The following is a 72,089-nucleotide window of genomic DNA, read 5'->3' on the forward strand; positions in this document are numbered from 1 at the left end:
AGGACCCTGAACACATTTAATACTTAACATCAAACTTAACCGCTGTAGCATAGCTGAGTGACACGTTTATATGAGAAACTGGCATCTACCTCAACCGCTGCTGCACCTCCACCAGCCTCAAGAGCGCTGACAGTGAGAAACCCCAAACCCGCAGATTTTATATATATATATATATATATATACATATATCTATGTATTTTTTTTTACAACAATCAACTCCTTGTCATTGAGAGGCTCTTCCTGATGAGTAACTGCTGCTTCTCCACGATTTCCTTTCATCAACAAGAGGTAAATGGTTACCCGACCCTGTCCTCTGCAGTGCTTGGTAGACTCTCTACCCAAAGATGTCTGCAAACAGTGGAGAAATTTTCTGTTGAAAAATAATTTCTTTGTTAATTTAACTCCAAAATGGCTACTGTAAAAGATCATACTATATCCAATGGATTTTTTTTCCATAGAAAAAGGGCAATATGTTTAAGAATAGAACCATAAAACTCAGAACAAACATCTTTGCACAAGTTTTTGAAAATAAAAAAAAAAAAAAGAGAGATTTCTCCAATTAGAAAAGTCTCTCTCATTTTCTCCTAAGTCAGGCCAGATCTTTGATGCCATAGTTGCAATTATTCTCATGCAATAAATTCCTATGATGTACAAGGCAATGCTAATTCAAGTTGGTCAAGTGAATACTTTTTCAAGACTATTTCATTAACACACCTCCAGGAACTACATTCCCTCCCACTGAGGATGTTTAAGAGAAGGAGTAAGAATCAGCACAATAGTAATTAAATACTTTTATTTATTTTTTTTTATTACACAGTATTTCCTTCCCCACAGATTAATAAAAAAAATCGTAAGACATTAAATGTAGAGCTATCAAAATACAGTGCTATTGAATCTGTTGCTCCTTTTGGAAGACAATCTGCTTTATTATTATTCAGAAACATCACTGCTGCCTACAGAGTCATGAACCATTTTTCCCCAACCTAAATATCCATAAGGGATCCAAGGCACACAACATTTTTAACCCAGTACTCAGTACATAAGTATGCCACATCAAAAGGTACAGGAATTATTAGTTGAAGAGAAAGTTTATTAACAATAAAGGCAGATTAAGCTGTTGCCAGAAGGTGTATTATTCTACTGGTGAAGATCAGAGTTTTGATTTCTTCTGAAAGAAGTTGACAATAGCATTTATGCATTCATCAGACAACCACCTCTCCTTCAGGACTTCACACTCTTTACTGCTGACTGCATGGAGCTTCTCCTTTTCTATACTTCGGATGAGCTGCTTTGACAGTGTCAAAGACTGGAGGAGAAAAGCAAGGAACATTAGGAAGTCATGCTTTCTGGATTTTCACATGTCAGAAAGTATCACAATAAACACATGGGAATTCAAACAGTTGTATTAAGATTGTACTTTTTAGCTTTTAGTCAATCTTTTAGCTGGATGTAATTATTGCTAATAAATTGGAGGAGGTTCATGGGAAGCAAAACAGCAGCCCACACCAAGTGCTCATAATCAGAGTAGATGGGCATAAGAAGCAAAACCTGTTCAACTGCCTGGAGTGCCAAATAGAACTTACATTATCAGCAGCTGACACAGGTGTCTCCTCTTGCCCAACGTAACATAATCCCATTGTGACTCAAGTAGTTTTGCAAAACCTAAACTATTGAGCAGGATGACCCAATTCAGCAAAGAGTGAAGCCGTGCAGCGTCATCTTGAGCATCCAGAGTGCACACAGTATAATTAATATTGCAGATCCAGTCATAAGGCTCTTAAACCTGAACTATTGCCAAAATAAAAACCTAAGGGAAAGCATCCAAAGCATGCACACAGAGACTCCAAGTGGATTAATTAGTTTTTAAGGCTTTTCAGACACAGAATCTCAGTGCACAGTGCACTGTCTTAGATTCAGCCAGGGTAGAAGAGAGGTAACTGTCTCACAGTAGCAGAGGGACAAGGACAGATCTGTACTTGAAGGAAAGTATATGGAACCATGTTATTTCGATTAAGGAATAAGTGAAACCAAGAAACAGGATAGGTTGGACAGGAGGATTGGGAATGCTACAGGCTTACAAGGAGGAGAAAAATTTTGAATACTGACATTTTTCGGGAGTCTTGCGTAAGCTTCTAATCTCGCCCAAACTTCCTTCTGAAAAGTCCTGTCGGGGAAGACTTCGGTGACAAGGCCCTGGACACAGGCGTCTGCTGCAGTCAGCTTTTTATTGAAAAGCAAAACCTCATTTGCCTATATAAAGAAAAGTAGAAGGTGTGATTCAACAAGATGCAAGACTTGAGTAACCTGATAGGAAAAGTACAAGCTTCCAACTCACATTTATTTTACTCTTTTGCTCATTAATGTCTGCCCTCAGAAAGAAGCACAGAATCCCAGAACAGATGAGGCTGTAAGGGACCTCCAGACAATGCCTAGTTCAAAACCCCTGCTCAACAGGGTCAGCTGGACCAGGCTGCCCAGGACTGTGTCCTGTTGGGTTTTGAGTCTCTCCAGGGCGAAGACGCTTGTCCAAGGATGAAGACTTCACGGCATCACTGCACAACTTTTTCCTGTGCTTCACCACCTTCACTATAATTTTTTATTTTTACATTCCAAAGGAATTTCTGGTGTTTCAATTTGTACTCCTTTCCTCTTGTCCTGTCACTCAGCACCACTGACAAGAATCTGTCTCCATCTTCTTTACACCCTCCAGTCATGTTTTATAAACATTGGTAATACTCCCCAAGCCTTCTCTGCTCCAGTAAAAGCAGCCCCATGCTGTCTCAGCCTCTTCTTGTATGTAATATGCTCAAGTGCCTTAATCATCTTTGTGGCTCCTTGCTGGGCCTTCTCTAGCATGTCCATGTGTCTCTTGTAGCTGGAGCACAGACTCAAACACAGAACCCACTGGTCTCACCAGTGTCAAGCAGGGGGGAAAGAATCACCTCCCTCAACCTGCAAGCCATGCTTCATCTAATACCACCCAAGGACGCTGTGGGTAGTCTTTCCTGTAAGGGTGCATTGCTGGCTCACAGGCAGTTTGCTGTGCACCAGGACACCCAGGTCTTTCTCTGCAAAGCTGCTTTCCAGCCAGTAAGCCCCCAGCATATACTGGTCTGTGGGATTACTTTTTCTCAAGTGCAGGACTTTGCCTTTTCCTTTGCTGAAGTCTACAAGATTCTCCAATTCTCCAGCCTGCCCAGGTCCCTTTGAATGGCAACCCATCTGGTATATCAACCATTCCTCTCAGTTTTGTATCATTTGCTGAGGGTACTCAGTCCCATCATCCGGGCCATGATGAAGAGGTTAAACAAGTATTAGACCGAGCATCAATCCCCTGGCTACAACACTAGTGACTGACCTCCAGCCCCTCTTGTTCTCCATGAGTCTACATGTCCTTTTGAGCAGAGCTCCAAGGTTGCCACCTGGAATTACCTCATCATAAATGTGTTTGTTAACTTCCTCTGTTGACTTCCAGATTTCTAGAATGTGCACTGGTAGGCTATATCTCACTGAACAGACTACCCCCTCATACTTCGATGTTTATGAGGCATTTGCTCTACTCCTTACAGTTTTAAAACCTGCTCACAAAAATACAATACAATAATGCAGACAATATTATAACAAGCATATGAAACTCTCTAGATTTTTTTCTGTGGGATAATCAAAAGAAGCAGAAGGGAAGTTATGCCATCCTGAGAAAAGAAAATTTAGGTTCTGCTGTGTCTTTTTCTTTTTTTAATTACTATTATTTAGGCTCCTTACTTCTGGAGTAGACAGAGAAAAGAAGAGTATGGGCAGAAGACCAATATATATTAGAACAAAACAGATAATACAAGAAGTCTGGCTGTAAATACATAAATGAATTGCCTCATGTTCACAACTGGAGGAATGGTTGACTACAGGTTTCCCACAGGGTTGGCAGAAGTCCTGCAACACTTGCTCCCTTGCCTGATAAAGGCAGCCTACCAACCCATCTCTTACAAGTGCTCTTTTGCTTTTTTTTAAAAACTCTTCTTTACATCATTCCCTCTCATCTCTGGAAGAAAGATACAACCTTTCACCACATAGAAATTGTCTTAAGAATGTGGAGGAAGCCATGAGAAAGAAAAACCTTCACCAGCATCACAGTATGGCTTTAGAAGTGGCCACTACTCTCTTAAAGTGCCTGTGCTAACACTGCCATTACATTTCTTGATCTTTGGTTCTAAAGACGCAAACAGGAGCTTGCTTTGAGGACTCTTGATGGGACTCCACTTGCTCTTACCAACACACACAGGTCAAATGATCTCACATACAGTACAGACATTCTTACCTTGGATAAGCCCATGATTTTTGGAAACAGATAAGAGGAACATCCTTCTGGGGTCTGTCCAAGTTGAGTAAATGGACAGTGAAATGTAGCCTAGGGAAAAAAAAAAAGAACACGAACAAAACAAATCAAACTTCACAACAGCGCACAGGATTAAAGTACTAGGATTTAGTTTTCATTTTAAAGCTTCTACTGTGACAGAGTTCACCAGAAATACAACTGAACTGTTAACATAATAGGCTTTAAACATCATTCAGTGACACCACTTCATTCTCTCAATGCACCCAAGAGCCAGCTTTGTCTGTATAATTCAATTCCCTTATCATAACAACCCCATTGATGAAGTTCCCTTATTTTAATACAGCGCTCAGAGAAACTATTTTGTATGTGCATTCAGAGAGGACGTTCATACATATCTGCCCTAATAGTTATGAAACACATAGCCCAGATAACATAAGAGGCAAAGAGCATTTTGCTTTCTGAAGGCACACTAAGTTTATTCTGCTCCTGAAAAATTCAAGCAGCTGAATCTCCTTCCCACAAATTTTATGCAAATTTAAAAAGAACTTGTGGCAGAAATGCACCATGAGATCACACAAAACAATACCCTAATTGTAAGGATAGAATTGAACTACAGAATTTTATGTTTTAATATCTCACATCAACTTTAAGCAAGGAAGACAAAATGCTTGCCTTTATTTCCGTTTAAAAATATGAACTGATACACAAAATTGCTAATGCAGCTTTCCCTTTAATAGAAGGTGATCCTCTCTCACTGTACTACAGATGGCCATAGAGTAAGAAACACCAATGAACTTCCTAGCAGGAAAGTGACATTTATATCATTTAAGAAAAGATTAGACAACATCTGCCAGGGTACAGGTTAATATTGGCAATGATTAAGTAAGGGGAGATTAACTATACCGAGGTACAAACTAGTGCCCCATGAACTGGCGCAAAACCCAATGCAGAAGGCAATGTCAAGTGACTGCCCAAAATGCTGACCTGTTGTCAGACTGGCCTGTGCAGCGTCCTGCCAACATGGCTGATAATGATCTACTCTGGGAATACCTGGCTGAGAATAAAACCAGATCCCGGACACAGCAAAGCTGGCCACTCCTGCAGTAGGTACTCAAGGCTTAAGGCACTCCAACCAAACTACTGGAAAATGTGAAATTAAGTAGTCATTTGGATGAGAATGAGCTTATTGCATGGGAATTCACAAAGGGATTAACAGAGAACAATCACTTCTGACAAGGCTTCAATAAATGTGAAGTTAACAGGAAAGTTCTCATGAAGACTAATCCAAGTGAAAAGACAAGTTAGACCCTACAGAAATCCTCAAAGAACTGCTACCAAGGGCACAAGTTAAAGCTGTCCTAGTACAGGTAGGAAGGTCCTAACAGATTGTCTCAGCTAAATAATGAGCTTGTCACTGACTTTAAATACAAGTACACAGTGAAAACTACATCAGACAACTAAGTATAAAACTAATGTAAGCACACAGAGATTAGAAAAAATAGAAATACAAGGCAAAAATAAGATGCATTTACCAATGATTATGTTTACAACTGGTAAAGGAAGTTGAAGTATGAATCTCAAACCATTCCAGAAAGCAGGATAATATTAACAGACCAAAACGTAATGTTTGTTTGGATTAAACTTCAACTAAATCTATATTAACTTATGGCTGTAACGAGATACTATGCTGAGGCAGAAGAGATTAGAATTCAAAATAATCTTAATAAAAAAGAGAGGTATGAGTAAGAAGACTACTTAATATGGACAAGTTAAAGTTTGGCAGAAATAACCTTGTATACAGTATACAACACATGACAGAAACAACTGTTTAACTGCCAACTCCACAGTAAGGGATCCAGGTGCTATAGCAGATCACAATATGTAAATCAAAAAACACCGTGTGAAGTCAAAATCGAAATACAGCCTGCTTAATGTGGAGAAGTTCTGCTCTACTTTGCTTCAGTAAGACATGAGCTGGAGTCATGTGTCTAGTTTGTACCACCATGCTCAAAGAGACACCGAACAACTGGAAGGAGTCCAAAGGAACACGACTGCAGTCCACACCAGGCAAAACCGAATGAATTCCAGCTCTTTAGCTCAAAAAACCAAAGGATTGAAAGAGTGGATGTAAACCTAAGATATATTTAACAGTTTAAGTACACTGATGGCTGCTGTAAGGGAGGATGAAAACAGTTGGTTCTTTCAATTCAGGTACAAGAAACAAGAGGTTCACCCTACAGCAGAAATGATCAGATGGCAGGGGAGGAAGAGGGAGAATCCAACATTTTTTCTGATAAAAGATCTTGGAACTGGAATAGGCTGAATAAATCATGCACGTTATACAAGCGTATGTCAGGAGTAACATGGTCCTAGCTAATCCTGTAACGAGGCAAGCAGAAGGATTTGGTCCCTTGCAGCTAAATTTTCCTAAGTCTCCCTGTTGGATTGGATTTGTCACTGTGACTTTGAGGAAAGTCTGACACGGTGCTGCAGCAGGAATCAAAGTACCACCCATCGCAGACACTTCTGCAAGCAAAAGTTTGCCTAATATTAAGACCTTGAGTTAAATTCTGTATCTGTTTAACAACCTTTTACAAATGAACAGCACAAAACACAAAAAATAAGCCATATAATGGAATTCGGCGCTATGCCTTAATATTGCTTCTGGTCATGTGTTTGGCAAGTTGCCTTAAAAGGAATCTTAAGTTGAATAAACCAAAGCCTTCCCAAAGTTATCTTGGAATACAGATTAGATAAAAATGCTAGTCACTACACTTCCACTCCATAATAAAGTTTTGCTCCCCCTTTTACACCTGAAAGGGGCCTTAGAACCATCATTTCACATCAGCTAGTCTTTACCCACTGATACAGTAAAGAGTTTCTCAACTGGAGTCAGTAACTTGATAACCATAATTACAGCAGGAAATTCCATGCACATTAACCACTGGCTGATGCACCCCCGTGCTGGTAATTGAGATAAGTGTTCCTTGACGTGATATAAAAAGGTTTTCCACTTGTGCGTTCTTTCCTGTCAGATTACCCCAAGCCAAATAATATTTGCCACAGAAAGGCTTGAAGACCACCTTGGGATCAGCTATGTAACATACTTACCCTGTCAGAAGCATAGACAATGTCACACAATCCAAGGAGCGTTACGCAGATTCCAACAGCTGGGCCATTCACCACTGCAATCAGTGGTTTAGGAAAGTCAATAAAATGACTCACAAACTCTCTAGAGAAAAGGAAACCAGAATATAAGCGACACATCCTAGTCATCTTCAGCAAATACAAACAACTTTCAAAACACATGATTAGATATTGCATAAGAAAACCCATAAGCTAGATTCTATGTAGCATATATTTTAGTCCCTTTCCCAAACAAATTCTGTTAAAGAAAATAAGAATTATCTGGAATACCTGTATTTCCTTAGCAATGACAGCACAGCTTCCCTGGTTCCTCCAACCAGGTTAGGAAAGTGCTGTCCTCTTCAGCTACAGTTACTGTATATGGCTCATTAGCAAGAACAGTCACTCTGTCTGCCTGTGTACCCATCCCAACTCCAGCCATGGGATGATATCCATTCCCTTCACAGATTCTGTTCTGCGGCAAAGCCCCAGCAGGGACCAACATCATTATGCGACCACAACACAAAATTCCCTTGTGCCATTCTGCCTGGATTTGAGAAACAGTGTTTTGTTTCACGTGCCAGATACCTCTCCATCCAAGAAGTGCAAAATACATTCTCACAATATAATATTTTCCAGATGTGAACAGTGTTGTAAAAACTCCACTTTGTGGCACGTCTGTGCATCAGTTGCAATGAAGCACTGTCCCTATGTAACAGCAACAGCACAGCAAATAGTCTCCTCACATGAGTAAGATGAAACAAGTTCCTTACATCTCGTCTCTATTCAAAGAAGTCTGCTAGTGAAGGTATTCTGGCATGTCCTGCAAGTGCAGACACTGTTGGATATCAAAAAACCCACACATTTTTCACTGCAGCTTACCAGCTATACAGTCAGAAACTTTTTTTTCCCCATTATATCTGCATGTACTTTGAGGACTAACAAATAAACCCAAGTCTTTAGCATCACTGTACATAAAAAGATTTATACTATTCACCTCACTTCCTCATTTATTTCACACAATCAATACTACTTCTCCCACATGATCTTTGAGTTTATGCACATGGTGAACCCTTGGACACAGTCACCTCCATGGACATATTGTAGCATAACTGGGTCTGTGCTGTCATGTTTTCTAACAATGCCTGCAAATTTTATTTTACCCATTACAGGAACTTATGCATATATGAAAGTAAGATGCTCTACTTGAATAATACTGCTCCATCTTCTGCCATCTTCTCCATTTCAGTAGGTTTGACACCAGCAAAATTACCCAGATCATTTCCACTACTATAGTAGTCTCCGTTTCCTGCAGAGAACACATATGAATAAATGCACCAATGGTTCCTGAGTAGGGAAGAGGAGCTTCCATTTATTACATTTACAAAATAATTTCATTTTAAGTGTCCAACAGCATTAAGTAATTAGAGGGACTGTCTCAAAGTATACACATTACCTTAAAGGACACATATGGTTTAAAAATAAGTTTTGACTGACAATTCACTGAAAAACAACGGGTAAAAGGCCAAAGATTATTCAACTTGAAAGATCTGAGGGAAAAAAAGATTATTCTTTCTGTAATAGTGCCAGATAGGAAAATATTTATTATATTTCTTTCCCTGCATACTTGCTCAGGTTTTTTTTTTTTTCTGTCAATTCACAATCATCCACAAAGCAAGATGTAAGAATTTATTTTTTTTTAGCAGGAACATGCAAATTTACATTTATGCATCTCCCTTCATCCCTCTTCAAGCTGATGAAGGCATCAAAAGTACACAGAATATCCCATTTAACATGTGGTAGAAGTTTTGTGGTTTTTATGACCAATTAAGGAAAAGGCTTTGCATTCTAAGGATAAGGCCGACAGCACTGCATTGGAATCACTGTACTGAAAGGTGTATCCTTTAACAAGAAGCAGATAACCTGTTAGTAAATGTGTAAGTCAGTTTGAGGCACCATCAAAAAAGCGAAGAGAAGCCAGAGTGCATCATCTCACAGAATCACAGAATGTCAGGGATTGGAAGGGACCTCAAAAGATCATCTAGACCAATCTCCTTGCCGGAGCAGGAACACCCAGATGAGGTTACACAGGAAGGTGTCCAAGCAGGTTTTGAATGTCTCCACGGAAGGAGACTCCACAACTTCCCTGGGCAGCCTGTTCCAGTGCTCTGTCACCCTCCCTGGGAAGAAGTTCCTTTTCAAATTTAAGTGGAACCCCTTGTGTTCCAGCTTGCACCCACTGTCCCTTGTTCTATCATTGGTTCTCACTGAGAAGAGCCTGGCTCCATCCTTGTGACACTCACTCTTTATATATTTGTAAACATTAATGAGGTCACCCCTCAGTCTCCTCCAAGCTAAAGAGACCCAGCTTCCTAAGCCTTTCCTCAGTTTAACTGTCTAAGTCATCCTGTGTTCCATGAGGACACTGACAGAATGCCACCTTTCACTGGTGAGCACATCTGTTACTTTACCCTGCCGTGCTCCTCCTAACTACATAAAATGGAACAGAATGGTTTGTGCAGGGGTATTCGCTATTTGCTTTTAGCTTTACATGTGTTAGACATTTCAGTTGTGTGAACTACCCTTCTCATTTTGTAAGGGTTGTTGTGGCCAGTCATTGCTACTGAGAGGAAATTCAGCACCCTGGGAATACAAGGTGTTGGTAAAGGAGACAGTAGAGAAGAATATATGTGCAATTACCTCAGAAGTAATAAGTAAATGGGCTTAAGCCCAAATTCACTTTGTGTCCACACAACTTAGCTGCCAGCCAAAGCTTACGCTTTATCTAATTTCCTAAAAGCACGTCCATCTGCAACAAGGCCCGGCCAGGCAGGCAGCACCTGCTGTCAGAAGCTCTGTTCCTCCCGCCCGCCCTTGTCGCTCTATCCTTCAGTCAGCAGAGATGGACCAAGGAGTCCTCTCGAGAATCCCAATTACATGTCCCCAGAGCTGCCAGGCTTCACAGGCAGTATGAGTTTGGGCTGCTCTTTCACATTGTTGCTACAGGCATCCAGCTGTGCACATCTGGTGAGTGGGATGTACATAGCTGGGCCAGGTTGCAGCTTGTTTGGCCAATCCTTTCCTACAGTGGCCACAGGAAAAAAAAAAAAGTTAATAGAAAGCATTGGGTTTTTTTCTGCTGACCATAAATAAATATGCAGTGTAAACTTCCTATAGGCCATACCAATGTAAGATTTGAGGGGCTTGTTTTTAGCATGTTCCAATGTATCACAGATGTAGAGAAAATTGACTGAACCCACACCAACTCCACCAACAGTAGTGCAGATGCTGTGGAGCAGATATCAGCTACTCAAAAGTAACAAAGCCCTTAGGAGTATTCCATGTCTATCTTCTCATCTCAGAAAGATGTTCTGATTTAACAGCAAGCTTGGTAGAGAATTTGAAGCACCATCTTGAAAGAATTTTGCCAAAACACTTCAGAAAATTTTTAGTCTGTATTGTCTGTACTAGAGGAAATAATTTCCTCACTTACACAATTCTATCTTAGTCTAGATACAGGTAGATACTTCATGTCAGTACTGTACTTTGGCATAATACAAAACAAATCTAAGAGAAGCAATATTAAGTGTGTTACCAGTAATAACTGCAATGGTAGAATCATCTTTTCCAGCTTCTTCAAGGGCTTTAATAATTTCTCTGTACATCTGTGTAATAGGAAAAACAACACAGTACAAATGAGATGCTGCAAAATATCAGAAAAAGAGGCTTCACACTGACAACAAGGAACGTGAAAGACAGATTAACTATGGTCCTTTTAGGTGTGAAAAAAAATTGCATCCACAGAAAGTTAAGTATTACATGTGACATATTTCTGATCATAAAGACACATGCTTGCACTACTCAAGACTTCCAATGGAAACCTAAGGGACAAAATAATGTCCTTTGGAAAACATACATTAACTGGAAAACTCTAGTTTTAAAACCTGAGAAGCAGTTTAAGTGGACAATATAATATATTAAAGAATCAGCAGCAGTGGGGTGAAGTCCCTGTTCTGGTATCTTTGCAGTTGTGACACAGCGTGATCACATTTCCAACTGGATGGACTTCCTTATGAAGACAGCTGTGGGATCTGGGAGCCTATCTAGACATCTACGCAACAGTGCTGAGTCAAAGTAGGCAGCACACGTGCTTTGTTATACATAAGGCTACAGTCAAATCTTGTATCCACAAAGCGGGCTGCTCTTCCTGTAGCTTGTCACTTTAGTGCAGACCATAGTCCTAGAAGAAGTTTGGAAAAAAAAATACATGGAAAAGACGAAACTGTAAAACTTTATCTGAATGGTTTCACTTTGTACTGGATATTTATTCCTTAGGTTGTCATTGGAATCAAGATACTAACCCCTCATAAAATTCAGACCACTACACTTCAGTCAGTTCTGCTAAACCTGTAATAATGATTCTTTAAAAACTTCAGTAGCTTACCCAGGAAGGAAAAAAATCATTAAACCTCTCAAGTTTATTTCTTTACCTTATGGTTGATGGCATTTTTCTTCTCAGGTCGGTTAAACATGATTTTTGTGATATTGTTTTTCGTGGTGACTATTATTGTTTCATAGCCATCAAGTCTGTTCTCATCTGGAGAAGCATCCTTGTGCTGGCCAGCAGATTCTGCAGAGACCAGACTTGAGACAAGTTCAGTATATTTCTCTCTGGCATCATCCTGTAATGAAAGAATAAAAAAAAGTACACAAGATTATGAAAGGCTGAAATGGAAATCAGTTAGTTATGCTACTCATAAAACTGGTACCTGAGGGGGGAAGAAAAAGGGCAGACTGTGCTTCAAGACAAAAGTCTTAATTAGAAAGCATTCTAACTATGAAGAGAAGAGGAACATGCTGTATTTAAACACTGCACATCATGCTTAAAGTCATCTGGAAAGCAGCAGCAATGGATCTGCACAGTGCATAGATGCTGAGATGACATTTGCTTTGTTGGAGAAGTGTCCCCATCCACATCTAAGATTACCAGAAAGACCTTTGTCATATACCCAGCATTTACACATTTCTACAGATTGTTTGTTTCTGCTTTCCAGCTGGACATTTCTCCAAAGAAATAAAACCTTTTATTTTAGAACACGTGTTGCTGAAAATAAGGGTGCTGAAATGGGTCTATGGCATTTTAAAATTGCTTGAAGGCACAAACGTGACACACGAAAGCCTAAAGAATCCTGTTGCCCTATTTCTACAGTGAGTAGTGATTTAAAAAAATTTTAAATCCTGGGTTGCTACAACCTATTTTCTTGAAAGAATAATATAATTCCAACAATTTTATAATTCATAATCTGTGGCACATGAAATTGCCTATTCCCTCTACATTATAACTTCAGGAGCAGATTCTTTTCTTTAAGTGTTTCTTGGCTATTCCTAAAAGCTGCAAAGCCATCTCAAAAACAAAAACACAACACCAACAAAACCAAAACAACCCACCAAAACCCTACAAAAAACCTCAAGCAAAATAACCCAACACAAACACCAAAACATGCTCCAAAACTCCAAAGCAGCACATGAATAGGTTATGTTCATTACCTTATGCAAGCATGTTTTCTTTTAAAAGAGAAAAAAAATGCAAAAACCTCTGTATTACATAATATCTTTGACTGACCTCAGAAACTACTCCTGAACAGCAGGCCTAATCCAGCAGTGACACAGACAGTTTGTAAAGCTTATGTTTTCTTTATTTAATAGTAGCTGAAGAAACTGTGTCAGCCTTATGCCATGTCAGACTTACTACAGTCTGTGTGAAAAAAGAATGCTTATGTATCTTTGCATCTATAGTCTTCCTGCTCATTTCACTTAAGTAAAGACTTCTCTAAAGGTTATGAAAGGTATTAAAGATGTCAAGACATACTAAGAAAAGAATGAAGAGAGGCTCTCAATACACCACGTTTTTCTAGTCCTTTAGTCAGTGGCATGAGACCAACTTCTTAAACTGAGAAAGTTATCAATGTGCTGGATTCACAAATTTGCTCTCTGTTGTAAGAACTGAGAAGCTCAACTCATCTTTCTTAAAGGGAAGAACAGAATAGAACATTGTGTGAAAAACACTGTTTTTATTGAAAGTCAACACATATGTTAGATATACTGGTACAAGGCTGGTAGTAACAATGTAGAAATAGGCTTACACAGTAAAAAAGAACAACCCTCCAAACACTGAAGCAATGAAATGAGTGTAGAATACAGTGCAAAACATTTTGGTGTCTGAAGCAGAGTTGCTCAACTAGCATATATTAGGTTTAGACATCATTCACTTACAGATCAGGCATTTCAAGGTACAGTAATCTACAAAGTATTTAAGTGTAATTATAGGTATTGTCACCTGAGACAAATTGCCAAGAGAATTCCATGCATCCCACTTGGCTTTCTTGACAAAGTCCAGCATACCCGGTTTTGGAGAATTGCAGGGACCTTCAGTAGCCTAAAAAGAGAGTGAAATAAACTTACTTAAACCTTTGTTTAAAGTTCAGATGCCTTGCTAGAAACAAGGATGACTGTTAGGAATATTTATCTGATCAGGATACAGAATTCAAGTCTTGAGAAAGAAGGACTAGCTAGTGGTTGGGCAATATTCAGACAGTTCACATACAACGCCTTCTTTTCCAAACATCTGGTGCTGGGCTTTCAGAAGCACCTAACCAATGGGAGACACTAGTTTCCAAAACATCTGTGCATGTTAAGTTCCGCTATCTCAAAAATTGTGGAAGTTTTATACTTCAAAACGACCTGCAAGCTGTCTGAGCAAATAAACATAGTGCAGGATCTATTAAGCTGGATTTTACTTCCAAGCTGGTCCTGCTATGAGCAAGGGCGTTGGACCAGTTGAACCGCAAGAGTCTGAGCTATCCTGAAGATTTCTATGATCAGTTTTCCTGAAGTACACTACTGGAGAGAAATAGTTCAAGTGGGAGAATAAATAATAAATTTAGGAGCTCATTATTATCAATTAGTAAAACCACCTGGAACAGGTAGCTGTGTAAGTTTTTATTTAAAGGAGCAATTGATTGCCTTCTTCAATATAACAAGCCACAGCCTGTACTGACTCAGCAGCCAATCCTTATCCACAAATACTTCCCCAAATACCAGTACAAACCCCCACGACAGACTTGCAGCTTTTTCTACAAAGGTGTCCTTCCATGCTGTAGTAGAGAATAATCACTCAAAGTGTGGAGGGGGAGTTCCTTGAATTAAAAAGACTACAGTGACCATGCAAAAAAAAACAAACAACAAACTAAATCAAAACCAAACCAAATCAACAAACAAAAAACCACACAAAACACACACAACAAACAACACTATCCCCCCGCAAAACCCCAAAATACACACACACACACAGAAAAGAAACAAAAAAAACAACAGAAAAAATCATACAGAAATCAACCTTCAAATGTCAACACCACTATATAATTGGCTCGGCTGACTGGCTACAGGTACAGATACAACAAATTTAAGAGGAAGCATGTGGCATACTCGTTTTCTCCTAGGCATAAGCCATTTTCCAGACTTTCATCAATATATGCTATACTATATGTAAATTGGCTCTGTTTCTTAGAATAAAGTTTTCTATTCAAAATATGATTTAAGATGAAACAGGTTTGGCTTCCTTCAGAATTCAGGTAGGGTTTGAAGGGATGGCAATTCAAGAATGGAATTTGAGCATTTGAAATCAAGAGCTTGTTAAGGCATGATGCATTTTAAGTAAATATTTTACAGGTCAATCCCCTCAGATCATAAATGCCCCTTATGAAACAAAATAAGTCAAGCCTACCTGTTTAAACAAAGCGTAGAGCTTCAACTTAGTTTCATTCCCAGGATCCTTTTTCAAAAGCTTCAGTTGCTCTTGAGCCTTTTCAAAGTCTTTCTGGCTGACTTGCATGGTGGCTGCAGTCATGTGCAGGTGAATTGCTGGAATGCAAGCAGCTTGTGCTCGCCTGTTAAGAAGTGGAGAAAGAAAGTCCCATTGCTTGGTTTTTGTGTAAGACTAGAGGAGAAACAAATATGCTGCTTTCTAAAGACATTGAATATTTGTACCTGCGCTGATCAAAGTAACAATAACAAACAACAGGATGCCAAAAATTACAAGAAAGTTGCTTTAGAAGTTTACTTTGGCTGCAATGTAATTAACCTTTGGAGAATAAGACATAAAGTCCTAGACTTAATGCTGCCAGAGGACAAAGAAACTATGCAGTAATATACCAGATCATCATATATAGACCACTAAATGGCAGCAATGGTAAAATAATGTTTTGCTCTTTCTGGAATAAATCAGAGCTCTACAGGTCCTGTCCATGACAAACAAATGAGAAACACACAATATTTTTATTAATGGTTTAAATCTCTGTATGTGACTTTAGCAGCTTTGTATGTCTACGAATTAAAATGAGTATGCAGCCTGTTTTTTGTGATCTTTCTGTGGGACTATGGTGGGTCCTTGGATTCCCTGATGGAGGGCATGGGAACAGAAATTAGCCTTGAAGATATCGAGGTTCACCCATGAGAAAGATGGGAGCAAAGGAGTATCCCGAGATGTTAAGGATGTATCCGTGAGAGAGAAGGGAGTAAAGGAGTAACATTGATGAAAGCAAAAATAGCCAATAAGATGTTACTGCTGTAACTTGTAACCAATGAAAAGACACATGAAGAGACACATGAATTGGTAAAACTCTATAAAAATGCACTTGTGGCACTAAATGGCATCTGCTACTTTCATCCTGGAAGAACTTGGTCGTTTGTCCGTCTCAACCACGATATCTTTCCAAGTTTACTGTGCTTCTATCTAGAAACACTTCAATCTGAAAGCCGTGTTCTCCAATCAGGGCAACATAAGTGAAGGCCAATTTCAAAATGTACTTTGGAAATGGACTGGCTGTAAAACAGCCTGCAGATACTTGAAAAAAAGAGGTGACCAAAATATTCTGGAAGGAGAAGTCCCCAGAAAAATAGGTAATTCCATTAAAAAAACAAACAAACCAACCAACCACAAACTCCACTCCAAAGAACCAAACCCAACCCTATCATGCTTTGTAAAAGCAGATTTACTTCAACAGAGTTTGGAAGCAAAAGCCAAGAAGCGTAATAATTCTGAGTTGTTTCAATAGGGCAAAAGCATGTTGTCTCAGCTTTCTTTGGTTAAATTGCAATATACATTAAATATTTACTACTTTTAAAATGTTAGCAGTTTATGTATCAGTGTTTCTTCTCTATTTTAGTAAAAGAACAACAAAAGCCCCCAACTTTCCCCATTCTAACTTAGACACAGCTGTCATGTTAGAACATCATATATGATAGATTTCATAATCAGTCACACTTGAAAAATTAATGTTTGTCTTAAATGCTGTCTGATAGAATGTCTAACCGTTAATTTAACTTGTTAACATTTCAGTTACAGAACCATCATTTAAAAAGCATGCCTAACATGAAAATTCTGCCTTTCTATAAACACCTAATGAGAATTTTAGGGAAACTCTACTGCCTACTTTGGAAACATCCTCATTGCTCTTATTTCTTAAATAAGATCTATTTTCTGTTGCAAGCCTAAAAGTTGCAGGCAAGAAGTGTGAAGAATGTCAACTGTATCAAATTAATTTTATTACTCTTTCATTTCATGCAGATAAAAGGTGTTAGCTGTTTTGTAAAAATGTTTGTAAGTTCTGCTGGGTTTATGTCCTATTACAGCCCTTCTATATTAATAAAATCTAAGCTCCTGGTATTTTGGGGCTACTGAGTTTGAATGACAGAAAGCAAAATAACATTTTCTGTTACATAAGAATTTTTTTCCAAAAGAAAGAATTCCAGAATCTGCTTCAAAATCTTACACTAGTAGATAGAAATCTATCCAAACAATACAAAATAGAATAGGCTACCAAAAAAGGCTGCGGGAATAGAAAATTTTCTTTCTAAAACTGATCAGCTGTCAGCCTTTGCTACCATAGCAGTACATCCAGACACACGTGGGTTAATCACCTGCCAGTTTAACTAACATACTGTGTCAGAGTTTAACAAGTTTATCCCTTAAACCAACTGGGAGGCTATTCACCCAATTTATAAACTTCACCTCCAGCAACAGTAAAAGTCCTTTGACAGGAAAAAGTGTACCTAAATATATATGGATACAACTTCTTTAGTACTACATTTTTTTAATTAGTCTGTCCTTGAGGCACAGAACATGATGCACCCTTTCATATCCTACCCCCAAACAGGTTTTTAAAGTCACATTTACAGGAAGAAGAAAATGAGAGTTCAGGAAGACTAGTGGTTTCTTTTGGTTTGGAGGTTTTTTTCCCTCCAATTTTGCTAACCAGCTTTGGGGCTACTTGAATGCTGCTGTTCCCAAGATGATCTGTGTATCTGGTACATTTTCTTTTTTTTTTTTGCCAGTCTAAGCAGTGACTATACTGAAGTGGACTCAATGTTTAAAAATGGAAATTTGGGGTTACAACATGTTTGACAATCTGTACTTCACTCCAGCTTGCTATGGTCAATATTTTGAAAGAGATTCTTAAAGCCTCTTTATATATAATTTGATATGGATCATAAATTAACAGGAAGTGAAGATGGGCAGTGGAGGAGAGAGGAATGGCATAGCAGCCAGTCTGACGGGATGTCTGCACCTATATTCAGGGTTAAGGGGTTTTGGCATTTAGCAGGTCATAAGTTGTCTTCCTCATTAAGGATGCAAAGTTGACAAGTTAGAAGAGGATGAGAAAACAATTATGTGAATTTAAAAAAAAACAAAACAAGACACAAAAAAAACAAACCACACAACTCTCTGGGGAAAAGCAGAATGATCTTTCAGTATGACCAGAGTCAGAGCTACTTTCCTTGCTGTTTGATTGTATCCAGTTTTACTTCTTAGATCCAAAAAATGTTTGGGTAAAATACATTATTGATCCACTTCAAATACTCCATCTTTCATTCTTTTCCTCCCTCCCTACTGCTTTGTAATAGGAGATTGTACAACTTCGTCGTTTATTGACATCTAGGGTTTATAAGAAAAGGCCTCATTTCTTTAGTTCTTCCTTACTGCTTGTAGCTCAGCTCTCTGCGGGATATCTATGATTCACTCCTTTCTCTCTGCCTTCTGATCTCAGAGGACATTTACTATACATTACTGATGATTACTAGTTCCGAACTAGCTGACTGCTACTATTTCTCTATTAAAATAACAAAGGATGAAAACTCAAAGGAAAAATGAAGGTATTTCACAATTTATTCACCTTCAGCAGGACCTCATTCTTCAGAGATACAAGACTAGAAGGAGCAGAGCTCCTTGACCCCAAGTAGATCACATAAAGAGTGAGGAGATGTCTCACCACCTGTCAGCACAGCAATAGCACTGCCACCCCTGGGACCACAAAGTGACACGACCCCAAAGACCGAGGAGCAGGAGAGGCTGCTGCAGCCCACTATGGGGAGGACTTACTCCCTCCATCTGCTGCTCCCTTGTTGTGACACTGAATCCTTCTTAACTCCTTCACTGAGAAAATCCATGCCTCATCTTAGCGGCCTCACTGAAACCACACAGGGCAGGCTGAGAGCCTGGAACCTGACCTACAAACTACTGGTGTTAACCCTGCACTTTTTTCAGTCCAAGCAGAAAAATAAGCCTAAGAAAAGCAATCAAACCCCCTCTGCGTTCCCCCTTCTCATCTACTCACTGTAACAAAGCTAAATTATTTCCTTCACAAAGCTTATTCCCTTTATTGCCCTGCACCTTGCAGGCAATTAGCTGCCACTCTCCCACTGCTACAAATTACCTTTGTTGTACTGGCACCCCTGGAAGACTCTCATGGGCCCAGCAACCTCTCCCAGCTGGGTAAAAAATACAGTTCCCATCAGAGAGAGAAGCAAGAGGAGTCATAGCTTGACAGACCAGCCACAAAGTCCACAACAAATGCCTGTGCACTCCTGCAAAATCATTCACTGGGTACTTCACAAGCTGTATGCACTCTGAAAAAAAAGAAATAAAACCTGGTCATCACCACCTGAAACATCCAGGCTGATGATTCCCTTGCCTTGGACATCTCTCTGTTCCTATTCAGTCATTCTAGGTATAATATCTTGCAAGCCCATCCTATGCATTCTACCTGTTCACATAAATGCCTCTTTCCCTGATAAACACTCAAACATAAGGCCTTTATTAATAATTATTAATAATTACAATTACAACAAAACAAGTTTCTCACTGTTTAGCAAAGATTGCAAAGCCTGTTAAAGATGGGGCCCCTTATTACAGCATCATTGTCACTTGCATCAGGACTTTTATAGAGTTAAAAATGCCAACTTTTTGTAAAAGGCTGGCTGCTCACTTTCTAACTTTTAAAGCAACTTAGCAGTTTCCTCAGTAAGACAAACAGAAGCCCTCTTTGCACATGAAACATCAGACATGCTCAGCAAAAGAAAGGGATGGATATACCTGAACCCCATCTTCCATTTACTTAACAAAGGTTTTCTTTTAAACACTAGTAGGTCCTGGGGAAATAAAGCACAGACAAAAGCAGTCAAAAATCCTATTAGGATTAAAAGCAGCGGGTGGTGCTAGAAACACATGCGTTTAAAACTCCTGATAGAACTGAAAATGTTCATTTCATATTATTGTAACTAGCCTTAGAGAGACAAGGAAGAAAAAAATAATATGAAATTTTATCAGACAGAAATCAGCAGTACATTAAACTGCCACCTAGATGAATCCTGGAATGTACACTTAATAGAAGATGTGGATATCTTTTGTGCATTATGTGTAATACTTCATATAACGCATATGACATCTCTTCTTTGCCATGATTGCTATCTCAAGGTGCTGTGATCTTTTATGCTGCTCTTTCCACACATTCCTCATGCAGAACAGTGAGCAGCACAGTAACCAGCCCTTGCCACTTCACATAGACCTGGGTATTACAGCATCATAAAGTGGCAATATTTCTGCTCATGTTTTTTCCACCTGAAGAGAAAATGAAATAAACCCCTGTTTTGCTGCTGCTACTGTAGAAAGGGTTGTATAGTTGTGTTGTTTTTTTTTAGTTAGGACACAAAGCAATCAGTTCCCACAAACTTCTAGCCACCAAGTGTTTGGTTATAATCTGAAACAAGCTTCTGATTATGTGCATCTCCAGAGTCCTTGCAAAGAGGAGACAGCACACGATGCCCAGCCCATCACAGTGTCTGAGGCACCAGCCAGTCTCAACTGTTCTACAAGGTTCAGGAGGCCAAAACTTATCCCAAGTGCTTCGCCTGGTCTGCTCCAGCACAGGCAACTACTGCTTTGGGAGGCTGCTCCAAAATCAAGTAGGGAAGCCACCAAATGAGACCTCCTCACTACCCTGTCCTCCTACTGTTGGGACTCACACAGCAAGAGTGGAGGAACCACGAGCCCTCCCCGGTGGGGTGCCTGGGGTAGTCCTTGCTGCTGGCACCCAGCCATGGAGTATTCCTGCTCTGAGCACAGTCTCAGGCTTCAGTCCCCTCTTTCAGTAGCGCTTCTCCTATTTTGATCCTCCCTCAAAATTAGCCTGATTTTCCTCCATGCAGGAGAAAGAAAGGGATCTAGAGGAGCAATAGCAACCTTTGGTCATTAGTTGAGCTACATCAAGGGACACAGGAGCAGAGCAGGTGGAAAAAGGTTGCCACTCTTGGCAACTGCAGCAACTGTTAGGAAATAAGGCATGTGAGGAGAACAGAAACCAGTATTTAAACTGTAACTGATGAGAAAATAAGTGGGCCATCTGGAAAAAGAAATTCAACCAGAGACACTGACTTCTCTTATATCAGATACATTATACATTATATCAGATTCTCTAAAAAGGTGACCAAAAAAAGGAAAAAGAAAGGTTGATAACCAAATAATGACAATGAGCAAAGCATTAGCAGTACCCCTATTTCATAACTTTCTTGGTAACTAGGAAAATAATGCTAGTGTTTTCCATATTCACCTGAAGTATTTATTGCATGCAATGAATTAAAAGTTTTACTTCACTTTATTTAGCTGACTGCTACTGTCTATGCTGTTAATATAAACATTATTAGAAATTTTAATCTGCAGGTTGCCCAAATCACCATTCATCACGCCACTGGTTATACACTACGGAACCCACACAGATATTTACCCACACAACAATGAAACATTTAGGATTCATACTTTTTCACATAGCCCAAGCACTTACACAACAATATAAGAGCTTTCCCTGTACAGCTGAAGGTGGAGAGGGCTTATGTCAAATTTCTGCCATACATTCAGTCCTGCAGTTTTTCTCTCCATACAAGCTATCTTGGCCTGAGCTGGGAAGAGGTACCTGACAGCACTAAAACAAACCGAGCAGCCTGTGGCATGTCTGGAGTGATTGCTCCTTTTCTGTTTGGAGAAAATCAGAGCAGTATGTGGGGGGTGGATGGTTAATTAATACAGAAATTCTGGGCAGAGGTTCTTTTGCCTGTAGAAGCAAAGCAATCCTCTCTTTCTTTATGCCATCTTGTTACAGGCTTCTCCCAAAGAACTTCAGATCATTTGACTATACTCACTATTTTTTGTCATATACTCTTTTCAGGTTGTTTTTTTCACCCCCTGCAGAATTACTTTGTTTTTTATGAGTGTCTATCAAATGAATATGATGTCTGTTACAATATCTTGTCAGACTTACAGGTGGGAAGCCATTTCAGACATATTTTCTTACAAACAGAAGTTGTGAAGTAGGCAGTGACAGTGTCATACTAAAGAAACCTCAGCTTGACAGTTCTTACACTACTAAAGCCAAATTACTTCAGCTGCTAATTTCTAGTCCTGTCGTTTCATGTTTCTTCTCATGTAGTGGGAAATGTGGAGTAACCATATTTGCCACATGAACACCTTTCCTTTGCAACTTCGGTAATCTTGAAAAAGCCTGTATCTGCTTCCACAACCATCCCATATGAAAACTTCCACTCCCCTCATTTGTATGCACCTCTTGCAAGATCCTCTGCCATTAATTAAAACAACTCAGACCATGGGCAGATGAAATTCAGCCTTCATTCACATGACGGAGAAGCAGAGACTGCCTCTAACAATTTTTGTCTGTTCATATTTCACTGACTGATACATTTTCTAATATCTAGTGACTACAAAAGAAGGAAACATGGTTAAATAATGGAGTTGCGCCTTTGAGTTAACCCAAACCCACACACTTTTCATGACAGCAACTCTTGCACCTTACAATCAACAAGTCAACTACTTTGGGGTAACTATTGCAGGCAAAGCAGTATGTACTTTAAGTTTACAGGCTCCTGTGTTGCTATCACCTGTGAACATGCACCACAGCAGTAGGTCAGTAGTAATCCAAGTCAGTAGGTCAGGTTAGCAGTAAGTTAACACGAGCTTAGCAGCTACAGTAGTCTTATTTCTTCGTGCAGCAAGGACTAATGCACGGGTCTGTTTGGGAAAACAACGCGACTGTTCACTGGGTACCTGCTAAGACTTACTGTAACAAGTGCATCACCTCTCAGACCAAAGTCCAGTAGCCTAAGAAAGTCTTAGCAGCTACCAAGGTTATTCTCTAGTAATCAGTGCACTCAGTTCCCTTGGGGAAACACTAAGTTTTATTGATCATAGTGATAACATAGAAGTGTTGATAACTTGGTAGACAGAACTCCAGTTTTCCTAAAAAACATAAGAAAATAACTATCCCTCCGTGTTGCACCGGCAAAATCCCTGGCAGTACCCCATTATACTGTAGCTACTGTGGAATAACTAAAATATTTTGCTTTCAGGTCATAGGAACGTTCTGGTATTTTCAATATATCTAGCTAGCAGAAAATCTCAGTGCAAATACTCTATAACCAATTCACTTACTGCTGCTTTAATAAACAGAAAAAAATGAAAGTCAAATTATTTCCTCCTTTACATTAGAACATTTCAATAGTTGTTCTAAACACAAGTTTGGTGTACAAATCCTTATCAGCTTTTACTATTTTACACTCCTACACTGTTTTGACATATGAAAACTAGAATATAATGATGTGTCTGTTGGCAAATTGAAGCACTGAATCACTGTTGTTTAGTGTAAGTGGCTCAGCTGTGCTGATTTTTTTTTTTTTTTCAATATTAAAGAATATCTAAGAATCAAAGATCTAGATTACCATTCACTGAGATCTGAAATGAGCTGCTCTTTGTGCTCTGTACAGGCACAGCTAATATTCTCTCCTTGCAGCTGCTGGGAGGGAAAACAGGATCATCCTGAAATCTCTTCAAGAGCTCTCTCTTTCCAGCAGGCTTAAGTTAACTGGACGTGGTAAATGACTAAAGAATGAGAGAATTTCCTGTACATGCTCAGTCCATGTAAGACATCCCTGCAAGCAGGAAGATTTACTGACAGATATCCTCTGAAACACATTCAAACATAAATGTTAGCAGAAAAATACAGAGCTGTGATACTCATACATATGACATTTGCTGAGAAACACTCAAAGTTAGGTTCTTTATACATCCTTATCCAAGGTGACTTTTATGAAATAGTTACGAACAAATACTCAAAATAATTTTGCTGCTAATGGAGAACGGAAAAAGCTGTTTTTTGTCTGGCTCCTGGGGACAAATCCTGCTGACTGTATGGAGAGTAAGAAAGTGAACACTTCGATGTTAAAGGCTTTTGGCCAATGTAGGTAGGTTTCTGACAAGGATACAACCAGCTGCTGGAGTCCCCATTCACATTAGAAAACACACAGACACTCCTGCTAGTTCAGCTGAAGCAGTGAACGAAGATGTGTGAGGTTTACTTTCTTTTCTGACTCCATGATACTTCAATATAATGACAATGGACACAAAGAATACTGAACAAGCTACACAACTATAATAGAGCAGAACTTGTCAATAGCTTATCCTGTCCAAATCCAGGATTATTTCACACAGGTTAGAATTAAACAAATTAGGACTAAACACGAAGCAGCACGCTGCTCCTGGTTTTGGCACTATTTCCAGCACCCACAACCAGACAAACATGTCCTGTAAAGACCTTGGCCAATTTACTTGTTAAAAATCTGAGGCAGACTTGAGCTTAGAGCTAAAGTTCTTGCATACATGCAAGACTTGCAAGTATATTTCTGTCACAGCAGAATTTATACCTGCTCTATGAATAACAGTGTTATTGAGAAGTTTTCTCAATTTCCAACTAATAACTTTCTCTTTAGATGTCCTCAGTAATGTACCTTGCTCTTAGTTTTATCAGAGAATGATTGATCTTGCAGATGTAACACTAAGTCTTGCATACAAAATAAAGCACCGAGAATGTTTGTCTCTTTTAGAAAAACTATACACTTCCAACAAACTTCAAGTCATGTCTTACTAAAACACTGTAAAAAGCTTAAATCATGACATTTAGAAGGCTGCACCTAAAGTGGCAGCTCACAAGACAGAGGTCAAAGGCCCGTGGTGGATTGTGACAGTTACTAGTGGGGCTGCAACACGTACAGAGTCATATTGGCTTCTGATGTCATTGTAGACATTGCAAAGAACTATTGGTCTGGTAAAGTGGCTGACAACCCAAATAACTTGGAAGTTCTTCCCTAGAATAAAAGTGTGTTTCATCTGGCATCTCACTGGCAATTAAGAAAAACAACACAAAACCAACGAGAAGGATTATTTTGTTTCAGGAACAGGCTTGCTATACTGAAGTGTTTGAAGCAGTAAGCATTTTACAAGCACATTTATCATGGTATAAAATGACAGCATATTTGAAATAATTATTTTACTCTGTTTAACGGTTGGCTTCTAAGGACCAAATTTTTCAAGAACCATTGTGCATTCTACAAATGATATACCTCTTATACGATATTTTCAGAATAAATATTAGCAGAGCACCTCACTACAAAAACAGTAGCCATTTTTTTGAGGGACAAAGAGTCAACAAAGAATCTATACAACTCAATCAACCTAATTCTTAAGAAATAATTTTTATTCCCTCTACTGAGCAATGGTGAGACCACACCTGGACTACTGTGTCCCATTCTGAGCTCCCCAGTACAACAGAGACAGGAGTATATTGGAAAGAGTCCAGTGAAGGACCAATAATACAATTAAAGAACTGGATCATCTCGCATATGAAGAGAGGCTGAGAGAGCTGGGACTGTTCAGCCCCCAGAAGAACAGGCTCGTGGGGATCTTATTGATGTATATAAATACCAAAAGGGAGGGTGTGAAGACAATGGAGCCAGGCTCTTCTCAGCAGTGCCCAGTGACAGGCCCAAAGGCCAATGTGCACAAACTGTAACACAGAGGTTTCCTCTGAACTCAAGGAAACACCTTCTTTCTGTGAGGGTGACTGAGCACTGGCACAGGTTGTCCAGGGAGGTGGTAGAGTCTCTGACCTTGGAGATACTCAAAAGCTGTCCAGACATGGTCCTGGGCAACCACCAAAGGTGGCTCTGCTTGAGCAAGGGGGGTGGACCAAATGACCTCCAGAGGCCCCTTCCCACCTCAACCAGTCTGTGATCGCGTGAAAAACAAACACATTTAACCTGCTAGCTATATTGAAGGAGTACACAAGCAGCCCACTAACTTTAACAGCTCATCTCTAGACTAGACTTCGAAGCTACAGTTCTCCTCACCTTCATGTGAAAACCTTCAGAGTCTGTTTCAGCAGAGGAATTGCAATGATTTGTTCTAGGACACTCTGAAAATAGGAAGACTACATTTGAACTGTTACAGTTTAAATTCTCACCTGGTAGTATTACCCTGTTAGTCAATCTACATTCAAGGATGGAAGCAGTACTTAGATCCATATACACACCCAGTCTTTGTAGCCAAGAAGTCCAATCATAAAGATCAACCTGCAAGATCATGACAGAAAAAACAAACAAACAAACAAACCCAAACTACTGACTATGTAAATGAGTGAAGATATTTCACAGAGCAAAGTACACTCTGAACTCCTTCAAATCGCAACACTTACTAAAAGCAAAGTTCCCACTCTGACCTTGCTCAGACAAACCAGGCTGGGATGAAGGGCAGCTGTGCATGCCCTGTCACAGGGAAAGAGGTTCATCTGCAAACTGCCTACCCTAGCTACAGACAAAAGATGTGAAATACCAAGAATTACATCAGGACCTAAAAAGGACAACTCTTGTGTGGCTTCCTTTTCCAACCTGACCTTATTTCTGGCAGAGCAATAAGACAACTTGGGAGTGGGAAGGACAGGCAGGCAAAGAAAAGGAGAAAAAAAAAAAGGGGGGGGGGGGCATGGGTAATGAAAGAAGAAAGAAGAAAGAAGAAAAAGAAAACCTTTGCCTCTGGGGAGTCAGATGCCAATAGGAGATGATACTTTTGTGAGCAGGTTAAAAGGACTCTATGATATTGAAATAGAAAGAATTATTTGGTTTTGGGAGTGGAGCTTTTAAATTTGTTTGGTTTTAAACACGGCTTTGCATTTCCACTGTCAAAAAGCTACTCTGAACTATGTAGCCAGATACCACTTGAGGGCAAAGTTCTGTTTACTTGTTTCTAAACCAACACAATGAGAATTTCCATTTAATCTTTGATTAAAATAGACTTCATTCACTGACTGGAGCACAGAAGTTTCCACATGAAATACTCCATGTTATAAGAAAAAGGTAGCTTTCATACACACAGCAAACATCACACAAGTTCTCTCTGGATTTCAAAACAAATGAAATCTGTCTACCTAATGAATTCACTGCTATGTAGTGCTGTTATCATTTCTGTAGGTATTTAGGTCAACATTACAAATCAGTAGCTTATGAACAAAACAATGAAGTTATTAGCTCACCAATAATGCTTATGGTCTTCTTTCCGTGGCTGGCTGACCTGCGTTACTCATATGAAAAGCAGTAGCTGATAAAATACTATGCTGACACTGTAACAGTGATTTTTTTTTTTTCTTTAATATCATTGCTTTCAGTGAGAAAAGAATATCATCAGGGAAATTTTAAATCTAGGATGTTGGCAAATTATCAAGTTGCTACACATTAATCACTGCCAGACCTCCCCAAAGCCAAACAAATAGTACCACCTATTCAGTGACATAAAGCCCAACTTTTGATGGAAGAAAGAAACCTCAACCAGAATCCATTCCAAGAGAGCTTTTGCTTCCTGTTTTCTGGTGGAGCATCTAGCACTAAATTATTTGGCAATGGTTTCTGTTTGCTTGTGAAAAAGGATGGTTTAACAAGGCCTTTAAAATCTTAGCTCACTGTTTTTGCTGGAGTTTACTGATTGCAGTCTAAATTTTATTATAATGAACTTCAAGGGGACCTGAAAAATGTTCACTGTAATCAGTGGGCTCATCACAATAGAAAGGCTCAATCACTTGCTATGTCAGAATCATGAAGAAACAACCAATCTGAACTGAATATCAATACATAATAGTTTCAGTTAGCTTATTTCACACTGATTAAAATTTAAATTATTCTTTTAAAATAGAACAGCCAGGAAATAGTAAAAAAAAAAGAAAAAAAATAAGTCACAAATATTCTTATGCTGAATACAATAATAAAATGGAAAAAAAAGAACAGATGGACATAACTAGTTCAATCTTCCATATGTGCTCACTCTAACAAAGACAACTACCAGTGAATCCTCTGGGGTGTACTTTGGCATTACTATAAATGGAGGTTACTTGTAAACAAGGCTCATTACAGTGATTTAAGTCTGCATGTCAAGCCCAGGGTAGAATGTAATATTTTGCACTATGAATTTTGAATTCCTGACATTCAAGTGTTTTTAATTTCTTTGTATGTTCCAAAAATTTTGCTAGAAATAAACAGACCAATTTCCATCCTAACAAGGACTACTATGCAAGAATGACATATAGCTTGCTTGTCCTCTTCACTAGATCGCAGTTGCAGACTAAGCATGATTTGCACAGGTGGAGAAGTAGAAGGGAAGAAAGAAATAAGCAGCTTCTTAGAATGGTACTATTAAAAGACAGTATCTCCTACCCTAGCAAAAGCTCAAAATTAATTCCTAGCATTACATTAAGTAAAAAACAAATAAGGAGACTAAACCAAAACACCACAAACCCAAACATTTGAAAATGTATCTATATTCAGCTCAACAAACTCATAACTAACTTCTGATGGGGAGAGAAATCTTAAAAAGCAAGGGCAAAGATAAACTGTGCTTCCTCACGTCAAGTGGGAGGTACCGGAGAGCGCACTTTGGAGAGAAGGCTGTTCAAGCCTTGGCAAAATCCAACAACAAAAAGTGTAGCTAAATACCACCTTATTTGCATTCACATTATCAGATTCATTTGCACTCAGCAGCCAATCTGCTACAGAACCACCTAGTGATCCAGCAGATAAAGCTAACAGAGTCCATTGACTTAAATGAACAGCTGCTTCAAAGCAAATTAACGACAACAGAAAGCGGTGATCCAAGTCAATCTGTCTTCAAGATTTCCAGACACCTTGGCTTGATATTAGCTGTGAACTGTCTAATCCAGCTCAATTACATACAGTTAGTGAGCTTGCTGCTCCAGATTTTGTTTGGTTGATTTTAACTGCTGTGTGTATTTCTGTTCAAAACAGTGTAATAGGGTGCTTAAATAAGGACGTAAGTTTATTAAGATGCTTCTTGGGAAAACTGTTTAACCATTTTACCACTACATTTTGTCTTGTAAGTCATATTGGTAAAATAGCATGTGCAAACAAGATGTAATAACTCATGCAATTAACATTAGTATTCACAGAAGAAGACTTCCTTGAAGAGATTTAATTCTTCATTTTCCATTGACTAGCTAGGCTCAGTATTCAAAAGACAGAGGGTGAGTTCACACTAATGGCTATGTTTCAGAATCCCAACCCTTAATGAAAAACAAAAATCCAAGATTCATCAGTAGTATAAAGATCCTTTCTGAAAGACTCTGAAAGTCACCTTACAGTCACAATGTTAGGGGAAGCTGATTTTACCAGTATCTTGCAAAAAGTTACTGCAAAAGTCAAAATGGGCAAGGTTTCAAGAAAGGAAAGGTGATTTTTAATATTTTCTAATATAGATGAAGAGAAAATTGTTACTACTTTAAAGGTAACATACATATGACAAGCTCTCTAAACCTTTTGTTGACTTGCACCAAGTCAGAAAAAAATAAGCTTGGGAAAAAGCAGCACTTAAGTGCTCTGCTTGCCTTTGTGGTTGTCAGGGAAGGATCTGTGGCCCACAGTCAAGGCTGAGCAAGAAAACTTGGCTCACAGGCATCAACTAGAACTAGAGGCCTGACCTACCAAAGGGAATTTTGAAAAGATAAGCACAGTTAGCTCAAGCAGGTGGAGCAGAGCAGAGTACCTGAGACTTACAGAATACAGCATAAGCCAAGGAGAGCTGATATACAGAAATCTGTCACTGAAACAAACAAACAAACCAACTAACCACTAGCTGTCTAATAGGGAACTGCAAACAGCTGAACAAGGCAAGCCAGGACAGCCTGAGACACAGCACTGAGAGTCACGACTCAGGAGACTCAGAAACCAAAACACAAGAGCCCATGTAAGACAGCAACGGCATACTACACAGGGCCTCACTGGTGTAGGATCACAGAATCACAGAATGTTAGGGACTGGAAAGGACCTCAAAAGATCATCTAGTCCAATCTCCCTACCAGAGCAGGAACACCCAAATGAGGTTACGCAGGAATGTGTCCAGGCAGGTTTTGAATGTCTCCAGAGTAGGAGACTCCACAACCCCCCTAGGCAGCCTGTTCCAGTGTTCTGATACCCTTTCTGATACCCTGAGTTACTTCTCAAATTTAAGTGGAACCTCCTGTGTTCCAGTTTGAACCCATTACCCCTTGTCCTATCATTGGTTGTCACTGAGAAGAGCCTGGCTCCATCCTCATGACACTCACCCTTTACATATTTATAAACATTAATGAGGTCACCCCTCAGTCTCCTCTTCTCCAAACTAAAGAGACCCAGCTCCCTCAGCCTTTCCTCATAAGGGAGGTGCTCCACTCTCTTAATCATCTTTGTTGCCCTGCGCTGGACTCTCTCCAGCAGTTCCCTGTTCTTCTTGAACAGAGGGGCCCACAACTGGACACAATATTCTGGATGTGGTCTCACCAGGGCAGAGTAGAGGGGAAGAAGAACCTCTCTCAACCTACTAACCATCTCCCTTCTAATACACCCCAGGTACCATTGGCCTTCTTGGCCACAAGGGAACAGTGCTGGCTCATGGTCATCCTGCTGTCCACCAGGACCCCCAGGTCCCTTTCCCCTATGCTGCTCTCTAATAGGTCATTCCCCAACTTATACTGGAACCTGGGGTTGTTCCTGCCCAGATGCAAGACTCTACACTTTCCTTCTTTATATTTAATTAAATTTTTCCCTGCCCAACTCTCCAGCCTGTCCAGGTCTCGCTGGATGGCAGCACAGCCTTCTGGCGTGTCAGCCACTCCTCCCAGCTTGGTGTCATCAGCAGACTTGCTGACAGTGCACTCTATTCCCTCGTCCAAATCATTGATGAATGTACTGAATAATACTGGCCCGCGTACTGATCCCTGAGGCACTCCACTAGATACAGGGCTCCAACTAGACCCCGCCCCATTGACCACGACTCTCTGGCTTCTTTCCTTCAGCCAGTTCACAGTCCACCTCACTACTCAGTCATCCAGACCACACTCCCTCAGTTTAGCAGTAAGGATGCTGTGAGAGACTGTCAAATGCTTTACTGAAGTCAAGGTAGACCACATCCACCGCCCTGCCATCATCTATCCACCTCGTTATATCTTCATAAACTTTTTGAAGACTGGAGTGACATTTGCTTTCCTCCACTCCTCAGGCCCACGGCCCCAAACTGGAACTAGCTTCCAACCCTCGTCTTCTTTTCTGTCCCCTACCTCTGCCCAACAGCAACAGCGCAGGGGCTGTCTCAGGTCTTCTCCCTCTGCCTGACAGGGCAAGGGGTTCATCACCTTTAGGGGGGTATGCGTTTTGTGTTGTGGCTAAAACACAACCCTGTATGTGGACTTCTATTGCCAGCATCAGAGGTTTCGGTACGGACCCACAGAAGACTCAGGAGTATTAGCAAATAGTTCTTAAGAATGTAGTCTGATATACTACTTGAGAGCAACAATAGGAAAATCCAGTCCTCCTCTGTGGAAAAGGGGATTGGACTGGGGGTGACAGTGGACAGTAGGAAAAAGAAGCAACTGCTGCAATACAGAAATAGGGCCTGGCAGCAGGAAAGTGGGTGAGAAGAGGCAATAATGTCCCTTTTGCTCAGTTGACATGAGAACATCAGAACAAAGCTAGTTAGATTTTTATGTTTGTATCCAACCACAGCTATCTGAATAGGATTCACAGAAAGGTCAAGACATCAAGACATTTCCCACTACAGGGATCCAGGAACACTCCTTCTGAGGCCAATTAACTCCTTGTGGTCAAACCTGGAAAAAGAAACAGGACAGAAGAAGGCTCATCACCAAACCTACTGGTCATCTCCCAGATGATAATAGCCTCAAAGAGGTTTTCCGCAAGGCAAGGCTTACGTGCACTCTGGGTGTGCTGACATCTGCAATCATTCCCAAATGCAGGTAAATTTATTGCATATCTGTAGCAGTGGAAGGCTGTGTTTACATCCTCCTCATATATTAAAACCAAGCAAACAAAAAACCCATGATGCAGTCAACAGACTGTTAACAGCAATAAAGAAGTACTTTCAGGGAATGACCTGGAATACTGAGCCTCTTCTCACTAGGAGAGGCCCCAGAACACAGCTGCTGGACGAAGCCAGAAATAATCTCTCAGCTGCAAGAGATCAGTTCTTCCTCCACCCTCAACAGAGGAGTTTCTTCATAATGTGCACAGATCCAGGACAAAGTCAAACGCTTTGGGCCTCCTCCCAGGAGCTTACATCTGACTAGCTTTGTGGGAGGAAATGCAGAAAAGAGCTATAAGGTCTGCAGTCAGAGACAGCGAAAGGAGCAGATGCAAGGATTATGATGTCCTGCTTTGCTGTAAGTGTATCAAAGGGCCTTTGACATAACAACCAAAGAATGCAACTGTACTGCCAAGTAAAGGCTAAGCAATTCAGGGAGCTGGTTCAATAAATTCCCAGACAGAAACAGAAAAAGGCTGCAGAGACTGAATAAGGACTGTTGCATATTTTGCTGGGATTTAATAGCACCTGAGCTCCTGTTGTGTGTGTGTGGGCTGTAAACATGCAGATGTCTTGTCACAGGATGATGCGGGAAAGCTAAGAAGAGATTTGGGACACAGCTCGAGAGCCAGGATGGAAGTGAACTCAACCCCTTAAGACTGCTGCTGCCTCCCAAGCTGAAGAGTAGATACTGTAGCAAAGACAGATTTACTGTAACCAGGAAGTATCCCAGGCACAGACAAAGACCAACAAGGCCACATAAACAGGCCAACACCATAAGAGAAAACGAACCATTTTTTCAATCCACTTTATTTAAATACCAGCATTTAATAGCACTCCTCTGAAAAAGTCTCTTCAGAGCTGCTGAGAATCAAAGGAGTAGCTTACAGAAAAACTGGTCTTTGATAAAGATCTGAGCTCCTTTAAAGTTGCTGATATAACTACCAACTACAAAGTCAAAGTGTGACTAGGTTACTACCTTAGTTTGGACCAGGAGAATGCTCTTGGAGCAAGTCTCAAAGTTGTTTCCAACTCCGTTTCACTTGTTCGTGCTGCAGAGTTGTCTTGGCACATCTGATACAGATCCCTTCTAGATACCATAAAACTGGGAGCTGTCTCCCAGCTGCTGACAGGCACCCAGTCATGTGCCTGTCACTGGGATCATATTACAACCAGCCTGAAGGAAAGCCCCAAAACAGGGATAGTGTGGACACAGGTTTCCCAGCAGCAAACCTTTTGCTCCCAGTGGTCTCACCTGCTTTAAATGCAAATACATCCCCATAGCAGTGAAGCTCCCAATCTCAAACAGCTGAATGGAAAGACTGTTGAATGGGTACAGCCTCAGTAAGACTCTTCTGAATGTGCATTTATGTCAGCATCCCTTCTCGTCAAACAAATTCAAACTTGGAAAAATTACATACTGCAATGGGGCAGGACAAAAAGTGGATACATGGGAAGACAGCCTGTAGAACTAAGACTAGCCTCTAGAACCATGTCTGAAAGGATTATGAATGCCCTTCTTGGAAAAACAAATCAAACCAAAACCAAACAACCGAACAAACACAAAATGCAAAACACCAAAGTAAGAGGAATTCTTGTATTTTGCCCTTATATTTGTATAAGCCTTCACCTCCCAGTGCTCCAAAGATATGCCCCTTTTTTTAAATTTAGACTGCAAAAAAAGCCTCCAAAATGTATTGGCATAGCAAGGCTGCCAGCACCTTTGACATAATTCTGCTAGCATACAGTTGATATAGAAAATAAAGCCCACCTGTCTGGTGGTGTACTACTGGAAAAAACTGCACCATTTATCTGTATTATATCTGGATAATATACTAGAAACATTAACTCATTATTCATATTAATCTATTACCTTATTTCACATACCGAATCTTGCCATTTCAAATTCATCTGACTGCACTAGCCTAACGATGTCCAGCAGGCCAGTCTTCTACATGTTTTCCAACTTAGAATTGCTTTCCCTTCCTCTTGTTGTAACAACTTAGCTACATTAAATTAATATTTATCTGTAGAAAGTCTGCCTAAAGAGTTATTTTTTGAAATAAGGGCAGAAGTCATGCTGATCACACAACTTGCATTCTCTCTGTTTCTCCCTGTATCTGAAGATTTTCATGTACATGCTTCAAATAATTTCTCACAAAGCCTTGGAAGAAAAACATTATACCTTAATGCCTAAATGAGTACAGTTTTCTGGTCAAAAATGCATTCATGCCTAATGGAGATACTTGGGTAAAAGTATTTCACTTATGAAAGCGTACATTATAACAGTCAGAATTGTGCGCTGTTAACAATCAGAGCACCACAGGTCTTTAATCTATTGGTATGGTGATGCCTGTTTCACTATTCTACTTAGGATCTTGCTTACTGAGTATACGTAACAAACCAAATGCTTACTTTTACTTGAGTATTAATTAAGATATTTTTGATAGGAAGAGCAAATTCTACAAATTGACACACTTCATGATTATCATTCACACACAAACAATTTTTCAGCAGAATTTCCAACTTAACCATTTTGTCAATGTCAATCCTACAGTTCTAAGTCCACTCACAAGCCAAGTCATCCTTTCTGCTTCCCACAGCCCAGCTAACACCAGAGCTGCACACCTGTCCCAGTGTCACTAGTGCAAGTGACACGTTACCTGGAAACAGCTCAAGATCAATATGTAATGAAGACAGACCACGGGAGATATTGCATCACTATTTCCAAAGTCAGAGTAGTCTCAGCAAGAAGCCCTAATTAGCTGAACACATGGTTAAGCTTGTTTTCGTGGGACTGATTGGGAGGGGGGAAAGAACAAGAACATAGGGAGGTTGTGGAGTGTCCTTCTGTGGAGACATTCAAAACCCGCCTGGACACCTTCCTGTGTAGCCTCATCTGGGTGTTCCTGCTCCGGCAGGGGGATTGGAGTAGATGATCTTGTGAGGTCCCTTCCAATCCCTAACATTCTGTGATTCTGTGATATAGAATCACATATTTTTCTCCATATTTCAGTACAGTTTCAGGCCCCTTACACCCACCCTAACTACTTTTTTGGTGGTTAAACACTTGCCTCAGGAGACAGAAATACAAGGGTACAGGCCCTGTTTCAGGAAGGCAACAAACGCAGGTATCCCACTCCCACAAGTGTGTTCAAACACAAAATGCGGGCGGTACGGCTGGAAGGGTCCCTGTCTCAAGCAGAAAGTGATTTCCCTCAACTTAGGATGAAACCAGTGTCTCGTCCCACGCATTAACCGCCTACATACAGGCTGTATAGAGATATCAAACCCGGTTCATCGAGTGGCACGGGTGGGAGGGCGCCTGGTCTCCACGCCGGGCCCCGGCACGGGGGAGACGGGGCTGCCCAGGCCTGAGGCAGCGGCCGCGCCTCCCGCCGCGCCTCCCGCCGCCCCACGGCGCTTACAGCCCCGGCCCCGCCGCTGCCGGCCCTCAGCCTTCCCCTGGCCTTTATGAGAGGGCCCACTGGGCAGCCCCGCAGCAGCAGGGCCGGGGAGGGAGCCAGGCCGCCCGCTACCGGCCACTCACCGGGGAGCGCGGCGAGGAGACAGCGGCTCTCGGACCAGGGTCTCAGCGGGGCGGGACGGCACTAGAGCCCCCAGCCACACGGGCGGTGCGCGGGCGGTGCGCGGGCGGTGCGCGGGCGGTCGGGGCTCACCTCACTTGGCAGAACGGCTGCCAGCACAACCTCCGAACGAAGGTCAGGGCGCAAGCCGCCATGACACCGGGAACCACGGCGGGGAGGAGGAGGAAGTGGCGGCGGCAAACCCCGCCCCGCGGGAGCCACGGCGCCCTCAGCTGAGGGGATGGCGACCGCCTCCCGTGGTGGAGGCCGGGCTGCGCGCCATGGCCTCGCCCGCAGCCGCTGAGGTGACGGCGGCCGGGCCGGGGCGGGCTTGGCGGGGGCCGTGAGGCGGCAGGTTGGGGCTCCGCTGGCGGGAGGGACCGGGCGGGGAGTCTCCTCTCTACGAGCGACCAGGTGCAGGTGTGACAGCAGTCTGGGGCCATAACCTGGGAAATGCACTTCGGGGTCAGAAATGAAACAGGTTGTTGTGGAAGCTACTGGAGTGTCCAGAAGAGTGACACGAAGCTGGTGAAGGGTTTGAAGGGGAAGCCGTATGAGGGGTGGCTAAAGTCACTGGGTTTGTTCAGCCTGGAGAAGAGGAGACTGAGGGGAGACCTCATGGGGCTACAGCTTCCTCACAAGGGGAGGAGGAGGGGCAGGCGCTGATTTCTTCTCTCTGGTGACCAACGACAGAACCCGAGGGAATGTCAGGAAGATGTGCCGGGGAGGTTTAGGTTGGACATGAGGAAAAGGTTCATCCCCAGAGGGTGGTGGAGCACTGGAACAGGCTCCCCAGGGAGGCGTCAGGGCCCCAAGCCTGACAGTGTTCTAGAAGAGACTGGACAACGCCCTCAGACACGTGGTGTGAACTGTGGGCTTGTCCTGTGCAGGGACAGGAGTTGGACTCCATGATCCTTGTGGGTCCCTTCCAACTCAGGACATTCTATGATTCTAAGCCTGACGGGCAGCTGGCACTGTCAGAGAGGAGACTGTGGAAAATGATCAGATGTGAAGCCAGTGAGCAAAAGTAATGGACTCAGCTCAGCCCCTCAAAAGTGCCTTGTAACACACATCACGTTATTGATGGGGGCCATTACTTGTATTATCTTCCTATTTTTGCCTGCTAGGTAGCTCTTAAATATGTTCATGTCATTGTTTATCCACACAAATCACCTGGTGGGCTACTGAATAGCCTTGGGTCTGTACCTCAATAGGACTGGTGCCGTGCAAAAGTGAAATAAATCCTAGTGTCTGTCCCATCTATTGCTGTTTATTGCTAAGCTTTTGCACTTTGAGCTTTCGCTTCTCAGGGTATGTTTAATTTTTCCTTGCTGATGTTATCTGCTTTGGGAAAGATGTTTCTGTGTTCAGTCAGGTGCTGGGAAGATCTTCATGACTGGGATACTCAGCTCTGTCAGTCTCCTTTCAAAAAGCACCCAATAAAATCACCTTTTCGTCCTGATTTGATTTCTTGTTTGTTTGTTTTTCCTTTCCCCAGAAGTAAATGCATTTAGGATTATGAGTTCTCCCTCAAGGATAAATGTTTCAAAGCTGTTAATGAGCTGTGGGGTTCTCCTTCCTTAAATTCTTGGTTACTGTTTTCCAAAAGTGTACATAACTGTTTGAGACCAGCAATTAGGATGGCACGTTTTTTTTCTCATCTTGCCATGGTTGTGATGTGTGACTCTGGTCAAATCACATGTAGCTGACTTTTTCTAACACAGCCTTGAATTTCAAGCACGAGTGTTCTTCTTTGAACTTGATACATCTTGAATTTTGCTTATGATTACAGATCCAAAAGCCTACCATTTCTCAATTTCAGACACAACCTTTACTGGTTTGCATCTCTATCTGACCTACTTAAAATAGGTATTTATTTGCGTTTTAGCCTCTCAGTGGCAATTTCTTTCTCTGCTACACAGAGTTGTGAGATGAAATTCATGTTTATAAAAGACTTTGAAAGCACCCTTCTAAAGGTGTTATATTAAATGGTATTGTTGTTCTATACTCTTACTTGGCCTTGATCAAGCAAAACTCATGGCTTTAAAGTATGTACCTTGTTAGACAGAGACAGTATTTTGAATGCATAAAGCCAAACTATGGGCTAATTTTTTCCTCTGAGCTACAGGAATGAGGCTTTCTGTGAATAAAAAAGAAAAGAATTCTGCTCTAAAATGCTGGCATTTGTTTTGTCAAATAATAGTTTATTTTACTGAAAGCTTATGCACACAATAGTTTTAGTCTTGTAGTCTGAAAAGGCCAGAAAAATAATTGCAGGAATGTAATGAGCATCAGTTGAAAGTTTACTGTAGTACTATTGTTAGCACTAATGTGATGAATCTAGAGAGGACTCCCCAGAGAACTCATTTGGTAAGTTGCTTCAGATTTATTGTTGGACAAACAAGTCCCTAATGACAATGTCCTCTCTAGCATTTTATTGTTAATGGTAAGACAAAAGGTTTTTCCTGGCTGCATTTTTATCCTTGTGTAAAATTCTTATATTCTTTCTTTTATTTCAAAATAATACAGTTTCACATTTTGTACTACTGTCTAGAAGCGACATGAGAAGTATTTGGGGAGGGGGGAGTGCACTTCTCCTGAATTCTCTTTGCCTTGAAATTATTACCCTCTTGAAAACACAAAAGCCTTTTATATATTTGCTTAGCTGAAGGTAACAGTAACAAAAGTGGCCCATTAGACCCAGCTCACCCATTTCAGTTCCAAGGCAAAATAGTCGCTTGCATTATGTTTTCTGTTGCCTCTGCGCAGGTGAACACAGAGCACAGCAGCTGTGCTTTATTTGCGAGCTTCCTTCTCACCCCATACTACCTGCAGAAAACTTTGCTGTTAAATATATGAGATTAAATATCTTAGATCTTATTTTTCTTAACTTCTTTCTATTGCATGTAAATCAGTTGAAATAGACCTGTCTTTTTAATAAAGTCATACTGGAACTTCTGAGAATGAATAAACTTTTTCCAGTTGTACCTGAAGACAGAAAAGAGGCATCTCTGGATTCAGTCAAAGATGGATTGTATGCTGTAGGAATTAAATAGGGACACCAGCAGTATGCAGTGCTCACCAAAGGAAGATATAGAGAAATAGCAAGCACAGTGAATTCTTTTTCTCTTCACCTTTCTAAGATACATGTCACAATCCATGTATTGTGTCTACAAGAGCGCAATTTGATGTGTGTGTCTCTCTCTAGAAACCTATACCTCCAGATGTCCTTCTTCCTTTTTTTCTTCTCTCTTTATTCTTCTCTTGTCCTCCTTTCAATTACTTAGCTACTTAGCATTCATCTGACTGCTCAGGTAAGCTGAAATATTAAACAAGCATTTTGTGAGTAGTGTGTCACAAAAACATCTTTCTGTTCTATTGGTGTTGTTATCTTTTCCTTATGTATGTGACATTACCTATTTTCTTAACATGCTTTTAACCATTTCTTCCTTGCAATGTATTCTCGCTCATGGAAGTGGGATCTTAGGGGAACAAAGTCACATACCTCACAAGATGGGATTTGCATGTGGCTTAATATTACACACTTTTGTTCTGGCCTTTTCTATGTGTGCATTTTACCATATACATCCTGTCATAATAATTATAAGCTATGTATATGCTAGAGAAAATATTATGCCCTTATTATGAAATACAAAATCAAGCAATGAATTTTCAGACCACTGGATCCTGATGTTTTGTTTGCAGAGTGAGTGGTTTGACTGTTGTAATCTATATCTATGTGCTGTGTGCTTCAGCATAATTGCAGGTTCTTTGACATGCTGATAAAAGTCTGAACAAAAAGTGTTTCGTGTAACTTCACAGTGGAAGGGAGGAATGGTGTTGACATCATGGGAGCTGATTCTGATACATCAAGGTGATCGCTGGATTATCTGCATCTCCAGTTCCTTCAAGATTGCAAAATATTCTACAATCTGACCAGCATAATTTTTTTTTTTTTTGCTATAATGATAGTTCTTGTGTCTTTGCAATAATTTCTGCAGTCTTTAATGTTGAGTGTTTGCCAGTTTGTCCCATAGATTTTCTGAAATATGCATTCTTTAATGTCACTGTACTCAGTATTAAAGAGTTGAATATTTGTCATCCCTTACTGTGACAAGGCAGCTGTTTTCTCTTTGATATAAATTGTTTATCCAGGAAACAGATGTGTCAGGTACTTTATTATTCAGATTTTGATTTCCATGGCAGATGATTTTGCATTATCACCACAGGGAACTTTAATACATATGTAACAGAAAGTTATCTTGGTGATTTGTTCACCTTCCTCTTGAAAATCAATCCAATAAATCCTGTGGGACTTACTTGTGTGACAATATTGGCATGCTTTTTGCATGGATGATGACAAACAATTCCATACATGTGGGAGAGGGGCTTTCATAGCTTTGCTGCTACAGTGTAGGAAACTATAATGTTAACAAGGGGCATTAATCACTGGTGTCTTTGTAAGCCTGGTTTTGGAAACTCCTGTTTATGTGGGTCATGTTCTTACCTCAGAATGAAAGATATGCTCAGTTCCTGACATCCAAGAAGAAATTAGACTTGGACCCATTTACTTGAACAGAGATTTTTATCAACAGAGAAATATAAACATGAGCTCTAATCAGCAACTAACTAATTGTACAGCACTTTACTCCACTTTTCTTGGCTGGATTGCTGGTTCATTCTCAGACAATCAGTAATTCTGGAAGAACTGCCTTTTTGCAGCATTGTCCTTAGTTCAGATCTAAAATACCAAGTTCTTAGTCCTCAGGTCTCATTAATGTTCTCCACTGACCAAGTGGTACATGCCTTGAGCTGTGTCTTCTCACAATCTGTTCCATCCAAAAATATCCTTGCTGCTTCAAACCATTGCAGTTCCTTTACCGTGAATGCAATTAAGTTACCTCATCTAGCCGTAGGTTACCATCCTCTAGTAAAAAACATGATCTCCTCTATCCTGAATTACAAATCTTTCCAAAACTCTCAGCATTCAGTTGGACAACACATATAATTTTTATTAAGATCACAGAAGATGGACTGCAAGTTCAGGCCTACATCACTGAAATAGTCACAGAAATGAGGATTTGAAGGGCCAAGCCTCATGTCTGGAAAGTGCTGTAATTACTTTGGCACTTTGCCGCTATAGAAGAACTTGCCTCAAGTGTGCCATAAAGTTATCTGTCACATTGTATTTTTACTGCTCAGACCCTTCCCTGTGTGCTTTACTGTCTCTCCATATTTTCTCCCAGTATTTTACTGTCCACTCTTTTTGATCCCTTTACAATAGAGCTATAGGAGAGGTCAGTGTTGTGCAGGGTCTAGTATGATTGTCCTTAGGTAGAACATGGGCAGATTCCTGTTTACTTCTGTCATTCATCATTTGCTTCCAGTAGCTGGAAACAGGAGAAGGCTATATACTCTGCAGGCATGATAACTTTTGTGCTTATGACTAGCACTAAGCTGCTCTTACAAGTAACTCTTGCATATTTAAATAAACTATTTGGTAATCTTGTTTTGAGGCTTCCCTCTGTCATCTAGTGTGTTTGTGTTCAGAAATTGCTACACTTTCCTCAGCAGGTTGCTCAATGTTTTCACTGAACATATAAACTGCATAGGAATATTATTCTTAAGACATTCAACAGAATAGAAACAAAAGTGCAATTACAAATAATATTTTTTGAGGAAATAACATACGAAAAAACCTCAGAGATTTTGTAAAAGTTTGCCTGGTAAACAGCAAATCTATATACTTAGCTTTTGAAAGACCCATGTTTTAAAATACGTTGTATATTTACAACCCTTACTAACAATCTATGGAATACTTACATTCTCATCCTGCTGTTCTGAAATGTAACTGCTATTTGTGAAAGGTTACATATCATATCCTCTTTGCCAGGACTGGCCAGATAGCCACTTAAAAATAATCTGTGAAATTAAGTAAATGAGAAAGTACTGTTTGAAGGTATCTGAAGTGGTTTGTTGAGTTGCATCGTTTTTTCACACTAAGAGCACCTGGGAAAGAAACATTATTGACAGGAGTTCAATCAGGAGATGTGGTTACAGGAGTCTTGTTTCACATATGAATCAAAGAACAACAGAATTGATGTTAATTAAAGGAATTGGAATCTTCCTGAACTGGAATCCTTTTCAGTTTCCTGAACCATTAAATGATGCAGATGTTGTCTATGGGCTCATCAGACTCTTTTGCCAAAGAACTGGCACTCCTGCTTTTTGTATTTTCACTTAAAAAAATAATTTAAAAAAAAAAAAGGTTTGGACCATCATTTCACAGTTTAAACTTTAAGCCAGCGTAAGCAAACACTGCTATTGAGAGGAGTAGTCTTTCTATTTTCCTTGGTCCCTTCTGTTTCACTTCCATGCCTTTTTTCCTGCTGACACAGCTGTTTTCATAGCCAAGCATTGAACCAGTTCAGGGAATTAATCTGAGTTACAATTAACCAGGCAAAACCAAGTCAGTAAACGAATAAAGGTTAATTGTTACCCAGATCAACCCCTGCTCCTTTTCATCAGACAACTGAATGCACTCTCATGGGGGTGCCAAGGAAGGAGGTGTGAGGGAGCCTGCCAGGCAGGTGGATTGCTTCTTTCAGCAGCAGGGCTCTGTTACATCAGCTTATGACATTAAAGCAGCAACATTACGGCCTCTGAGGGATTTGTTTCACTTTCTGTCTTGTTGTCTTGGGCTGTTTGTATGGCTAAAATGTTTTATTCTCATATCACAGAAATTATCTCTGTATGTAGGTATAAATGGGGCTGTTAGCTTGATTCTCTAGGAAGTGAGTTATAAAGCGATAGTAATGTGCATCTATTAGCCTGTTAAAATCAAAGTTGACAGAGGGGAGGGGAAGATGTTAAATCCCTGCACATTTTTTTTTGGCTGATAGAAGGAGGTGAAACTATTAATGGTCTCAGTAAGAAAAAGACTGCATCGTGAACTTCACCTTCTGCCAAAAAAATGTTGAAGTAAACACTTTTTTTCATGTGTGGGATTCTCTGGGCCATGATGTATTGTAAGATATTATTGTAAAATAAGTAGTCTGTCTGCTTGTTTGTGCTCACCCTTGCATAGCCCGTTGTGCTGTGCCAACACTAGTATTGGTGTGGACAGTGAATCAGATCAGAGAACTAATCAAGTTAAGAAATAACCCACTCAAGAAAACCCATCAGCTGACCCATTTCCCATTTCGAATTACTCTCACCACAAAAACAGTGGAGTTGATGCAGCTCAGGGCATAGTCACTATTCAAGATGGCACGATTGCCAAAACATTTGTATTTGGACTTTATCCCTATGTCTAGTCAGACTTAGTTCCTATACTAGCTTAGTATATCTCACTTTCCATATGGTGGCCACAGTCTAACTGTGACTGGCTTTATTAACATGAACATTAGCAGAAAAGGTACCAACTATCTAATGACTCCCACCAAGCTGCTGAATTCAGGGTAGCATAAACTTAGAGCAGTTAAAGCAGAGTTGGGTTTACCAGTGTTGAACTGCACCTCCTACAACTCCAGCACTTTGGCAACCCCAATTTGGCCATTAAACTATTTGGTAATAATCCAGTGAGCATCTGAATTTAGGATGTACGTGCTGTCTTTTGGCTGCTCAGTGTGTAATTTGTTTTGCAGACTGTCTATTGTGCAGGACTGGTTTACTTCTCAAGGGCAGAGCTTTTTTCAGGATGGTCTCAATTAGACTGCTAAGTGATTCAACATGGGTTTTTGTCTGCATGTTCCCAAAATACTTCAGCACGTACTTAACATATCCTTTTGCTAAGAGAGGACTTCTGATCTGATTTCCTTCATCTAGGGCAATTCTGTAAATTCCAGTAAAGGCAAAATTCACCTCAAAACTTCCCTAGTGGAACTAGGAAGTTTGCCACTGTCCCCTTTTGTCTGCCCAAATCCAATGGACTCATCTAGACCTGTTACAATGCTTTCCTGTAGTTTCTCACCTTTCCCTACATAAGGCTTGGATAATACATTCCAGCAGTTAGTTTACACTGAAAAACCCCAAATTCTTAAGTAAACTATGAAATAATGTCACTTCAGTAAACAGGTTTCATACTGTGCTCTGATGATTATTCGTTGATATCTACATTGCACCTCCACAACCCTTAATCTCTTTCTGGTTTTGTCTAGACCAGGATATCACCAGGATATTCACCTTCCTTGAGATCATGTTTGTCAGAATGGTTAGAGCTCATCTACTGCCGTTTAGCTTACTGGAATCCAGCCAATTTGGTGTTTATTAATTAGCAATAGTCTTGAATGGTAGTGAATTTCTGGTTAAGGTTTGTGGGTTTTTTTAATGTTTTTAATGAGGACTGGCATTCCAGCTGGCATTTTCAGATGACAGCATTCATACTTTTTTTGAGTTCTTAGGATGCAGGTGATTTTTAATTACTCCTTGATTTATTCAGGTGCATGCTTCAGTCGTCCCTTATGGTGAATATAAATGCATGGTTTAGTTTGTGTTTATCACCGAACAGCTTTGAATTTCTCAAGGGGACTATGCGGAGCATTCGGATCTTCTGGAGGGTTGTTAAGCCCAAATTTTGTTTCTTCATTGTTTAACACTTGTCTTGTGGTAGCACGAGGCACAGGCTTGCTTCCCACAGTGAAAGGTTTTGTACAGACACAAGACCAGAAGACATTCCACGTCAAAAGGATTAAGGTTTACAGTGTCTTGTAACACTGTAAATCAAGAGACAACATACAGATATGACCACGACAAGACATAGGAGTGAGAACACTGGTCAAAGGAGAGGGCAATGGTCTCAGCATGTCAGGTACTTCATATTTGTCAGGTACAAACCAGAGTATTAAAATACATATATTTTATAGTTTTTGTAGCCTCAATTTGTTTTACATTGAGAACTGGATCCATTCTGAGGCATACTGTTGATGAAACTAGGAAAGACTGGTAAAACAATGGTTCTGAGGAAGTGGTGGTAGATATGCATGAACTGTCATAAATTTTTAACCAGATGGAAAAACCCAACAAAATAAATTCAAAGCCCCAATCTTCTAAAACATTTTCAGTGGAAAAGCTTCTATAAATGCAGTCACAATAGCATGTAAGTCTGTGTACCTGCTGATAGATTCAGCATTCAAGTGACATATAACTTGCTTTCATTTTATATAATAAACCTATACCTCAAAAGGATTGCAGAGCCTCCTACTGTTGCAGAACTTTCAATTTCCCATGTACTTGTACAGCAGAAAATGACCTCAGAAGGATGACCTTAAAATTCATCTGCTGTTTAGGGGGCAGCCTTAAGCTCACCGGCATGAAATGCTGAGTGCAGGGGAATGGTTTCAGCCTCATTGCTCTCTAGAGCTGGCCCAGGGTTGTGGACAGAATCACCCTCCAGTGACGGATGGTGTCCATAGGATTTCCTCAGAGGTATGTACCTATCTTAATTTCACAAGGCACCTTTATAGACCTTATTCTTATTTTAACATAGGGATGAAAGAAATTGTGGGAAAGGGGTGAAGCAGGAAATGCAGGTGTTGCCAATCTCTTTGCACATTACCTACAGATGGCAACACCCATCCAGGCCTTGAGAGGCTTAGGCTCAAGCCTATAGCTCTTACAAAAGAGCTTAATATTTACTTCAGTATTGCTTTACTGGCATTCTGCAGTTTCTACAACACTGAAATCATGTACAGGCTGTTCTCTTACATTGATTTTAATGGCAATAAAATTAACATAGGGCAGGTGGGAAAGACATTCGGGCAACTTTTTATCTTAAGAGAGCTGCCCATGTGTTTTGCGCTGTCCTCTCAGCTTTGACTCCCACCAGTTCCCTGTTGCAGCAGGTACCTGGTTTCTGCAGGATGCCTGTGGCTGCGGCCCCAGCTCCTGCTGGCTGATTACTGCTGCACCTGTGACAAATTAAATTAGCCACAGCTGGGCTGGCTGGAGGCCATGGCAACAAGTTGTCAGGCGGTAATAGGCGGTGCAGACTTGGCCTGGGTTGCAAGCTCAAGGGAAGACAACTGTTACTTGTTTTTCTTCCAGGTAAGTATTTCTATATTCATTTAAAAAGACAAAAAATTGCTACTAGATCTTGGTTAAGCCTTTTTGGTTGGAAGACACCAGTCTTTCCTTTTGATTGTAATTGTGCTATATAGCTCATAATTTCCAATTGATTAATTTTCCTAAATCATCAGTTCTGTAAGGTATGGAACTGTAGCATGTTTTCTATTTTTGCTGATCTCAGTGGGACTGTTCAGCTGAACAAAATAAAATACATGTGTGCTGGCAGCATAGCAGCCTCGGTATACATTTAAGTGCTGTTTTATAATAATCTTCTCTCATTGTTTATATTAATATCTATATTGCCTATATATTTATGCAAAAGTACAGGAATCATCTTCTAGTACAGGGATAACTGATCTTCCCATGAATATAGTAATGTATCAGAATCTTCATATAACTAAATCTAGAAGACAGGTTATCAGCAAGCTAGGGAAAGAAGAAATTTTAGCAGGAAATCACAACTGAGTTGGAAGTAAATGGGGTGGGACATTTAGCTGGGATCCAATGTAATTTGGAGACCGGCTCCTGATAATTCACTTCCCCCACAGCTCAGGTCTGAGATGTGCTGGCAGACTCCAGGCCACCACAATCCTGTTGACAGGAGTGTGATGCAGGTCCATGTCAGCAGCTGCACTTAAGCTGCTTGCAAAGTTCAGGTGTCAGAGGCTGGTCACCTCTCTTTAAATGTGAGCTGGTGATGTTTTTTTGGTGTTGATGGTGTTCTTAGAAGCTACCCTAGTACATAAAAATTTTCCTTTGTAATCCTTCTTTGCATTGTCTTTTTGCTCTAAGGCAAGTTTAATTTTGAATATGGTCTTAGTATCTATTAATTATGTAAGATTGTTAGAAAACATTAAAGTAAAAGAGAACAAAATTTGTAAGGATACAGAGAAATACATATTCTTTTGGCATTTTTTTTTCCAAAGAGTCATAGAACTGTTAATTTTGGAAGGGACTTCTGGAGATCATCTAGTACAAGTGACCTGGTCAAAGCAGGGTAAATTTAGAGTAGGTTGCTCAGGACCATGTCTAATATCTCAAAGCATGGAGACTCCTTAACCTCTCAGGGAAACCTGTATCAGTGTTTGACCACCATCATAGTAAAAAAGCTTTTTCTAATATTTAAATGAGATTTCCTTTATTTCAATTTGTGTCCATTGCCACTTGTCTTGTCACCTAGGAGCACTGGCTCCATCATCTTTACGTCCTCCATCAGGTATTTACCTGCCTTGATAAGATCCCCCTAAGGCTTTTCTTTCCCATAATCTTCCAGCCTGTCCTTCTGTGTCCATTGTCCTGATCTCTTATTAATCTTGGATGGTGGACATTCTCTGGTGTGTTTGTGTCTCTCTTCTACTGGAGAGTCCAGAATTGTGCACAAAACTCCAGGTGTGTCTCATCTGTGTTGAACCCAGGGGAAGAATCATCTCCCTCAACCTACTGGCAGCACTTTTCTAAATCAGCCCAGGTTGCTGTTGGCTATCTTTGCCACAAGGGCACATACATAGCTCATGGACAACTTATTGTCCACAAGGACCCCCAAGTCCTTTTCTGCAAAGCCATTTAGTGTCCACACCATTTTGGTGCATTGTCCCAGGTGCAAAACCTTTTCAAACTTCATAAGATTCCTGTCTGCCTGTTGCCCCAGCCTGTCCAGGTCCTTCTGACTGGCAGGATAACTCTCTGGTGTATTGATCATTCCTCACAGTTTTGTATTATCTGCAAACTTGCTGAGGTTGCACTCAGTCCTGTCATCCAGGTTAAACAGTACTAGTCTTGGTATCACTCTTAGGGATACACCACTAGTGACTGGGCTCCAGGTGGGCTTCATGCAGCTGATCACAACTGTTTAAACCCAGCACTTCAGGCAGTTTTCAATCTATTTCACTGTCTCCTTAGTCAGTTTGTGTATGAGGATATTAGAGGAGGAAGTGTCAAAAGCCTTACTGTGGTCAAGATAAATAACGTGCACTGATCTTTCCTCATCCACTGACCTGCTAACTCCTGATGGAGATCGTCACAGTAGGAATGATGTGTGCCAACGGCAAAGATGTGCAGAAGGATGTCATGATATTGAGTGACTGGGTGATAAAAAAAGCAGATCAGTTCAGTCCAGATAAGTGTTAAATGATATGCATGTGAGGAAGAAAATAGTTATTTTGAATAGAGATGCTAAATTGTTTATTTCTACTCAGGGTCAAAATTTGAGTTATAATAGAGAGTTCCATGGTAACATTGGATTTGTGCTGAACAGCAGTTAAAACAACTGACCCTATGCATCTTTGTTCCACATCTGTGTGACTTGGATCAAAAATTCTCTACATCATATGTTACTTTGTGAGGTTGAGTATACGTGCTAACTAGATACTTTGATACTAGGGCTACATTACTCTGAACTGATGAGCTATTTTTTGTAACTAATCAGACTGCTTGCTTTCTTTTGTTGTAAAACTATCTATTTTTTGAATTGGGTTGATAAGTGGCTCGTATAAAGGTATGTATTAGTCGTTAGAATGATACTAGTACTTTCTTAGGAGAAGTCACTCCTCCCCCTTTTAAAGAATCCTGTAACTTGAGAGTCAGTTCAAGTAAAAACTTACCATACTTGGTCAAAGTGTTAAAATCTTCATACTTAAAATCTAGTCTCCCTTCGCTTTCTCTTACGTAATTTCTCTATTTTCTTCCTGTAGGTTTTCCTTCCTTCCCGAGATGCATGAGTTGAATTTGGCATAGCTGGGAGTAGAAGGAAGCAGCATCTTCCAGTCTCTGGTTCGTGGACTTCTTCATGGCTTACTTGGTAGCAGAAGATGGCCAGCAAATGACTGGGAGAGCAGCTTTAAAAGTGGCAAAATGTTACGTGAAATTACCTCTTGAGATCCTGTCAAGTCTTAATGTCACCTGTTTTGTTCCAATAAGTAAGACTATTTTTCAAACAGCTAGGTAAATTTTGCTGAAAAACACGATGCCACCTTCCTGCACATAAGTGTGAAATCTATGCATCCCGCTCATGCTGTAAACACTGTGAGCCATCAGTGTTGCCTCATTCTTCAAGGGGAAAGCCATGCCTGACAAAGAACTTAGTGGTGTTGTAATAAGTAAGTAGAATTTTGCTACATCTTCTTGGAAGTGTGTGGCCAAGGGAGTGGATAATGGTGTTCTTCCTCCGATATACAATGGATGCTCTTTTATCGTCCAGCTCTAAAACATGCATTTACTCATGTGTGGAGAATGCTTTCCAGCTATTTTTCTTAGCATTGGACTGTTATGTATTTAGAAGGTACAGAGCCATAGTATGCTTCTCAGAAGATTGCAACAGATTTATCTTTGGAGACCCTAAATATATCTGTTGTAGATTTTGGGTTTGTTCTGACAACAGACAAAGAAAATGGAGTGCTGCTTTATTGGAAGACTGTATGGTGTATGCAGTTAAATTCATGAGAGCAGCTTTTTTAGATATAGTTCCAATTCATATGAGGGCCTAGAGACCCTCAGCATAAGTGATGAAAGCTACTAGTAAAACATTTCAGTACTCCAAATTATCCATTTCATTTTATCACTGAAAGCAAAATTGGAAAGTTCCTACAGTTAAAATGAAACTTCATTAATGACTGAATGTCCTGAGATGATGCATTTAAACAACATGCTAAATTTGGAAATAGGGGTTTCTTTTGCAAAGTAAATTTTGATGGAACTGGACCAAGCTCACTTCTGATTCCTAGCAAATAGGTGTCCAGATCATACCAGTCACTAGCACTGGTTGCCATGCTGGTAGACAGCAGCATTGCAGTAGAGAAGCAAAAGGATGAACAGACTTGAAGAATTAACGGATTTCTACTGCTCATGCACTGTGAGAAACAGCACGAGAAGGAAAGGTTGGTACTTTATCAGCAAATGACTGAAGTGTCAGGTTCAGGAGAGAGAAAGCTAGATGCTGAAACAGGAAATAGAATGAAAAGAAGAAAGATATAATGGTATTATTTAATTTATATACTCATCTCCTGTTAATTGGTGAAAAAATGTGATAATTCGATCATTCTTATCTGCTTCCTGAATGTGTCATTAATCTAGTTAGGAAAAAAGTTAAAAAATTTCAAAGTATGCTTGGCTTGTAAAATATTTGTTATGACCATCACTTTGAATACTATGTTTGCAGTATGCTATTGTTGGTTTACATCTCTATGACTAAATACTAAATCTGCTGTAAAATGGAGAAGGAAATAACATAAAATTCCATAGGTTTCAGCCAAAATTATTGACTAATTCATCCTCTGGGATTAAAAAATGATGTATACACTAAATTTTGGGGAGACATTAAAATGTAATAAATGCTAATCCAGTTTCCCTGCTTCTCTGGACACATCGTAGCCAGTTTAGTATAGGGCTCAGCTTGTGGTACACTTTTTCTCTTGAAAAAACTTCATGTACAGAAGAGACCTTTGCATGCACAAACACATGTGACTGTGCATGAATCCCAGTGCTAACACTTGGTTCCATTCATCCTACATTTGGGAGAAGTCCAGCTACAAATAATAGCTAATTCTTTTTATCAGGAACCTCAAAAGTGTTTTTAAAATAATAGAAGTTGTGCTGGATAATTTTAGGAGACAAGTGACTAATGTAGCCTTTGATTTTCAGCCATGCTAAGTATCTGATTAGAAATGTTGTTGTAAGTAGTGGGCTGAAATACTTGTTTCGAGTGGTGGCTGTGTCTAGAGCAAATGTTTGCCACATGTATGTTCAAAGATGAATTTTCCGGGAGTTTTCTACCTTGTTATGAGGCACCTTGCAGCTCCTCCTGGTGGTAAAGCATTGCAAAATGAGGACAAGAAAGATGTAAAGACAGTATCCTTTGTATTGGAGAGCACAGATAATAAAATACAGTATTAAAAACAAAACAAAAACAAAACCAAAAAAAAACCAGCACCAAAACACACCAACACTAATCAAATGATTCATAATCTGTCAAATTGTTAAAGTGAGTGTGGAGAAATCAGAGCACTGTCTATGCTTGCTTTCCTGTAGAACAGCTTTCACATTGCAAGCTGAAAAGAACAGAAAATGCAGGGCTGACTGCAACCCCAATCAGTAAACGAAGTAAGATCAGAAACGTTAGCTATTGGTAACATCTGAAGCATAAATTCTGATGATGCTTTCTGAAAATATATCTCTATGTGCAGGGTTTAGTAGCCTTTGCTAACCTGGAACATTGCAATATTGATGTATATTTTTAATGACATTACCCACTCACCTACTGGCAAACACACATTGTAATGCTTAAGCTGTGCTTCTTTAGTAATTGAAGATTCTTAACACAATCTAGGAAATATAATGCATATCCATTGTTTTAGAAATACAGTATCTTCTTGCAGGAAGGCTGCTAGATGTACTGTAAGTCAATTAGAAGGAATCAGGTGGAAACTTGAGAAAACCTACTAATTCTCCCCCCACCAATCCACTTCAAAATGATCTTTAGTAGCCTTTACTTCACTGTTCAACTTTTGAACAGTGTAATTTTATAGCTAATAAAGCTCTACGTTCTAGGTCGTTTGCTGCAAGCCATCCAGTTAGTTGTCTGGAACTGATACCAATACTGCAGGGGTCTCCCAAATCCAGCTTTACTTTTGCATAGAACACAAGCTCGTGCAGGTAGCTTGTGCACAGCAGGAGCTGTCTGGAGTGAAATTGCAGCTTTCTGGAGCAGAAGAATTACCAATGCCTTTTGCTTATTTCAGTTTCTGCACTTTTAGTGACATAGAAATGACATGTGAATTCCTGCAAATACTGAAATAGCGTTGGGAAAACTCCAGACTTGCTCAAGCAATGAGAAGTCTGCCGATAAATTCACCTGTTCACAAAAACTACAGTGTTTTCATTTTTTCCCTAGCAGTGCTGATGCAAATTGTGAACAGGAATCCTGCAAAGTCGAGTGGCTGGTTTACACGTATTGATTCTGAGGGAGCATATGCTCTTATTAAACTTTGGTTTGCTTTACCCCCTGCTCCCTTCTTTTCTGGTGTGTTGTGTAGGATTTCACTGCTCTGCTCCCCTGGTTGAAGTATAGGGGCATTTGTGTCTTAAGAAATGACTGATTTTTTTTGTACCTGTTGAGAACAAAATAACAGCAGTCCCTCCCTTCTCCACAGAGGAGCTGATGCAGGAGTTAGACTTCCTCACAGTGATCTTTGGCTAGTATAAAGCAGAGGAGCTGATACTATTACAGATATCTTTGTCATGCTTATGCTTATAATATAATTCTAACTGTCCTTTTGGTCAAGCATTTGATAAAATGCAGTTTATTGATGAAGCTATGCAAAAAAGTATTAGTCTATCATATTGTGATCTGCAGCTCTGTTCTTAAGCACTTTTGTCTCTGTTGTACCTGTCAGCACATTTTATTGCTATGCCCCAGCATGTATGGATTACCACATCAATTTTTGCACCATTTTCCTTTGCCAATGACCAGGCACTTTCCACAAACTCTGCAAATTACTATTAGCAGTGTTTGTTCTTTGGCTCAGACTTATGCCAGCAATAATACCAATCTGGCCTGGGGCTGGTTTTAGCACGACTTGCATTCTTTGCTTCTGCTTTTCCTGAAGTTGCTTCATTCTGTTCTTTTAATCATGATCTATAGAAAATGAGCCGCTACACAGGGAGGAGGGCAGTCCTCAGAGCAAAAATAAGACATCAGGGCAACATTTAACATGGGCCAAAACCCCCTGTCTTGTTTGACTATGACATTATTTCTTCAGAGCTCTGTACCCTTTTCTTTCAGATGAGATCCAAAACCATGTAAAATTCTAGAAGAATTGCACTTTTTTTTTCTTTTTCAAGGCAGATCTGGAAGCTATATCATCTTTGCTCCTAAGAAACATACAGCAGGACTAGTTTCACAGGCTGACAGCCACCTGTTCACTGCTTTCTGGGTCCATCCAGTTGCTCTTGAGCATTTTAAGCAAGATCGCAACATCCTCTGGGTCTCTCTGAATCTGAGGCCTCTGGCATTTGCAAGAGTTCAAATTAATTATTCAATTGTATTGTGATCATCCAAATGTCTGTATACAAGTGCTCTGGCGGTCAGCAATTCTGTGATACCTAGTCCTCTTATAAAACTAAATGTTTTTAAAACCCCTGAAGTCTTAGAAGTATTATTTACCACCTGGATTAAGGGAGGACTTTCAAAAGGGCTTTGAAATAACAATGAATAAAAATCTTCTATTTCAATGTGTGTAAGAAACCAGATGGCTAGCTGACAAAGATATTGTGTATACATTGAAGACAAACAGATATCATGGGTAGTTCAGCTTGTCTGGCTCCCTCTGCCTTGAATCTCTGACTCTTAGTAATTATACTTGTAGCATCCAGTTCCTTTTATTAGTACCATCTCGTGGGTATGCAAAAAATGCTTCAGTAAATGTATCATTTGTGAAAACGAATAAGTCTGAAAGACTAAATTTTTCTTGGTAGATGTCATCATAAGCACTGCTGATTGGTTGAAGCGCCCACTTCAAGTAGACAGTATCAGTGAAGTAATTAATCCTTTGTGATTCCTGTGTGCCTTGAAGCATTTGTTTGTTGTTTGACAAAAGAAACATTCTGCCTCTGTATCGTTGTTGCATATTAAATGTTTGTCACTTCCTAGAAATTTATTCCTAGCTGGAATTATAGCTGCCTTGCTCTTTTGACACCATTATATTTGAACACTTTTTCACTGAGGAGTGCAGCACTTTATTGAATCTGTTTTATTTAGGTCTAATTCAGGTGTGCAGGTAACACGTGGATTTGCAATATGATTGAAGCTCTGAGGAGCTCTTAGGAGAGTATCCCACAAATTAATGCTTTAGAGTAACACTAGGTGGACACCTGGATCTTCTGAAGTTGTGTGAATTTTATGTTGCATGTTCTCATTTAGAATGGCATGCACTAGATCCTCCTTCATTGCTACTTCCATACCTTCAGCATGTATCCTTCAAACATGCATTCAGTATTATTGTAAACAGCATCAATTACTTGCTAGTATTATGGAAATAATTGCAGTACCAGTAGGTGCAGGAACAGCACTGACTTAGCTGCACTCAGTGTTGATTTCAGTGACCAACTCAGAAAATCTGCTCATATGGGAAAGCCATTTTGTATACAATAAAACTCTGATGATTCCTGTAGATAGACCTGGCACCACTGGTGATTCATTGGATTTTTATTGCTCTAAGGGACTTGATAGTGGCTGAGAAAAGGCAGCAGTCTTCTGTCTCCTGCAGTGTCCTGGTATGGCCAGTACTGATGGAGTGAGGTAGAAAACGGTCGCTTCATTAGTCTCTTTCCCCTTGTGAATCCTCAGTTGAAATATGTGGAGTATTGCAAGGTAGTAGAGGTGTGAGGTACTCTATTCTCAATGTCAAACAAATAAAGAAAAGTTATCCTTGTAAGATGATGCACAAGTATCCTTTGCTGTTCACAGGATCACTTAAAAATGAACTCAAATTATCTAGCTGTTTCTTTTTGACATGAAGTAAAAGAAAGTGGTGTCTTAAAGTGGTTACTATGAGCATCTCAGAAAAACTAGCAGACTTGGTCTTGAGAACAAATTATTAAATGATGGAAGATGCAAACTCTTAGACGCAGACCTTAAATGTTTTGCATGTCCAGGCTGAGAGAGATTTACAGCTGTGCTTGCGACATAATGCTAGTTCCTTAACTCTTTGATAGAATTGCATGGTGTAAGGTAGATGTGATGAATTTGCTTCAGGAGTTTATTACAGACACATTCAATGCAGTTTGCAGGCCTAAATAGCTGAAATTTTAACAGATTGATGTGGCATAATAAACCTAGGTTTCAGAGCATGAAAAATTCTCTCAAGAAAACCACGTTAAAAGTACAAAATATTATGCAAGCTGTGCTTCAAGAAAGGTCAATTTTTAGTTTTGTGGTTGCTTAGAAGTGTTGGGAATTTATTCACATAGCTGAAAAGAGAGATTAATTCATTCAAATCTTGCTCAGAAAATGCAGTCACTGCTGGAACAAAAAGATATTCCACCCAGAAGGAACACCACAATGGAATGGTTCTGACATATAGATACAAATGAGAATATAGAGTCATTCATTGATTTTTTTCTGAAATCACATGCTATTTTGATTATCGTAGGATAATTTTGGTTCGAAAAGACCTTTAAGATCATTGAATCCCACTGTTCACCTAACACTCTCAAGTCCACCTCTAAACCATGTCCCTAAGAACCTCATCTACATGTCTTTTAAACATCTCCAGGAATGGTGATTCAACCACTTCCCTGAGCAGCCTGTTCCAATGCCTGACAACCCTTTCTGTGAAGATATTTCTCCTAATATCCAATCTAAACCTTCACTGGCACCACCTGAGGCCACTTCCTCTCATCACTTGCTACCTGGGAGAAGAGACCAACCCCCTCCATGCTACAACCTCCTGTCAGGTAGCTGTAGACAGTGATCAGGTCTCCCCTCAGCTTCCTTTTCTCCAGCCTAAACAGCCCCAGTTCCCTCAGCTGCTCCTCATCAGACTTGTGCTCCAGACCCCTCACCAGCCTCGTCGCCCTCCTCTGAATTCTCCAGCACCTCAATGTTCTTCTTGTCATGAGGGGCCCAAAACTGAACTCAGGATTCAAGGTGGGGCGTCACCAGCACTGAGTACAGGGGGACAACCACTTCTCTAGTGCTGCTGGCCACAGTATTGCTGATACAAGCCAGGATGCTGTTGGCCTTTTTGGCCACCGGGGCACACTGCTGGCTCATATTCAGCCAGCTGTCAATCAACACCCTCAGGTCCTTTTCCAGCCACTCTTCCCTGAGCCTGTAGCGCTGCCTGGGGTCGTTGTGACTCAAGTGCAGGACCCAGCACTTGGTCTTGTTAAACCTCATACAATTTGCCTCAGCCCAATGATCCAGCCGGTCCAGATCCCTCTGTATGGCCTTCCTACCCTCTAGCAGATCAACACTCCCACCCAATTTGATGTCATCTGCAAACTTACTGAGGGTGCACTTGATCCCCTCATCCAGGTCATTGATAAAGATATTACAGATATTATGCTTGAGTAGGCTATGAAGCTGTAGACTCTGCTCTTAAACACTGCAGCTGTTGGGATGAGAATGACTGTCAGCAGTGAACTGTCTGAAAAACATGGGACAGGTGTCAGGTAGTTGGGTCACCTCTCTGTTGACCTGAGTAGTGCCATCTCCAGAGACAAGAGGCATATATTTTGTTGCCTCTCCCCAGCAGGTAGTGGCATTTTAGGTAGCACTTGCTAAGCTTTAGAAAGAACTCAGCTTACTAACTAATTGTAGAAAAAACTGTGTGTAAAGGGAAAACAAAGCCTTTGGAGAGAGACTGCTTTTATTTTCTTCACCATCCATGAGATGTGCACCTACACTTGGGGAGAGTGTGTGATTTTTTTATGGGTGAAGTTTGTCGTACATGACTGTGTGTCACTGAAGGTGTGTCAAAACACTGGTATGCTGGTGTTCCAAAGCTTTCAAAAATAAAAAGCAAGCTTTCTCTTGGCTTAAGTACATACTGTAAAAACTTAAGTACAAATATGCCAGTTCTTCATTGGCAGTTAATAAGAATGCTCTTCCTCTCTCATGAAGAATAATATCATGTTCTTTCCAATTTGTCTTTCTATTATTTTTTAACAAAGCCACTCACTGTAACAAAGATTGTTTTGCTCCCTCTGGCAATAGCAGCCTGTGAGTTGGTCATCTTTTTGTGCCTCTTTGTCTCTTCTGATTATATCTGTAAATTACATATTGGGTAGTATTTACATTACACATATTTGAAGAAGAGCATTTGGAACAATCTGCTCACTGCAGCTGAATCTGCTTTCTTTGGGAGGATGTGTATTGAACAGTTTCTGGAGTTAGGCTGAGCTGGATTAAAAGAATCTAAGAAATCACCCTTATAGATATAAAAATAGAAAAAAAAAGTGGATTGAACATGTGTCACTTAGTATTATGGTAAAGCTTAGGAACTGCATTCTTCATTGTGCTGGGTGCTGTCCAAAAAAACCCACCATAAAACAATTAACAAAAGGCTTTTGTGCTACAAAGAGCTTACAATTTAAGAGACAACAGGGTGGAGAAAGACACTGAAGCATAAAGCAATAAACAGCTGCCTCTGAATTCATAGGAGACTGGTACAGTTGTCATTGCTGGGCATATAAAAAGAAGTGGATAACAGCACAGCTACAAAATGCGCCAGTGCCCTATTCTATAAAGAATAAATGTATTTATGTGACATGTTGGGAATGATAACCGTATCTTGTAAAAGCTGGTATAAGTTCCTCTAAATAATGAAGTAAATAGAATCATAGAATTGTTTTGGTTAGAAAAGACCTTTAAGATCTTCGAGTCCAACCATTAACCTAACACTGCCGAGTCCACCTCTAAACCATGCCTCTAAGTGCCACATCTACAAGTCTTTAAAATGCCTCGAGGGATGGTGAATCAACCACTTCCCTGGCAGCCTATTCCAATGCCTGACAACCCTTTCAGTGCAGCCTTTGCCATTTCTTACATGTCTTAGGAAGGAAAGAAAAACACATTTTCTGCTGCATAATGAACATTCCTCTGCAAGTGTTTTGCGTTTTGGGACTTCAGCCTTACAGGAGTGATCTCTATTACATGTGTTGTAGGACTGAGTATCTCAGCCCTTTGAAGGCTATGATTTGAGGTGATGTGATTTGTTGATGAGATCAATGGCAGCCTTGCCCCTTGCAACCATGGAACAGCGATGCTCAGGATTCTGAGGGGAGTGAGGTAGGTGAAGAACAGGGAAGAGTTCCTGAAATTCACAAGAGCAGAATTTGGATTATTCAGGGAGCTGGTAGGTGGAATCCTCTAGGAGGCAACTCTAAAGGGCAAAGGAACTCAAGAGCTGATTCACTTAGAAAATACTGTCCTTAAGGAGTAAAGAGTTGTCCATACCAGTATTTGGAAAATTAGTATCTATAGAACAAGACTGGCTTGACCAAATAGGAAACAAGTTACTGCGCTCTAATGCAAAAAGAACATATATAAGAGGCAGGAGAAGGAATACAGAATTTGCCCAGGCTGGCATGGGTGATGGTAGGAAAGCAAAAGTTCAGCTAGAGCTGAAACGGACAATAACCACAAAGGGCATGCTTACCACTACATTAGCAGTAAAAGAACAAATGAGGAAAATGTAGGTCCATGGTTACATGTGCTGCATAAATTAGTGGCAGTAGGTACAAATAAGATGGAGGTACTCAACGTTTTCTTTGTCTCTGTGTTTAGTAGCATCTCCCAGGCCTTTGTGCCTGGAGATGGGCTCAAACAGGAGAGGAACTACTGGTAGAGGAAGAGGATCAAATCAGGGTGGTGAAACACTGGCACAGGTTGCTCAAGGAGGTGGTAGAAGCCCCATCCCTGGAAACATTCAAAGTCAGGTTGGACCTGAGCAACCTGATCTAGTTGAAGATGTCCCTGTTCTTTGCAGGGAGGCTGGACTAGATGACCTTTAAAGGTTGCTTCCAACCCAAAACATTCTACCATATAATGGTATGAAATAGCTCACTCTGTCCTGTCCTGGCTAACAAGTCATCCTCCCTTGCCCCACTTAGGATAGATAGTTTTGTTTTATTTGTTTTTTCCCCTTAGTTGGCTTTTTGTCCGAGTTATGTCATTATTATATTCTATGTTTCTTCTTAGTGTTTATACATGCAACGCTTTTATCACATTGGTAGCATGCTCTTCTGTGAATTGCCTTCTAGTATCAATATCACTTTTGTTGCTGAGTTACCAATTGTTGTGTTCATTTATTGAGCCTGGATAAATAAATAAATAATCTAAATTTTCCAGTGCTTAGAGATATAAAGACTAGTTCCATTGCCTTAACAGCAGTTAGAATCTTACCTTCTGAGGTTATTCCTCTCTACACCAGTTTTTCTGCTGATGCAATAGTACTGACGTTCACCTTGCTGTCTGCAAGCTTGTCTCATCTGTATAAACAGAAACATCTATTAAACCTGCAATTTCTGAAAATCCTCTTTGCAAAGAAGTGTCAACAAAACGTCTTGGTGTACGTAACATCCATATGACAAGCAGATGATTCCATGGCCAGTTCAACTTGGGGGGAGCTTCATGGGGATGGGTCTTAAGTGGGCTGACCACAGGGGTTCTCATGGATATGTAACACAGTACCGTAAACACCTATGAGTGCTTGAACTTAGATTTGCATTCACTGGCATGATTCATTGCATATTCAAGATTTAGTGCCATGATGAATTTTTTGCCTTTTATCTACTTAATAAATGCATCTGAAAAATCATTTAACTTTGCTGTTTTCCTTGATCTTAATTCACATAGTATAAAGGAACAAAATATCCATTAATATCTCAGTAAAGCTGGTTATAAATTAAGGTTGACTTACTTATGTTTTAGTGTACCGTAGGCACTTGTAATAATTTATGCATTATAGAATAGGATTGTTTTCTGAAGAAAACAGTTCTCTTGTGATGGTCCTTCACCATGAAAAACACACAGTATTCATATAATTCACAAATACCTCTTTAAATGGCTTCAGCTTTAAGGGGTTTTTAGATTTCATTTTCAATCTGAACTGTAGCAGCATCCACATTCACAAATGTCAGCATGAATTTCTCTCCTAAATTAATCTAATTATCTAAATATCCAAAGTAATTTCACACCTGCAACCCTTTATCTAGTTCACAAAAGGCAACATAACTATCCCAGACACAGCCTTCCAAACAAACTGTGGCTCTTGATTCCAGCTAAAAGTATTACATTTCCCAGACTTCGTCTTAGTCTTCCTTTTCTTGTCTTAGCAGGATGCCATATCACAGCATCTAAAGGAAAGAATACTTTACCATCTTGAAGTATATGAGTACCCCATTTGAAAAAAAATGGTTGGCAGACAGAACAAAAATGGTACTAATTTTTTGCTGCATCCTGAAAGACCAAATGCAGAGATGTATCGCATCACTGTCATAATGTATCATTTTAATTGTGGTGCTCAACAATGATGTGGTACTGTTATGACTGCATTATAAAAGGCTTTTCTGGTACCTTCCTGTTTTTAACTTTCCCTGACATCTGAAGAAAATTCCTTTTTTTCTTTTTAATAAAATAAAAGTGGAAAGAAGGCCTTGGCTATATTGATTTTGTATTAAGATTTTTTGGGGAGGGAGGAAGGGAATTGTAGGACTGGATAAAAAGGTTGCTTAAATAAAAATGAAATAAAGAGCTTGTTTTATCTGCCTTTATTATCAACAAGCAAGTGCTGAGTTTTAAATAAGGGAAGGGCACATACCTCTTCCCAATCTTGTCTCAAGAACAAATGAGTATAAGTTGGCCATCAGTAATCTTGTGGTTGGCAGGAATGCCTTAGCAGGGCACTTGAACACATTAACTTAGGATATTCCATCTAGACCTGTGTTCCTCTGCTAAAGGAGATGAGACGTTACTGTCCTTTTTCTGCTCTGAAAAATGGTGCTTCCCCTTCCATCATTTCCTTCTTCCCTCCTTCCCTTCATATGTGCCCTGGAGCTTCTCTGCTGCTCTCACTGGTGCAGTAAGAACTTGCCCTTCCTGCCTCAATCTCAACCGCTGTGCAAAGGGATAAGTCACAACAGACACCAGCTACCTCTGAACTTATTGTGTGTGGATCAACATATTACTTAACTAAAATTTGAAGGACTTTTGGTACTTCCATGTGGGGAGACCCCTGTAAGCAGACTAAAAACTTTTTTTTCCTGAAAACTGTTATTAGAATTATGATTGTTGAGAAGAGTGTAAAAGCCTTTATAGGAGCCTGAGATGCAGTAAAATGAGGCTGGATACATGAATAATTAAGATCTGTAGTGGGAGGAGAAGCTAAAAAAGCTGTGGGACTTGTGTTGCAAATAGACTGATGTAGGGACAGTCTTCTTTTCTCCTGAATTCTCATAAATTTTCCTGGAAAAAAAGGTACTGTTGTCAGCTGACTGCCACTGTGATGGTACCAAAGCTATTTCAAAATCCATCTGTATCTGCCTCAGAACAGTGCCCATAGCTTGCCTATATCACAGATAACAATGCAGCAGTCTCCAAAACAGTCCTTTGAGCCACGCTGTAGGCTGTAGCTCAGTGTAGAATACAGATATCCGGTGAGATCTGGAAATCATGTGGCTGCACCAACAGAGGTTTTGCACCAGTTTTTTGCTGTCTTTAGTGGTCTTCAGCTAAGGTTCTTATGTACCAAAGTTTAAAAACATCTTTCTTAAGTCATCTTTCTTAACTTGTTTACTCACCTTTCAAGTTTTCTGCAAAATTGTTGAAATTGTTCTCATTGCCACTGCATGAAACAACAAGAAATTCTCCTAAGCATGCCAATGGAAATTGATGCTGTAGATAAAAAGCATGTACAGCCTGATGATGAAGCTGTGTCTGAAAGGCTCAAAGGAAGTGATGAGGTGAGGGATCCAGACCAGCCCTCAAAGTGATGATGAGGCGTAAAACTAGGCTCAGCTGTTTTGTGTTTTATTTTAATCAGGATTCCTCCAGATGCTCACCTTTGGCCATCAGTAACACAGCATTACAGAGGTTGAAGGTGCTCTGAGTTGTGACAGAGGTCTCTGTTTCCCTTTCATGACTGGCCGCGGTTCTCTGCTGTCCCTGCCTGGATTCCCAGCAGCCTAGCCTTTAAGAGTCTTTGTAAGTCTACCAGTTCTGGAGCCCCTTGTTTCATTATAGAGCCTGTACATGAGAAGGAGGGAAGCAAAAATGAGATCTTGGTCCATTGTGCAGTAACCCAGTCAGTACAAGTTTGGCAGGAAATGCCCACAGAGAAATTCAGGAGATACAAAAGATGCAAGTACTCATCTTCCTGGCTAATTTGCTAAGCTTTGAAGATCTTTTTGAGGGGCTTTCCATGAGTTTTGAGGCTGGAATATTGCCAGAGAAGTAAATTTCTTGCATTCCCACCATCTTCTTGCTGTTGCTTTCAACTGGTAGATTGTTCTGTCCTCCACTCACACATGCCAAAGGTCATCTGATCTTTCCTGCATGACATCAAGGCTGGCTAAGAAACACACGAAATATGATGCCTGTTATGACACTTAGAGCTGAACTGTCCTTGGCAGCTTCCCTAAGTGCTGTGTAATTTCTATGTACCTCTGAGGGTAAAAAAAAAAAAGAGACAGACTGTTATTCTGCCAGGATTTCTAGAAAAGTGTACACTATTACACTAGAAAAGTGTAATATGAAGCAAGGGGAAAAAACTTTTGTTTTAAATAAAAGTTGTGAGGAGGTTGATACTGGACTCAAAAGGTATGACTGTAGTCTCGCCTGCTCATTTTACACTGCCTCCAGTTGAATTACTCATAGCTGGTGCTGGTAGAAGTGTAATCAGGGCCAAGATCTTGAGAGCCAGTAGACTTTACTGTAAATGATCCCATAGTTTCAATCATATTACTTTGTTGTTTAGCTTTCCAGAAGTATTAATGTTTTGGAAAAATGTAAGGCCCAGTTCTTTGATTTGTCCAGTTTTTTGACTTGCCTTTAACTCCAGAAGGATAACATAAATGTGACTAAATAGAACTTGGCCTGTACTTACCTCAGCTATTGAAATCTGTGAGAATTCTATTTTATATTAATAGTTTTATGAACAAATCATAGACCAATTTGTGCCCTTTCATTCTTTTTGAGCAAGTGAGAAACAGAATATTGCAAATGTTAAGTTTATTTGTGTCTTCCCTTAAGTCAATTACAGATGTATTTAAAGTATAAGAAAATTATTTTTTTCAATTGTATGTTATTTTTTTGCATCAAGTCAATTCTTGTGCCTAATGTTTTGTGAACTGCAGGACTAATTTGAGAAGACGTTGTCCTGAAAAAAGAAAACTTCACATAGGCCGGAACAAATCTCCTACCTATAATTACAAAGCCTGGAGTTCAATAATAAGGAGGGGACTTCTGTCAGCCCCTTGAAAACTTTTAAAGATAAATCCCTAGCCTTGTGTAGGATCCAGAATTTAGTACTCCTCTGTTTTACTGGAAATTTTACTCTGGTAGCTGAAGTTTAGGTGGTTTGTTTTGATGGAACCCCGCTTAAATTAGTAAGTTGGCTGATAAGATATTATTTGCATGGATGAAATTTTATAGTAACATTGTAAGGGAAACTCTTGGAAACGGCTGTGTTTACTATATGTGTTGTTGGACCATTTGTATTTCTACTTAATATTTTCTTATAGAGAAGCAAACCAGCAACAAATTACTTTTTTTTTTTCCTGTGAATTAGAACAAAAGTGTAGTGCATTGTTTCCAGTCTTGATCTAGTCATGCTCCTGATAGACAACACACAGTTGCTTAGATATGCTTCATTTTGTCCTGATCACACTTTTATTGAAATGAATGGATGTCAGTGGGATCAGCAATTGCTTTTCACAGTCCTTCAAACAGATCTTAAAATTCATTGCACAAGCTTGGCAATCTGTAGTTTATAGTATATATATGACTCAGTTCACCACAAGGTTGGTGCAATTGCTTTTTTCTGGGTAATTCACTGTTGCTTTGTTTTTGCTGTTAGTGGTAAGTTGCAGGAGACTTTTGTTTGCATTTGCTATTATCAGAGCCAATGTCTTCCTGAATGAATGAGTTCATATTATAAACAAGATAGGAAAATTAGGAGGGACGTTATTTTATAGTTAAAGGAAACTCAGTTCCAGTAGAATCCAGCATCAAACAGATGCTTTCAGTCAGGCAGTGTTTTGTGTCCAAGGTTTTTTCTCATAAATAAGTGTGTTAGTGCATAACTGAGGAACAAAGTCAGCAAGAAGACCTAAAATTGGATATGAATGTGATACTTTTCATCTACAGTGCCCTCCATGGTAGTCTTCCATCAGCCTCAAATCATCCAAAGGTATTCATTGTAAGTGTTTTTGTAGATGACTTCATCTGGCTTGAAGGAGGTCTTTGATTTGAGCTGATTGCACCTCAAGGCTTTATACTTAGGAAGAATAAAGAGTACTTCCAGACTAGTTCTTTTCTAGTTTTTTAAAAAATAACTTTATCAAAGAGATTTCTTTCACAACACTTATATCAACATTTGAGTTAATATCTCAGAATAATATTAATATATTTAAAGAACAGGAAAAATGGGAAGAAATCCTTCATGTTTGTATGGATGGTATACATTCTTAGACAAATATGCTTAGTCACTTGAGATGGAAATAGAGAAGTTAAAAGAACTGAACTCGATGCCCTGACTTGCACAGCAGAGTTCCAAGTCATTTTTAGAAAAGTTTGAGGACACCTGTACTTACCCAAAAGACTGAAGCAGAGAATATTCTGACAAGTAAGAAAAGCAAAGGGAAAATGGCAATTTTCATCTAGCTTCTGGAACAGAAACACATCAAAACAGTGCATGAAATCAATGTGAATTAGGCACCTAAGTTGCAAATTTAAAAATTGAGACGTCTGAGACTATTTTAATGAGTCTACCTACCCATCCTGGACTTCTAAGCTCATATCCAAAAATCCCATCCTGGACTTCTAAGCTCATATCCAAGGAAGCCACTTTCTGGAAACCAGAAAGGATTCCCAATTTGTAGCTAAGTACTTTAATGTACCCCTCCTGATAGCTCCCCGAGATCCTAGTCACAACAGACTCTTGAAGCTGCTTCCCAAAAAACCTAAATACTAGATTTGTCCCCTGCTCTGAAGTGTCTAGGCAGATGAACAGCAAATAAAGTGAGGTCAATATCAAGTTAGATCATTTTCCATGTATTGGATGTGTGTTATCTTTGTTTATGCAATTACTAGATCTGCTTTCTAGTGGCACCAGTCAGTAGCATTACACTAGGACTATGTCTATCTCCAGCCTTGAGTCTCCATGGCCAAGACCATGGTTCGGTTGCTAGTAGTGTGTTGGTAAGAGACAATGTTTAGTTGTGTCTTGTTTGTTAATGCAGATGCTAAGCGGTACCAGTTCCAAGATCAACGCTTAAGAAACATTATTGACAACTGTCTGCCCTTTGGACATTGAGCAATTTGAGGCTGCCAGTTCAGCTCGTTTTCCACCCACTGAAGCCATACCTTCCCAGACAGACCAAAAAGATGCTTTGGGAGACTGTAACTAAAGCCTTACTAAAGCCAAGGTAAATGACATCTGCTTCCATCCCCTTGTTTACTGAGTCAGTCATTTAATCGCCTTCGTTTCCTTTATGTGTCCAGAAATTATGTTCAGGAAGATTTGCTACGTTTTCTTCTCAGGGACTGAAATGCGACTGACCAGCCTGTAGCTTCCCATGTCTTTCTTTACCAAATGGGAGTGATGTTTGCCAAAACAGCCTCCTGCTGCGCCTGCTTGACTTACTGCACATCAGCAAGGACTGTTGTCTGTGTTTTGAGTTTGCCCTGAGAGGTCAGCTGTTCTGTTTTGTCTTGGTAGGAGACACCAGAGATACTAATTTTACTGTAGTCCTATTAAAATCAACAAGACTGTTCACATACTTAAAGTTGGACAGGGTATTACATATGTGTTCAGTTGAGGTGCTGAAGGACTCTCATTTCTAACTGGCAACGAATCAGGCATTAGCTAAAAGATATCATATTAAAATGTCTAATTTTGTACCTCATTTTTAGGAGTCAGAAAGTAAATCAGAAAACCAAACAAATGTTTGCCAGGTTTTGAGGAAAATTGATCTTTGGAGCCAGGCTTAGTTCCTGAGGCCTGTCCCTAGTTAAAAGACCAATTGATAGTACTTAATTTCTGAAATATATAGCAGTGGGAAAATTAGTTTTAAGCTCTTTCAGACAATCCACTAGGCTTTCCCTAAGTGGATTATTTGTATCAGTGGGAACCAGGCCTTCTTGAAATCATACAGCCAATATTTCACCTCGAGAAATTTCAGAGGGAATAGTGCAAGGTTTTATCCCATCTAATTCCAAATTTAATGCATTCTTCTGCTAATTGCTGATGATGCTTCCTGAAGTTCCTAAATGCTTCAAGAGCAAATATTTATAGCTATGTGAAGCTCCTGAATGTTCATAAAAGGATTGGCAATACTCCTTATCAAATAAGAGTAAACGTATTTAATTTTATAAAATCTCATTCTTTTAAGACTTCAGAGGATGAAAGGAAAATGCAAATGAGGAACCCCCTAACTGATAAGAGAAATGTGTATACTATCAAGGATGAACACTTTGTATATTTTACATACAGTTTATTTAAAGTGTATACAGTCACTGGTCTTCTCTCTGAGTGCTGTGGAATTAAAGTGCCATCAGAAATTTTTGTTTGCGGCTGGTTTGCTTTTTCATTCTGCTTCCTATATTGATCACAGATTTCACACTTGAGTACCTTTTATCTTCAAAGGAAACATTCCCTGAACCTTATGTAAGGCATCACTGTTTTGGAGCCTTGCCATTTGCAAAATTGTTTCCATCTTTCCTGGTTTCGATCAAACTTGTTTGGCAATGAGCATTTGGTTTATGTATTTATCCCAGTCATTTTGGCTCAGTAGGTCTTTCTCCTCTTCTTCTTGCCTTCTCTCTTCTCAACTGAAGAAGTTTCTGTTGCAAAGCCTTGTGTTGTGATAGTGATTGTGTGCTCGACAAGAGCTCTTTCACAATCTTATTTCCTCCTAATCCTGTTGTGTGAGAAGTGACCTTTTGAGACTTAACTGCAAAATGAGATAGCTTAAAAGTGTATTTTTGAACACACGAGCTGAAGATGCAGAGTTATATACATTCTATATCAGGTCAAATCTGCCAGACATGTTGGCTTTCATCCAAACCTGAAACTATTTGAAGTTTACCTGATTATCTGGCATGCTGTCATGGGGAACCATAGATTATTTAAGCCATATTGAAATCATTGTGCCATTTTGTGATTGTCTCCAAGTTTAAAGCAGGAAAACAATTTTATACTTAGGCACAGTGTGTGTCTTTAAGTACAGTTCTTAATAAGTCTTGCAAAAAGTCACTTCTGCTTGAAAACTTTTACTTACTTCTCTCAGAAACATTGCTTGACTAGTTAGGCTACAAAAACCTTGCTCCCAAATCTATACTCTCAGATTTTATTGCCGTATTTTATTTAATTTCACTTTAGATATCTGTGACACAATGGGAATAGTCTTGGCAGGTAGCTGATTCCTTGTAAAGAAAAATACTTTTCCTGGAATAAAATTTTAACTAAACAAAATTATACTTTAAATTTCTGGCTGACTTTGTCTTATGTATAATGCATGCTCCTGATGGAATATTTTGTGGGTCTCTAATATCTGATTACCAGTGCAGCTTTTGTCTGCATACCTACTCCTTTCAAAGAAATCTGGATGATTGGGAATCATTTTCCTGCATCACATTCCAGAGGATGCAGGTGGCTTTTGTCATCACCTCCCCTGGATTTTTGGTAAAAATGAATCAGATATTTTCCAGAAATGCAGATTTCCTCCCCCCCGAAAATTACAATTCAACAATTACAACTCAGACATTTGATTTGGTAGAGGCTGTGTTCATCAACCATGTTTTTGATGTTCCCAAGACAGTGTTTATCAGACAGATGTTCAGAGCTCATGGTCTCTGAAGCCCCTGCCCCCAAAGCTCAGCACTGTCTTTCTTGGAGGGAGCTGAGCCGGGAATGTTCCTGCTGGGACGCTGCCACACTGAAGACCTGGCCAAGCTTGGAGTCCTCCAGCTGAGGTAATGAGCCACAGAACAGCATGAAGTCTCTGCCAGTCTTCTTGAGAACTAGATCCTTGTTATTATACCAAGCTGTGAATAAATGACATATTCTCATTTGAAGGAAACATCTCTTTGTTCTACCTTCTCGCTTTTTATTCCCCTGACCCCCGCCCCAAACTCCTCCCATTTTCTTAAGAAAAAAAAAAAGGTTTTAATATTAATACAAACATGGTAGATATCAATATTTTCTACATTTTTGCCAAATGAGAGGCTCGTAATTCTTATTCACGAATGCTTATAAACAATTTTCCAAAATGTGAAGTTGACTTTCATTTCTTTGCTGGTCTTCAGAGGTCTACAGAGCAGCTGCAAGAAAATCCATTCCAATTTAGAAAGAGTGCTTTAGTGTGTTTGAAAAAGATATTTCCTGAATACTTCTGGTTTGCTAGTGAAGGGATTTGCAAGAAGCTTTCAACGGAGCATCTGTAAAGCATGACCAGGGCAGCTTTGGGGGCTGATATTTGCTGGTAGTCTAAGGTCAGTGCTGAGGGCCAGCCCTATAACAGCACCGGAGCAAAGGTGATGGACTCATCTGGAAGCCTGCATGAACGGCAGACTACATAAAAATCCCAAAGGCCATTCAGTGGTACAAACTTCGTGTCTTACCTTTTTTTCAGGAAATTGCATGGTGGTAAGCCAAGCAGGAGGCAGCTCCAGCAGCAGGTGGAGCTCAACCTCATTCTTTATGTACCCATCCCAAAACAGGTGGATGTCAACATCAGCAAGTCATTGCAGGCAAACGCCGAAGTGATTAGAAGCTTGGTTTTTGACCCACAAACATGCATGTAAATACAGATGACGCCTTTGCAAATCAGGAAGATGTTTGTGAGGCCCTGCTGAAGAAATCATCTGTAGAAGAATGTTTAAAGGAAATGATGTTAGAAATACGGTCAAAAGAAGAAATAGAAGTAATGAAATTGGTGAGAGGTAATGAACAGAAGTGAGGGAAATACTCACCAAACATTTGATTTAGAGATATATACACCTCGGTACAGTTGCCAGTGCAGTAGCCTGGTAAATGAGAAGCTGCAAAGAACTTTCCCTACAACACTCATGAGAGAGATTGAGGAATACATACCTCTATGGCAGTGAGGGAAGCTTGTCCTACTTCTCCCTCTGCAATTGTTTGTTTACATTTCTCTTCTTCAGAGGATTTGTACATTTTCCTTCCCATAAAGTAGTGCCACTTAGAGTGCAGATGGTTCTCTGCCATCCAAACCCACCAGCAGATCAACTAGTTGTCTATTATTCCTTTATTACTCCTCAAAGTAGCTGCTGTCAAGCACACACAAGCCATCCCAGCCATCTGTCTGCTGTTCAGAAATAGCTTCCAGAGGTACTTCCCAATCCTCCTAATTTCTTTTCTGGAAACTTCATTATCAGTAGTTAAAATACCTTTCAATGCAAAAGTGTTGGTTGGTTGGTTGGGTTTTTTGATGCTTGTTTGTTGTGGGGTTTTTTGTTGTTGTTGTTTTATTGTTGTTGGTTTTGTTGGTTTTTTTTTTGTTTGTTTTTAATTTCAATCCTCATTCTCCCTTCAAACTTGTTTTTTGTCTTTATTTTCTTTCCACTCACACTACTAAGTATTTTTTACAACAAATAAGAAGCCGTTATAACACAGACTCTTTACAGATCATACTCCATGACAATATTATTTTATTCATGCCTGCGTATAAAGAAAACAGGCAACTGAACACATAAAGAAGACATTTTTAGTTTTAACAAGGCAGATCCCATATTGAGAGGAGTGAATCAGTGCAGCTGTACAGAAGTTAGTGGAGATGCACTGCCCATGCACTTGCGAATGAAGTCTGTTCCCTCAGACAGTGGGCCTTACAGATTGATCTGTTTGATTGCCTTTCTTAAAGAGCTAATTGATATTACCATACAGAAGCCACAATTTAATCAGGAATACAGTAATTGCTGCAAGAAATATTCCAGTTCATGTATTTAAAACATAAACTTAAGAACTATTGTACTTACAGGTTATACATTTCAAGGTTATATATTTTTTATTCAACTTGAAGTGTGTTTTTTTTTTAAATACACTCCTTCTTTTTATTCTACTGAATTCATGGCTTTATGTTTCTTTCTTCTTGTTCTCCTTCCCTTTTCCTTGAAGTATTTTTGGTTTTATATTGAGGCATATTCAGCTAGACAATGCAATGAAGGCTGATATTGTTGCCCTTCCATTCCTCGGTGTCTTTAAAGGATAAAATGGTTTTGACATAAAAGCAAGTCAGGAACACTACTTTTGATTTAAAGGCCTGATTGCGAAAATGTGTTCACTAGCATAACTTAAAAGTTTAGTATAGATGGAGAACTCCTGCTTACCATGTATTTAAGTGCCCAAAGTGAGCTGTCAGGATCCATCTTTCACCCATGTTTTCTGAGTCCTCCAGATTAAGACCTTTGTCTCTGCTTCCTAATTGGGAATTCCCTTGCTAACATATAAGGTATTCCCTGATCTAACTTCAGAGCAGATAGATAGCTCTTAAAATAGCTTACATTATTATGCAGAGGGAGTAATTTACTACAGTCACTTACTGTAGTGTGTAAGTGTCAAGGGAGAGGGGAAACAGCTTTTGTTTAATTTTGCATTGATATCCATGGTGGCTGCACAAAGGAAACACAGCCCACTGTAGACTCCCCAGCCAGACTGAACTGCGGCCCTGTTGGGCATAACAATTCTCTATAAAGGAACTTCCCAGCAGGCTCAGCCATCTGATTAAAAGGTTACTGCTGCTCTCTGTGTTATAACATAAATTGGGGAATTCCCCCTTGGTCAGAGTGCCAGGAGCCTTTGCAAATTGTGTGTGACAACTGGCCCACAGGAATCGTTCAACTCCAATAATCGGAAATAACAACTTCTGTACAACTTTGGAGTGCTTCCTAGCTGAACTTTTGGGGCTGGAAAAGTACAGAATGGGTAGCTGTGCTTTGCATATGCTGCAATATAGTTTGTTTGTGCCAAAGAGATACAGAACCTTTTCTCTTTTTTTGCAAATCGAGAGGGACAGGAGGAGCTTTGGTTTTCACTTGTAATGAGCAATGCTAACTAGACACACAGGCAGAATTTCAATGTGCTGAAACAATGCAACATAGACCCAAATCTATTCATGGCTTCAGCAGTTGTGATGAGACCTGGGGACTGAAACCAACTGCCTTAATATCACCACATGTAAGATGAACTTGCTTGAAATTGTTCTTTCAATAACATAGTAGAATTAAAGTAATTAAATATTCATTTCCTTGTTGCTGGAATGCTTCATGGATTAGTGCATATGGGAGTTTGGGGAGAAGGTCTTCTTTTTCAAAGAAAAATGTAAGAAAAAGAGAAGAATAAAAGAGGATTGGATATCAGCTGGTCTGTGACTAATTCCTAGTGTAGCGTTGTCCAACCAATGTTATCCAATGTCACAAATGTCATCCTTACTGGTAGTTTCAAGGCAAAAAAAAGGGTTGGCATGGGGAATGAACTGTGTTGTTGTCATTATAAAAAGGAAAGTGAAGGAAATTTCTCAAAGAAGGGAAAGAAGAGATAAGAAGTTGAATTATAGAGACTTAAAAGGACCTGCTGATAGGTAGTTATACAAGGTGTTGAAGGAGGAAGAGAGAGGATGAAGAGCAAAATAAGCAATAATAAAGATATCAGTTAAATCTTATGTTTTAGAAAATGCTACATGTTTCTTATTGGTAAACCCTTTACAGATTGCCAGAGAAAACAGCCATTTTTTTCCTGATCATGGATCACAGATTATTATGGGTACAGCCTGTCATAAAATCCGTGATTTTTCTGTTGTGCTAACATAAGGGATACGGTGACCAACAAATATTAAAAGGAAAACAAGTCATACTGTCAACATCAAAATCAGATGAGGGTTTGGTATGGGCAAAAGTCCATCTTCCTGGTCCTTCCTCAGGCTATCAGTAGAGTAGTCCCGTAAGAAGCCATCATTACAGGAGGAGTGGTAACCCCTGCAAAATGTAGCACTGCCACTCTGTGTTTGCTCTGGAGTGCAAACGTGTTGCAGTGAGAGGTGTGATTGCCTTTAACCAGGGGGTGTCATCACGATACCCATTAGTACCCCTGTATCTTTGGGGTGCACCCTAGAATCATGATGCTGTCTGAACACTAAAAGTGAGTATTCATACATGGCTGACTTGCCCAAACTTCTCTGCTGTTCATAGGTAAAGTACACTGAAATTAGCATTGGTGGGCTCCTGCAGAGCAGAAGTGCCACCTGACTGTCCCAAAGACGTATTTTGAGATTATACTTACTCTCTGGGATTTTCGGTTCAGCATTTCTCTCAGGCACTTTTTTTTTTTTTAAAAAAAAAAAACAAAACAACATAGCAATCAATAGTTTATGAAGATCTCTTCTCAGCAATCAACACCACACTCGAATTTTTTGTACTTGCTGTCTCAGTTGAAATGACATTGCCCAGAACCTGGCCTCGATACTTCCCTGTGTTGATGCCCAAATTATTTATGTTCACTCTCCTCCTGAAGTGATAACCCTTGAAGTTGCTGCTGTTATTCCCACTCAGTGTCTTGGCATGATCTGTTTTGTTCTTGTTTTAAGGCAGGTAGATTTCACTGTGCCCAACTAGCAGCAGTTACTATACATGTGTGTTGTTATTTAAGGTACTGTCTCTGGCGAG

General features: G+C 39.9%; 1 protein-coding gene across 7 annotated transcripts; it reads right to left on the reverse strand.

Moving 5' to 3' along the window:
• Positions 1-326: 326 nt before the first annotated feature.
• LOC308038175 (enoyl-CoA delta isomerase 2-like) lies at positions 327-35,819 on the reverse strand. 7 transcript variants are annotated; one of them, XM_080340482.1, is made up of 11 exons: positions 35,720-35,791; positions 19,228-19,420; positions 15,240-15,402; positions 13,794-13,892; positions 11,947-12,138; positions 11,052-11,121; positions 8,663-8,765; positions 7,442-7,562; positions 4,313-4,402; positions 2,107-2,250; positions 327-1,306 (listed from the first exon to the last, which is right to left on the reverse strand). In XM_080340482.1, exons 2-11 carry the CDS (start codon positions 19,329-19,331, stop codon positions 1,151-1,153), a joined length of 1,242 nt encoding a protein of 413 aa, XP_080196608.1. In that variant the 5' UTR covers positions 19,332-19,420; positions 35,720-35,791; the 3' UTR covers positions 327-1,150. The 7 variants fall into 7 exon arrangements, with proteins under 7 accessions (XP_080196608.1, XP_080196611.1, XP_080196614.1 ...); XM_080340485.1 differs by lacking the exon at positions 19,228-19,420 and adding an exon at positions 26,152-26,260; XM_080340488.1 differs by lacking the exon at positions 19,228-19,420 and adding an exon at positions 26,039-26,103 and having other exon boundaries at positions 35,720-35,789.
• Positions 35,820-72,089: the final 36,270 nt, after the last annotated feature.

The sequence above is a fragment of the Nesoenas mayeri genome (genome assembly GCF_963082525.1).
Source record: "Nesoenas mayeri genome assembly, chromosome: 2".
Lineage (NCBI taxonomy): Eukaryota > Metazoa > Chordata > Aves > Columbiformes > Columbidae > Nesoenas > Nesoenas mayeri.

What these genes read in the sequence shown, in the direction of transcription:
- LOC308038175 (XM_080340482.1), bottom strand. Translation starts at nt 19,331, where the DNA reads ATGACTCCTCTTGCTTCTCTCTCTGATGGGAACTGTATTTTTTACCCA. An exon ending in CTCTTGGCAATTTGTCTCAG is followed by an intron (nt 12,139 to 13,793) that starts GTGACAATACCT and finishes CTTTCATTACAG; the next exon opens with GATGATGCCAGAGAGAAATA. An exon ending in AAAATGCCATCAACCATAAG is followed by an intron (nt 11,122 to 11,946) that starts GTAAAGAAATAA and finishes CCTATTACACAG; the next exon opens with ATGTACAGAGAAATTATTAA.